Genomic DNA, 72,089 nt, shown 5'->3' with positions numbered 1-72,089 from the left:
AAGGAAAAATTGAGATCCGGAGGTACCACAAGTAACATCGCCAAAATATGTAAGTCACATCTTCAAAAGCAAGTTATGCTTTTACTGACATCTTTTTTATCCAAAGAACAAACCTCAGAATTTTGTGGGTTGTCAGTTCCTACTAAAATAAAAAAATTAGGCCTGGTAATATCTGAATGCCATAGCCTTGTTAATTGAACGTCACAAATATTATCACTTTCAAACCCAGAGGGAGAAGGAAACAGGTACCTCATTACTGTAGTCAAACCACTGGACCTTTCATTAGCATTTATTTTCCGTATACGTTGCTAAAGGACGTGCTCTGGAATGGTTTCATGTGTTTTGTAGTAACTTACATCTCTAAAACATTTTAACAAAAAATAAAAACTCAAGCCCATATGTTCTTTCAGTGCCTCTGAGGTTAAGCTGTAGTTGAGCAAAAATTGGCAGGATTTCAGTCTTGGTCACAGGTACTTAAAACCTCCCTAAGTTCCATTTTAATCACATAAGCTCTTTTCTAGATCAAGACTTAATGTACAAATCCGTCTCAGAAATTTTATCCTAAGAGAATGTCCTGGGGTTATGTAGAAAGCCTATAAGAGAAGGAACTGAAAGTAGGTGATGTCCTGAGATACTGTTCTCTGAATACCCTCCCGAAAAATTTGGTTTATGTTGTAATAAGCCAATGGTGATTTTTGCTGCTCTAAAATATATCAGAAAATCATTAGGAAGCTACCTATTTTCAGAGCAAATGAAAGATGCCTATCAGAAAGGGGTAGATATTTCCATCCAAAGGCTTTTTTGTTTCTGTAGATGAGGCAGGAAAGTGCATAATTCCTGATCATATAGGCCATATTTGCTTTGCATTAAAATAATGGTTAGAAGGTCAGGGGGCATCAGGAGTGGAATTAGGATGCCTCAGCATGAGATACTCACAACTGTGGCAATTGCAAATGAAAGAAGAGGTGAGAGGACTGTCTGGAGCTGACAGCAGTATTAAAATAGGTGATGACTTCTGTGGTGCACATAGCAAAGGGAGTATAGAGCATCATTGCTCCTGACTAGGAGGCATGGCTGAACACAGAGAACAAGCAAAGTCACTTGCCATAATTAGAAAATATATAAAATGGGGTTTATGTCTCCTTTCAACCAAAGTAATACTGCATTCTTAATGTATATGTTATGAATACGTTGACGATGCAGTCCTTCCTTCTCTGTGGAGAGTATAGAGATGGCACTTTATGATTTTGTGGGTTATCAAGCTGAAAAGAAAACCCTGTGACTCTACTGATGTAAATTGTTTTTGCCTTAGTTAGACCAGTAAAAGGTGGCAGTTACAATGCTTGAAAAGTACCCTTTTCTTTCTAAATAATCTGTGTTTATGAAAATAGCCATACCATCACGGTGGTTAGTCATCCCATTTAACACCAGAAAATTAAGATCGGTTGATTGCAATGTTCTCTGCATAAAGCTGGTTAATCTTCTAGTTGAAATTGTTTCTAAAATTTATCTTTTAATGCTGTATGTTCAGTTAATACAGGGTATGTTATTACTGTATTTCGGCTCTGCCAAACCTTCATTAGGTTCAGATAAAAGCTGATAGCAAGTAATAAAATTATCTAAGTGCAAAAATAGAAGAAAAAAAGAAAGTTGCAATAGTTGGTTTAAACAGACAGAGGAAATAATTTATTTTCATATACAACATTAAATAAAGCTTGTCAAAGTTACTTTTAAATATTGCCTGTGGATTTTATACCTTTAATCTTTGTTAGTCACATCCTTTTCTTTCCAGTCCTGTGTATGAAGTCATAAACACTCTTTTATTAGAGAGGGGAAAAAAAGTAAAAAATTGTGCAGTTAAAGAGGTCGTTGCATGCTTGTTTACCCTCAGACCTCTGGAAAGCAGCTTTTAAAATAAAGCAGAAAAGATGGCTGTCTGACATGCAAGGAAGATTTATCTTTCTTCAAATACATTTTAATGAATGTAAAGGGTTTTAAACTCTGACTGTACAGCTTGCTATTCCCTTTGAAAGCAGTTTAATTTCTGTTAGCTTGCAGACACTGCTGAGACTCTGAGACTGCTAAAACAAAGAAAAGCCTAATTTTCTAAGAAAATATGTTCCAGTATCTTAATTTTGCTTTTATTAGTTGCTTATTGCTTGAGATCACAGGTCAATAGTCTCAGGGACCAAAGCAAAGGCACTTTGCTCCACGCTTCGCCTGCCATACTATTTGAAACTTCAAAAAGTTGCATGCTGAACACATCAAAGATTGGTTGGGGTTTTTTAATACAGTAAAGGTATATAATAGAGCTTTTGTATTTACTCCCAAAAGTTAATAAGCATCCTGAACTTTTAACATAAAATCCTGACATTAATTCAATGAGGCAAATTGAGTAAATCCCATGTTTTGACATGAAACAGTCTCTTGTTCTCATCAGATGGAAGAGAATATCCTGGAATTTTGGGTCTAGGAGTATGAAAATGTCAGAGCAGTTTACGCTTGTGGAAAGATATCCAGTGGTGAAATACCATCAATAAAGAAAAACAGTGGATGAATTTTGTGATACACTTGGTTTTATCATCCCACCTAGTTTTCAGATGTCCAGTAGTTCATGCAGTATGCATTGCAAAGAGTGCACATTTCTACCTGCAATGTCAGACAGGGAAGGTGGGAATGACAGAGAGCATCCTGTTGCCCTGTCTCAGGTTTGCTTGTGGCACTCCATTATCCAGTTGACATGACATACTGCCATGGTACTGCACGTACGTGGTGTCACTGAGCAAATGTGAAGAGTCTGTCCCGAGGGACTGAGGAAACACCAGAGCTCTGCATGTGCTGCTCCTCCGTTCCTCCTCCCGGCCGCAGCAGGCGTGGGCAGCTGAAAGCTTGAAAGATGGTGAAAGCTGGGGTTCCTGTGCACAGGTTGCAGTGGAAAGGGGACAGAGGAAATAGTCCAAAGTGGCTGTGTAAGAGCTAGCAGTGGAGCATGCAGCAGAGGGGCCTCTGCTTCTGCCTTTGAAATCCTTTTAGTTTGAAGCAGGAAAATTAACAAATTCTTCATGCCAAAGTTCACAGATACTCTGCACCTGATCTTCCCATACTTCCTTGGCAGTGCCAGAGTTGCAGAGAACTCAGAATTGCTGACCCTTTATGTGCCATCTCAAGAGCCATCCTTAACAAGCCAAAATGAGAGGGAAGCTACCTTAGATACCAACAATGCTGTAAAACCTTATTGCAAGGATTTGTGCATCTTCCTTTGAAGCAGCTGGTACTGGTCACTGCTGCAGAGCAAAGCTGCTGATCCCCTGTGGCCTTTCTGCAATTACTAGCTACTGCACATGGGATTGCAGATATTATACAAGACGTGCACATGTGCTAGAAACTTTCCGAGTGTACATTCAAATATTCTCATCTCCAGGACTGTCAGGATTAAGTATGACTAAAGCAAACATTAGGAAAAACTGAACTGCAAATTCGGCAAAAAAAAAGCAGCTGCCAAAAGTGAGATTGTGTCTTTTTTCTCCCTGTAAAACAGAAATGTTGTCCTCCAAAAATGCTTTGTCAACTTACCTCCCAGTTACATCCCAAAAGCTCATTTGTCCTTCTCACCTTCATCGGTTTTGAGCTTTAGCAGATTTCTCTTGCAGCAGGTAGAAATGTATTTTTACGATCCCAGGAAGAACTCTGTGGGGCACACACAGACATTAAGAGAGAATTTGACTGACATTGTTGGCAGATTTTACAGAAATTTTTATTTCATGACACTGGTACCAAAAATATTCACTGCTTCCTTGAGGCCTCCACATGTAAACTTTTCCCTGAGCTATTTCCTTAAAATAATTCCCAGCTATCCAAGGAGGGGGAAAAGAAGCAAAGGGGGTCAAAAAGAAGCCAAAAAAAAAAAAAAAAAAATAGAATATGTGGTATAGTGATAAAAGACAAATGAAGCATGGGCTTGGGCCGTGAAACGGTTAATTAGGAAACAGATTAAAAAAAAAAAAAAAAAAAAAAAAACCTCTGAGGTTATTGTGAGCTCAAGAATGACTTCTTTCTGAAGGATGAAATTGTGTTAGACCATCGCTTTGATTTTACCGATCTAACTCAAGAAGGTGTATTATTATTTTCATAGTAGGGGTTGATCTACTGAATTACACATTGCTGATCTGTCACTCAAAATGACAACACGGGCAAGGGATCTTCTTTGATCTCGAGACAGTTGAGGTTTCAGAGAGGAGTCCACCAGGAAGATAAAGTTAATTTTTCAGACCTTGAACCTCAGAACATCCATGACTAAGGGAGGAAAATATTACAGAGTATAATTTTAAGTCATCAGTGAAGACCATTGATTTGCCTTCTAACAGCTACTACGATAAGAATCTGGTAAAGCTTAGAAGCCAATTGCCAATTGCATTATATCTCAGTTTAACTTAATTTACTAACAGTTTAAAAATAAAGCAGTTAATTCTTCATATGGATCAGGCTGGCCAGATCTTCAGCTCATTAAAGTTCACTATAGTTATTCTGCTTTGCAACATTTGAGGATGCAGTCCTCTAAGTACACAATATTGCGGAAGATATTTGAAAATATAGGGGCTTATTCAAAATTAGAAGTAAACAAATTTTCTACAAATATTTGGACGATAAAGAGTAAATGAGATCGTCTGGAGCAGGTTTACCAAAGCAGGCTATATAAAACAGTTGGCCAATTTAGGCTTAGATCCTCATTCAAAGCATCAGGACTCACTATGTAGTTTTCTGTTCTGGTGGCATTTGCAAGCAAATATTTATATGAGAGCCTCCTGAAGTGTGAATGTACTACTGACAGCACGTTAAAAAAAACAGAAGCTACCTGAACTCTTGACAGTTGGGTTTTTTCAGCTAAGTTTGCAGAGTATTTTTAACCTCTGGCATCTTAACTGTCAATTAGATTTTCATCATGTAAATAGCAAACAATGGAAGAAGGCTGCAGCCCCAGGTTTTCGTACAGGATGTGTAAACCTGTTTGTTCCCTGACCACAGACATCTCTGTTTACCTACTAGGACAAATTAGTAATTTGAAGTGTGTATAATCACTCACGTTTTCATGTAAGCCTTTACAATTGCAATATGCAAACAAGTTTTCCTTAGCCCAGTACAGCCACAGTCTGACTCCCAAACCTGAGCAGCTGGGGCTAAGTCAACAAAAAATCGGTGTTTCTATTCACCTCATGTAAATTATAGGACATCAGTGCTTGGAGAAAAGGGACATCTCCAAAACAAAGAGGAGCATCTGTAGCTGGTGCAATGGAGGTGTGGAAGAGGAAAGGGCAGCAGAGGTGTGTGCATTGTGCCTGGGGCTGTCACACCAGCCGGGGCTCTTAGCAGCATCCCAGCCCAGTCCACCTTTTCCCACAGCACTAGTGGTTGCTGTGAAGCAAAGGGGATTGTACCCAGTGATCACTTTCCAGAAACAAGGAAGAGGGGAAATGTGCGCAGAAAATCCATGCAAGAAAAACTGAAAAATATTAAAATGATTTCTAAAAGCAAAATAGAAGAATGATGATTCATATTTCTATGCCCCTATTGTTTCCTGTCAGTCTTCTATCCCAAGAATAGAAGGATATCAAATTTTGAACCAGAGTTACCCGCTTGTGTTTGAGCAAATTAACAAATATAGTCTTTTAATTCCAACATATACATTGCTGAAGCATTACTGCTGAGAAGCGCGAGGAAGCAAAAGCTCTGCAAGAGCCCAGAAGCAGCTTTTTCAGGCCAACCATGCCTTGGCTATCCCAAAGCGTGGAGACCTTTCAAACAGACAAATGCAAAGTTCCTTAAGTTCCCACTCATTTTCTGTTATATTTTTATATTTTTTTAGTAACTCTTGTCTTGATCAATCTGTGCCCTACACTTTGCAGTCCTGGTTTCATACCTGGTCAGCCTAAACTTCTGGCCAGCTCCCTCGTCCTTCAATGGACACTATTCTCCTCTCTATCTTCTCTCGTGTCTTGTACCTCCAAGAATTATTCTTGTACTGCTCTCGTCTCTCCCAAATCCTTTACCTGAATTCTCACTCATCCCATTAAAAGTGATTTAAATATAGTGCAGATGCAGAAATTTCCCTTTTGGGGGAGATTATCAAACATCACTCCTGCTGCTCTGAGCCAGACAGAGGGTGTGAGCACTCCACATCAGTAGGGCTATGAACCACAGGCCTTTTCCTTTTCATATTTCTGTAAAATAAAGACCCCTTCACACACATTGGAGAAAACTCTTAATAAACGGAGGCAAAACATGTTTTGTTTTTCTCTCAAAGGAGTTCAGTCTTGAATGTACTAAGACAACATTCCCATTTCTCCTGAGTTTTAAGAGGGATAAAAGGCAGTATTTACAGGTTTTGCCATGGGGCCAGTACAAGTCATGAAATAAATAAACAGTTTCTGGTGGGTGATGGTGCCTGGATGGATCCAGTCCATGGATGGGATCAAGCAACCAAAGGGCTTCTTTACCACTTCCCTGTTTTCTGGAAGCCAAAAGCCACCATCCAGGTGGGAGGTCGTGTCCCATGGTGTGCAAGGGCAGACAGGCAGAGTATGAGGTCAAGGTGTAGCATCCCTGGGAAGGTGTCCTGGCTGCATGCCTCCAACAGCATCCCTTGCCAGCTCACTCACAGAGTAACCTTGGCATCAGACTCACAGGGGTTATTTAGGTGCATTTCTGTCTGAGGTAAAGATGTTATGGTGACAAAATAAACAAACTTTGCTTTGGTAATGATGTAAAGAGGAAACAGGAAAAAGCAGAAGAAAATAGTAAACGTTGCTTTAGCAGAGGGACAAAATAGAGTGCAGAGCACTCCACCTTGCATGGCAAATGTCCTTCCTCATCCCAAAAAGTAAATAATCTCCCCTTTTTCATTTCTTGTCCCACGCTCTGAGCAAAGAAAGATATTTGTGCCTGTTACATCACATGATAGTGCACAACTCACCAATAAAATTGAGTCTAATCGAAAAATACTGTTACTGGGATTTTCAAAACCACTCAGTTTTTGCCAATGGTGTTCCCTTTTGATGCCAATGAGAATTATAACTGTAATGGGAAGGACTCCCCATTACTTTTGCAGAAGAACCATCAAACCAAGAATGAATACATCAGCAGATCCCAGCTGCTGATACTCCATCCCCATTAATTTTTTATTTAGCGGGGAAAACACATAAATCCCTCTGCTGAAACCACTTAATTATTTTTCCCATATAATTTGTCTGATTTCTTTTGGAAGACTACCCAGATTTATGTTGGGGATTAAGGGAGACTATTGTGCTCTTTGCATTCAAGCAGAGACAAGGCTTAGAGCCCATGAAATTACTTCCATTACTACATTAAAAAAGGAAAAACATTGCAATAAATGGGATCTAAAACTCTCTACAACTTGATTCATCTCCAGAATGAAAGACAATGTTTGACCTCTGTACTTACACCTGATGTCTTTCATAACAAAAGCTGCTATGTGCATAGTTGCGATATCCTGTTTTAATTCACTATGGCCAAGAAGAATTGATTGTGTGAGTTAAATCCTCAAACATGAGATTTTTTTTCTGTGCTGTTTTGCTTCATCTTTAAAGATGAATTTTGAGGAGCTATGTTATCATTAGATTTTTTAAAGTGCTTAAAATCCATTATAAAATTGCAAGAATTAGCAGCATTATTAGCCCTCTTTTAATGTGAAGACTTTTGTGCAAAGGTATTGAAAATTTATGCTACTAAAAAGAATCTAAGCTTTTTGTTCTCCCTGTCCAATTTTGCATTTCTGAACACTTTAAAGTTTGATCTTAAATTTACTACTTTTTACAGTTGTTCTCCTGATAGTTTACACCAAGCTTGAGTTAAATCACTTTTGGTCTTTCTATACATTTTGGATATATGCTGGGATATATTGCTGGAATTTTAGAAAGGAGTTGTAACAAATGGTGTGATGCAGCAGTCCCAACTTCTTGCTTCACCTGCCATTCCTTCTCAGGACTTGTAATGAAATCTGATGAGATGCTTCCTTTGATTCAACACAGCAGTGCAGTGTTGATCATCTATTTGTTGACTGTCCTACAATATCACCTTTTTTCCAGGCACTGGTCCCAGCCCTGAGGTTCTCCTGTTGCTCTTTCATCTCCTCCTGAGTACTCCTGAACTTCAGAGCGCAGTGGGATCTGTTCAACAGTTGAGTTTGTACCTTGCTGCTTAATAAGATTTTCTATCAGTTGTAGCAGTGCAGTAAGATCTCAGACAGACACAGAGATGAATTCTTCTTTTTTTCCTTTCCTTTTCCTTAGTTCAAATGCAGGAAAACTCAGCAGCATAAACCTGCTGGTACCTCGAAGGCCTGCTGAGAAAACAAGAGATGGAACAATAATACTGCACAGGCAGAACTGGAGGAGAGCCTGAGAGGAGCAGATGACAGGAAGAGGGCAGAAGAGGTTCTGCACTGTGGTGGGCAGTACAGCTCTCCATCAAGGACCCTGCTCAGAGTTACAGTGAGCTGTGGTCATTCTCCAACAAGAAGCCTCTAGCAGGGCTCCTGAAGGGAAGAGATATGAGAACAGGAGCAGAGCTGAGTGACCTCTGCGTGTGCCAGGTTACCATGGCTGGTTCGGGAAATTGGCAGAACAGGATGAGGCTGCGCTTTTCAAAGACTTCAAGGCAGGTCAGACATCGTTACACTAAGTTTATAAAACTATTCAGCTCCTGGTAAGTGTTGCAATGATAGGGCACTTCGCTACAGGAATGTTCCTTCTAAACGACTCTGGCGTGTGGCCCCAGCTGTGACAGGATGTGCGTTCCCAAGCCAAGCGCCATTTCCCCCATGCAAGTCCCCTGGTGCGTAACCTCTGCAGTCACACACAGCGAGATGTCATCCTCTGAGGGCCCCTTGGGAGGCTGCTCAGTGAGCCCAGAAGTTTGGAGTGGGGTTTGAGCCAGTGCTATTCACTTATTCCAGGAGGAAGGAGCCTTGAGACTTTTGCATAACAAGCAACACATTTGTTGCTTCCTACAATGGCTGGCAGTGGGGTACAACTGAATACATGAATAGAATTATATTTGATGAAATATGATATGACTTCTCATCTCTGAATTGATATACTGTCCTTCTGAGTGGGTCTCTGCATTTTTATATTCCCAGAACAGAGTTTAGATATTACATTGACACACACTTTTGAAATATTTCCTGCTAAATCACAGTTGGGAGTCATGGCACTGTGGCTCTGCTTAATGAAGTGGGTGTTTTTATTCATGGGAACCCATTGTTGAGATTAGCAAAATTTTAAAAGCTTTTCTGCCACAAGATCTACTGACCAAAATTTTTGTTCTGAAAAAATTCATCACCCTCAGACATCCCCTTAAAAGGATTCTACTTACTCTGGAATATCTCCTATCTTCTATTCGTATGCCCAGTTGATGGCACAGGAAGTGGCAATAGGACTTCAAAAAGTCCTTTCTCAAAGATACCTCCTGTGGTCCTACAAGGCAGTGGCATGGCCCTACACTGAGAGGTGGCAGCTGGAGAATCGAGGCTTCTCTGGAAATTATCAGATTTAGGACGGTGCAGCCAAGCTTTTTTATTTCAGTAGCAGGCTGAAGAAGACAAGTAACACCAAGATCCTTTGGCTGTCATGCCAGAAATTTGCCTGAGGACTTGCAATGTCTGCATCTGCTTTGAAATTAAGTTTTTCAGTTGCATTTTTGGCTAATAATAACAGGAATAAACAGTGTGTGCCTTCATCGGGAGCAGTCCTGAAAGACTTGTTCAAACATTGGTGAAATATAACCACGCATACCACTTAAATACAGCTGACAGTTTTTCTCCAGCAGCACTATATGAGACTCTGTAGGAAAGGAAAAGGGGTGACCTCCCATTTTGGAAGCAATGGGTGAATCATTTGATGTAGGAAGGGTGTCATTAGCGAGTTTGGAAAACATTCAGGGCCCTATGGCAGCAAGTCACCACACAGCGGCAAACGGTGACAAGCTAGGAGGAGGAGGAGGAAGAAAGAGGAAGAAAAAAGGAAATTCTAGCTGAAACATGGACTCAAATTATTGTTCTCAAAATGATAAACCAGTGATCAGTTCAGTACACAGGAGATGGAATGATTTGGCACAGAAAAGAGAGCAAATACTGACTTGTGGAGATAAAGCCAACTCCTAGCTTGCATTCTGAGAAAAATTTTATGTGAGCTGGGCTCAGCACCTACAGGACTTCGAGCTATTCCAGGGAAAACCAATCTCCCCGTGCACATACAAACCCTTTCTTTACTCAAACACCCAAAAATGCAGTCATCATGCTCTTGTCCGGAAAATGTGGTGCTGCTACTGTGGTATCTAGCAAAACCCTTATCCCCTGTCACGCATCAGCTGCATATTCACTGTCTTTATATTCTCATACATCTGAGTCAAGTTCGTTAAATCATACAGTCATTGAGACTGTGTGAGCTATTCCTGTTTAACGCATCCCACAGTCAGGCAGCTGTGCGCATGGGCAGTGGCAGGACGCCACTGCATTCCCACAAAGGGAAAAGCAGCTATTTTTAAAGTGTGAGAGATTAAAAACTCTGAATTGTAATTTTTGGTAGCATTTTTTATTTATAAGCTTTTCCAGTACAATGAGTATAAGTGTAAAATAATAATCCATAAGAAATAATTTGAACCCCTTCTAGAATAAATATCTTCATATGTGTATACACAGACATGCTCACACATATATAATATAAATGTATAAATAAAAGCATAGCTACGTCCGACATTAAAGGCATCTGTGGCAAAGACTCTGACTTCCTTTGAAGTCCTTAGTCACTTGGCAAAATATTTTTCAGGTACCTAGAGTGTAATGAAGAATGAAGGTTTTTTTCTAAACAGAAGGAATATCTTCAAAAAGCCCATAAGGGCACAGGAAATAGGCAATTCATCCAAGTATATTGAATAGCCAAAGAGTAATATCTCTGACACTAAGTTGTTCAGTTCACAATCTGGAAATCCCGTCACTGAGTTAGAGAGGTAGAATGTTTTTTAAGGCCACCATTTCTCTTTCAGAGTCAGTACAGCTGCGGTGAAGCTTGTAACTCAAATGTGTTCCTGAAATATCCCGGAATGCAAAAACAGGAGGCTGGATGAGTGGCTGCAGTGTTTACTCAGGGCAGTGCTGAACCAGCACTAGCCCAAGTCGTGAGTGTCCCAGTGTGTGCAGTTTGCAGCCTAGTGTACAGGCGCCTTCAGCCCGGAATGGGGCCGCAACAGGCAGGGAGGTCTCTCTGTTAATGAGAAGCTCATATAATTGTGTTCTGTAGAAGATAACTGGCAAGAGAAATCTTAATATGCCTTGAAAAATAGGCTCTGGCTGACTATGAGTAGAAATAATGAGTTTTTCCATTTTGGTGTGCCTGCAAGCTACAGCTGGCCATGCAACATCAATGAGCTTTCATTTTCGTGTGCTCAAGTTGCATAAAGGCTTAAGCAGTGCTGCGGGGCCGTATCCAAGATAGGGCATCCACTGGACACGAGTGCTCTGCATCTCTCTTTGTCCTACTACTGCCATCTAGGGCAGGATTCCGGTGCCTAAACCTGAGGCTGGAGAAATGCCTTGAGGCAACCAAGAGATTTGCCTAAGACGTGGGAAATCTGCAGCAGGTTTCTGGTAGTAATGGTTGTCTCTACTGGGCCAAAGCAGCTCTTTGTAGCTGAGGGAAGGCAGAAATTGGGGCAGGAGCCTAATTTTGGAGCGAGCTTGCAGGTAGTTTGCTCCTATCCCTTGAATGCCACAGTGTGACTGCTTTCTGCTCTGCAGGACTGCAGCCAGCATATGCTGGTGTGTCCCTTGACAGCCCCCAGTTCAAGGCCTCAAGCATTTCCTTCTGGTGGAGCCAAGGGATCTGGCCAGGGACAAGCAGAGTCCAGATTTGCTGAAGAACATGCCATCAGCTCTTTAGGAAAAGAAGGGAGGTAATTTCTGGGGTTTATTGAGGGGAGGTGAGTCCTTCTATAGATGAGACATGTATCATCTTCCAGCAGGTTGGTGAGAGCCAAAAATAAACAGCTTTTTTCAGTCATAAAAACTCTTGGTGCACTGCGATTCCAGTGTGGGATTGGTGCCCTGTGGTGGCAGAAAGCCCTCTTCTTGATGGTGACAGAGGGGGTGGCACGTTTGTGTGGCCCATCCAGCAGACGGGAGGCATGAGTTCCCTGACCATTCCAAAGAAACTGAAGAATAATGCTGTGTCTGGGAGCAGAGACTCAGTGTAAGGGCATGGAGGTGCAGGCTGGGGTGCGCTGTCCCAGGAGATGTGTGCTGGTGGGTGGAGGTGGCTCTAGCAGGGAGGCCTGGAGCCATAGGGTCGGGGAGTGTGTGGGGGCCCTGCAGACCCAGTGTGTGTGCAAGGATGCACAGCAGCATTAGACAGTGAGGATGTCACTGCCTCCTGTACCTCTCTCTGTGTGGGGCTGCTTTTAGGATCTCTGCTATGGATATATAGCTGGGGAGCATGTCCTTAACCGGGCTCTAGGGATCCAGATCAGACACAAGCCTGCTTCCCTTGTAATCAGTGCTGCAACCAGTTTTTGGCTGTATGAATGTTGAGACTAAGCTCCTGTTTAAGTTTAATCTAACAAAGTACTGTTAGCTCATGTTATCTGGGAAAACCTGCGGGTTTGGATGGAAGCAGTGAATTTCCCAATAATAATTTTCTTTTCCGAGAAAAGAAAAACCAAATTTGAGTGCAGTGGCTGCTCCCAGAGCAATGAGAACTGAGATGTTAACAGGTATCTGCCAAGAACAAATTCAGAGTAATAATTAGTGAGTAGCGAGAATGCTCATCAGAGGAATAACTTGGAGATGCAGATGAAATATGGTCTTCATGCAACATTTCTGCATAAAGAAAATCTTTTGGAAAATCAAAATTTATAATTGGGAGAATACTACAACACTCTTGCAAGTTATGGGAATAAAATTATTCTCTCGGCATACAAGTGGATATATATATATTTCTATAAGGGTGTATCTTAATTTGAAATAGCAAGTCCACTGGCTACAACAATGCTGTGATCTATGTGTGGTGCACTTGATGGTACAAAACAGCTCTTCTCTGTGTGGGAAGGACTAGTTAAAACACTGTTATATATTCCCCCAGAGCTGTGACTAAGATATCCATGTTGACATGCAGAAACTGCTTTCCCAGGCAAGTGTGCTTTCTATCAGCAGCCAAAAAATGGGGCACCAAAGCAGCATTAGATTATGAACATGAAGTTCAGTAAGCCATCCTAAGAGCATGGGGTAGTCAATATGCCTGGGAAATGTGGTTATCTCTGATACTGCCTCTACTGCCTCTACTCGACTGCCTCTGATACTCACTCTAACCCAGAACTGCCTCATTCCCAAACTGCAACTTGGGAAGCTCATACTTAACAGAAAGATTGCTGTGGACTAAAAATAGAAAAGCAGGACTGGTGCTCCATGCTGCCTTTCAGCTTTTACAGGTGCTCCAGCCAATGCTGGGGGGAAGTATGTTCAGAAGGCACTGTGATGCAGGAGAATGTACTTTTGGTAGGATGTCCTTTTAAAAGAGGTCAGCGTGAGTTAGCTTATCTGGATAAAGTCTTGTTTCTGAATGAAACATTTGACAGTTTTCTTGGCCTGCAGCAATCGTAAAGAAATTCCAGAAAATGTTTTTCACTAGAAGCAAAATCTCATTCAAGGCCATGGATCCACAAGAAGAAAGATTTTTCCCCTGATGACGGTATGAGCCATGCCAGATCATAGCAGTCATTCAGAATTATTGAACATTAAGGGGCCACCAGGTTTAAGCCCCGTACGAAAGTGCAGTAAATGATGTAACGAATCTCAAAGACATTACTGTTGTTTGTGTGGTGTCTTCAATGTGCACAGTAGTTACCAGACACATAAAACAGATTCGTTTTTAGCCTGGAGGAGTTGCTTCTACTCCTAGACAGAGCACACAGCATTAATACAGGAATCATTGTGGGCCAGGGGAGACAGAGATTGCAACAGACTCAGGGAGTAGTGGTAGCATTATTCCCCCTGCCTAACACAATCAGCTGTGTCCTCCAAAATAATAATCCAGGAAACTTGTCAGGCTATAGGACATCTAAGGCTGTCTGCATAACTTCCATTTCAGAGAAAATAAAATAGCCTAGTGTCCTTATGGCTGCAAAGGTCAAACTGGTGGAGTATAGCAAACAGAGGATTTTAAAATGAAGAGGAGCTTACACCTTGGGGGAAAAAAAAGAAAAAAAAAAAAGAAAAAAAAAGTAAGAAATTATTTTTCTTTTAGTACTAATAAACAAAATCCCATTGAAACACAATTTTCCAATACATAAAACAGTCTCCAATATATCTTCCAGGAAAACACATCCCTCAATGTTTTTATGGCCTGAAATCTCATAGAACCCTTCACAGGCCGTAAGGGCACATTACTGTCAAAAGGAAGGCTGAAGAAAAAAAGTCACTTTATTTTAAAAGGAAAGCAAAAACTCATAAACTGATTTAATATTCTGGGAATTACAGAGTATCTGAATAGATGGGGCTCTTGTTTAGGGGGAAAAAATCTGCATATAAAACCAAAAAAAGAAAGAGGGAGATTTTCTAAGAAAGTAAGAAAGTGATTTGTGAAAAATATGTGTCAAGCTAGTATTCTTAAGAACATACTTAGATGCTCTCTTTTTCTTCTCAGAATCTGGTTTTAGTACTGTGTTCTTTCCTGCATAGTGCTTTCACACATCTATACATATTGCTAGCTACACCAAAATACAAATATATTGAAACGGCTGCAGGGTAAACGTATTTACCAGGAACCAAGCGGTAAATAAAGAAGTTGCAGCCATATCAACATTATCTGAAGCTCAAGCATTGTGCACACAGAAATTTGCTAAACAAAATCATGCTTAAAAAAAATTTGAGCAACTCAAGGTTAAAAAAAGCAGCTCAGGTAAACGTCTGAAGAACCTAAATTGTCCTTACAGACATTCCATGCAATCAGCATACTATTAAAACATTTTAGTACCAATCACTCCTGCTTCAGTGACTTTGTTTTTTAAAGATATTGTCCTTTAATAAAATGATTCACCTTCCTGGTGCACTTAGTGTGACATAAGTGTTATTTTCCCTTCATGTTTAGCAATACAGAATTGTAAACAAGTTACAAATCCATCTTTCTTTATTCCTCAAGTATAACCTGCCCAGGAATTTGGCTTACAAAGCCCTTCACAACAAAAATTACAATTAAATTTTACTGCAAAATAACCTCTTGAAATCTAATGGTATCTTAATAGTTTGGGAAGGGAAGTAACAGAAGCTCAATTGTTTTAGGAGAAAAACCCACCCACAATGTCTTATTTTTAGTGAACCTATTTTTAGCATTCTAAAATTAGCATTAGAATAACAAAGTACCAAACCAAGGTCCTAGACTACTTCATTATCTTAGTTATTAGCCTGACAGCCTAAGTGACTCGATTAAACATCAATGACAGAAGAGATGAAGAGTTTAAAGGTCAATAAATATGGTGATAGGAATCCTTCAAAATAACCTTTTGCTACAGACTTCTGGGGTTTAAATGTTGACAAGCTAATTATTCCTCTTCCCTAATTTAGCAAGAAGCTCTTGATCAGCTGGTCAGTGAACAGCTGATCGCAATTGCTCATTTTTAAGTTCACAGAGGTCTAACCCAACCTAAATTAAACTTGTAAACAGCAGAAATGAAAGCCAGATCCCAAGTAGTTGTTGTTCTTAATTGTACCGCTGTTGGAGAAAAATCTATTTCCAAGTTTTAAAACTAGGTTAGCCATTGAACCAAATTCTTGTTCACAGTCACATGGGAATGAGCCACCTCACTCATGTCCATCCAGGTGGATGAGCCTCGAGAGTAAGAAGTTTAATAGGGGAAGAGTCAAAAGAAACAGACTATAACATTTTCAGTTTCCTTCTCAACCTCTTAATCCCTCATAACCTCTCCGTTTTCCCCATTGAGTGAGGATTTCAACAATTACCCTGAAAGTTATAATCTAAATCCTCTATGAATTCAGAGAACTGCAGGTAGAAGAGGGCAGATAGAGGTAGTTCCACTGCCACCATGGTCAATGTATAACATATTCATCGGCCAGGCAGGAAACCCTTATCCTCACGGCATCCTGCTTTGGCTGTGGTGTACCAAAGAAACAGCCAGGGTGGAAGAAATCTCCCAGTCCTCTCGTTCCTTTCCTGTCAGGGAAGGATTTGAAGAAAATCCTAAAAGCTTTCATAGGAAGCATGGAGCTCCTTCAGTTCCTCACTAGCCTGTTATTAACACTGTTTGTCTCCTATTCCTGCCATTAATGACCTTGCTACTACTGGTATCAAAAAGCAGTGTATTCTTTCATACAGATATATGTCCTGTGGTGGCTTTTCAATAGCTCTGCTGGCCATTTGTGCTAGCTGCCCCTCTTTTATATGAAGGGAATTTGAGATTATGTTTACATACAAATACAGATAAGAAGTAGAAAAATGCAGCTGTCATAAAAAGAAAATGAGCCACATACGACAAAAAAAAAATTGCATCAATTTCTCTGAAGCTTTAGGGCTACATGAGGGTTGGTAAGCACAGGGGAAATAGAAAAGCAGAGAATACACTGTGCAGAGCAGGACAGGACAGTGAGGCATTGACAGAAGGAAAGGGATCCCGGGGATGCAAGGATAAAACAGTGCAAGGGATAACATAAAAGACAGAGCAAATAGTGGACAAAAAGGCTCCAGAAGGAAAGAGATAGCAAAACTTTTGCCCAGTTTCATCCAGGTAATATTCTTTTCCTCTTTGCAATTTCTTTTCAAATGCTTCGGTGTTTTGTCTGATCCTGTCTTCTTTGTGGCTCACTTCCACTATGCCTGTAGGTAGTTGTCGTGGGCTTTCCCCGACATTCAGGTGGTTTTAGAGTATTTTTGCTCTCTGCAAAGCTCTGTGCCAAACGGATGAAAGAGACGGAGTCTTCAAGTTCTGATTTTTCAAGGTTGCATTCTTCTTTTATTTTTCTTATCTTACAATTTTCTCAGTGCCCAACAAAGATGTTTGCAGCTGCCTGGGCATCTGGTGACTCCTCCCGAACTGGGCTGTCGTTATCTTTTATACTAATTGCTACGTATCCTTTATTTATCATTACTTGCCAATACTTATCACTTATACTAAAAATGTCATCTCTACTTTGACCCAATCCCCTTAAACTACTTTGTGCCACCATCACTGCTGAAATGGAGTGAGGGAAGAAGAAGGAAGAAGCAGGAGACAATGCCCCAAATCCTCCATCTTGCCTCCATTCACTTCAATGCTATAAATCTAAATTTACTGTTTTTTCACCCTGTGATAAGCTAAACTACAATCTTTCACACTCTTGTGGCCTGCAATCCATCCTGCAGTGTAGGAAGTCTTTCCCATGGATTGAGATCAAAGCCAGTGTCTCTCTGAGCTCTGGGCTGGGGTCCCAGACGCCCCTGTCCAGGTTTCTGACCCTCCAGGGCAGCCAAAGGAATGCCCTGGACTCCAACAGGTAGTGGCTTAGATGCAAGAGCTTCCAGCTCAGTACTACAAGGGAGAATCAGGCTAGAAAATGGCATATGTGCATAAGAAGACTCCAAGGAACAGACCAGCCCAGGGAAAAAAAAAAAAAAAAAAAAAAAAGGATGTTAGTTTCACTGAAAAGTTGGACGGGTTCACTGGGACTGCTGAAAAATTACATTTGAGTGGAGAAAGCACTATATTAGGTTTTGAGAGCTTTGTGATAAAATATTTGTTGATAAACTGCACTGCTTCATCATTAATTCTTCCTTCTATTAAAACATGTACCAATCAGATTTGCATGCAGCAAAATTAATATATGGCTGGAGATTAGTGAGTTTTCTATGTTTTTCAACCTACTTTATTAGTGAAACTAAAAATCTGACTGTCTGGTATCACATGTGTTTGTTCTAAAATCTATACAGCAATAATCTAGTGCTTGGAGGTGTGTATGTGTCTAAGCATTTTCTTAGATGTTATAGACTCAATCTCTATCCCATGGAAGGAACACAGGGATGTCACAGTGCTCACAGGTGGCAATATTTCTCCACTCACAACCATTAAGTGCCAAAGTACAAGAGAGCAAAATTTGCCCGGTATAGGGGACAGCAAACACAGAAAAACAGAAATGTGGTAGCAAATTGGAGCAATACTTCTGATCTCCCCACCCTTGCCTCCTGGCTATGGACAGCTGATGATGCTACTTCTACAGCCGGACTCCAGCTCCTTGTCTGGACTTGGTTGTTAGTTCACATTGACTCTGTCCATACTAATAAATTAAATAGCCCTGAAGAATGTTTCCAGGCACTAGAAATCAATCATTCAGCCTTTTAACCCCCTCTGGGGGTTACTGACAGTTTAATAGCACGGACACAAGCCATCCCATGCCAACCAGCCTCAGAACCAGAAGAGCCCTGGGCACACTGCCCCTTGCCCCCTGTTGTCAGGCTGAAGCCAAACTTGTCATAGTCCTGGTGTGGAGTCTGAGGACAGAGGTTGTCCCAGCCCTTCATGTTGAACTGTGCCTCTGCAGATCAAACCCATGCTGGCTGGAGTTATTTGAACCATTACAGTGGTGTCCTGTTTACCCAAATTGGAACGTTAAGGGTCAGAACTGATGCCAGGAGATCACAGAAGACCCCAGCTTCTCAGTAACAGGTACCAGCTCCCCAGCCTCTTAATCTCTCACAGCACTTGCAGCTCCATTCACACATGTATTTACTACCACATTAGCTACCTTAGCATGAAGAGACTGCTCTGCACATGGAATGTCTCAGTGGGATGTTCTTGGCATTCAACTAGCCAGGAACAAGGAGCCACAGCTGGAATGCTTGCACTCCACCACCTGCAGCTGCTCCCTGTGTCCTCCTTCATCTCTAAGCCTCAGGCCCAGATTTTTAGGAAACAGAAATGGTCCAGTAATAGAGTAAGAGAATGATAATGTCTCGTGCAAAATGTAAGAAAAAGGGCATACACTGATGGAATTACCAGTTTACTAAGGAATAATTGACAGAGGTCCTCTTTAGTTCTCATATGTGGAAAATTCTGCTTTGTTGACTGTCCTAAACTCCAATGAAACTCTGGTCAACAAACCTACCTGAGCAGATGAAAACATATTCATAAGAAGCTCTCCCTGAACGTAAAGGTCATTCTACTCATCTTTTGCAGTGTTCAGACATGCAGATGTGCAAATCTACTTTATCAGAATGAATTTTTGTCCATTTAGCTGCCCCATGGAGAAGGAAGTAAGACAGTGACCCTTGCTATCAGAGCTACCTCTTCTTTCCATGTAACTTGGTGCACTTGTGTTCAGGCCAGAGAGTGCACAGCTCACTCTCATGTAGGCTTCACCCCTATATTGCAGCTTCTTAGGTGCAGGATATGAGTCAGAAATCTGTAGCAGCATCATTTTAGTGCTGTTTATTTGTTTGGCTCGAAGATCAAGGGCTGTTTTATTTCTTTCCTCTCCTTGGCCGTTCAACCACTGCCATGATTCCTGTAAGTGCATTATCATAACTTCAACAGCACAGCAGGAGCAACAGCTTTACTCCAACTGACTTCTCCTTCCACCTGGATGTATGTTAAATACATGGCCAGAGGGGACTGCCCCCAGCAAAAAGATAATTCTGATCTCCGTTTCCAACCTCAGATGCCTAAATCTCGTCCCCAGACACTTTATAAAGTGATTTGGTTTAACTGAAAATTGAGGTGGGAGCAGCAGCATTGGCAAAAGCTTAGCTCCTGTTGATACTGTAATTACTTTTACTGATCATTTCATTCACACGTGGTCTGCCCTCAAGGACAGAAGTGCTATTTACCTGGCAAAGATGAAAATGAAACCGATATCAGCATCTTTTTCAGAAAGAAGCTGAATGAGAAAAATCCTAACGGATTCAACTAAATCTAGCAAGCCAGATAAACATGGTGAGTAAAACTACTCAGAGATAGTAACTTCTGTCAGTTTTGCAAGAGAAAAGAATGCTTTTTTGCTGAAATAGCCACTCAGCACTGTAAATGGCAAGTCTTTAAGAGTTAAAAAAAAATAATTTAAAAGGGATATCCCCACAGACAGGTTTTTTCAGAATATCACTTGTGGAATCACAGGTCAAGATTAAAAAGAATCCGGTCCAATGCAAGAGAGCAGCACACAATTTTTTTATACTATAGTGTTTTTAGAAGTTGGTATTTTGTAGGCAACAAACCCTATTATTGTTTTGACAACGTATGGACATTTAAAGTGTAGGCACTGTTGCATTATTTAAAACAGTAAATTGACTCTCACTTTTTGGTTTGAAGGGAAATTGCCAGCCAAACTCTTATTGAGGTCTCACTGAGAATAAGTTAATCAGACTGTGTTTTGCCTGCTGGAAGGGCGTGGAAACTTTCAAGCAGAATATTGCCTCATTCTCAACCCTGGGTATAAAAAAAAAAATTAAAATTAGTTGTCTTTAATAAAACAGAAACTCTGTCCATTTTCTTCAGGAGGAGTATATGCAGCTATACTAAGAGTGACTAAAATTTTATTTGACAACCAATAGGGTAATTAGTAAATTAAAGCTTGTTTGTTTTGATGTCTGATTTATTTGAGTGACATCATGATTTTCACTCTAAACTAACTCTTTTTTTTAAAATTCATCACCCACTGGATTTTTTTCTTTTAAGTTTATTCCCCTGGAATGCAGCTCTGCTTCCTCCTGCTGCAGAAGACCAGCAGATGTGAATCAGATCTCTGTGGGTTTTTTTTAATTTCTTAAAGAAATCTTGTATTGTCAGTTTGCTTAACACTAAAGACTTCAATGTAAACCCTGACTACAACATGTCAAGGGAAAGTCTACTTATGGAGGAAGTAAAGTTACATAATCTCATTTTCAATTACATTTCATTTAGGGCATATTCTCATCATCACCCACTATTAAATACAAAGATTCTTGACAAGGAACTCCTTGAGGAAAACATGTCATGTTTAAGGATATATAGCACACATGCTTTGCAAAGGGCCAGAAACCTTGTTTAAAAAAATCGTAACAGCTCAATGCTTTAATTATTCTGGGAGGAGCCTCTGCAAATCCAACCCATATAGCTCCCATTAGGGAAAGTCTGGTGATTACAGCTGGGGTACAATCCCCGTGTCAGTGTGCCATGGTTTCACGTTATGTATTAGTAGCCTCTTTAGGGTGGAAATTCTCAAGACACAATTCCTGCTAAGAGATGGACATGTTATATTCAAGATTAAAGGAAAGCAGAGGACGCTACAGAAAATCCATGTTTTTGATGTTTAAATGCTATAGGCTAATTTAGTCCCTGGTGTGGGGCAGGGAGCTGTTGCTAAGATGAACTTTATACAGTTTATTTTTGCTTTGCAGAAATGCACCTTTGCACATGCAGCAATGCAAAACTGTGCTAACTAGACCTATGTAATCAAACAGGAATTTAGCTTCCTTGAAGGAAGTGTGATCTCAGAAAACGCCTGCCCAAAACCGGGGACACACATGGGACTGCTGGATGGGTCACATTTTTATCATAGGCAGGTTGTTGTCACACTTTCTGCAGAGCAGGAGCCCTGAGGAAGAATGTCAGGGAAAGGAAATAGCTCTCAGCCATCTCCCTTTTGCTCTGCTGAGGGAGACAGCACAGGGGCACCGGGTCCTGGAGGAAGGTGCTGGGAACTGATGGCTTTAAAGCTAAACTAAAACATGTATAAATTAAGCAAGAATTTAAAGCACTTTGGACTAAATTATTCTCTAGTAGAAGTTTCTTGTGTTTGTAGAGTTACACCCTGGATGAATTGGGTTCTCTGGCATGAGAAATGAATACTGCCTGACTTTAAATAGAGCATGAGCTGTTTGCAGTTGAGCCAGGCTTGTTTCCTCATGGAAAAAAAAAAAAATAAAAAAATCCTTCCCAACCTTTGTACCCCATGATTTTGCGTCCTTATAAATGGGCTGACTGAATAAAACAAAAAGTAGCAGGGTACCATGCAGTGTGTACATGTCAGGCAGACTTATTTAAAAGTCCTAACTTATGAGCTGGTTTTTTCCAAGGCCATAGATTTTCATTAGCTATTTGCTGTGTTAATAAGAGACAACCACAGCAACAAGTGGTACAAATGTTAGCTTTGAAACACAGAGCACCTCTTAAACCAACAGAACTGGCAATAAATGGTGTGTGTGTATTCGCTCATTTGGCAAAGGTAGAAGTTCAAATTATATCTTATGACCGGTTGACATATCCCTGACCAAATTCATCCCTAGGGCAACTCCACCAGCTTCAGAGGGGCTACTCAGGGAATGAATTTGCAATTTTTCTCTTAACACCACTTCATTCCAAACATATTTATTTTTTCATGGGCTGTTTCCTATGGCCCAGGTGATACGCCAGAGAAACAGGACTGCAAAGACCTTTGTATTTTTTCTGGTTCTTCCTTTGTGCCTCTGTCACAATTACTATTTCTAAGGTGTGACTGTTAGCTCCACACACTTTTGTGGAGCAGGAACTGTTTCTTATCTTTATACTGCACCAAAAAATCAGGGTTTTGCTACCTAAAAGACTCCTAAAAAAACATATAAAAATGCAAGACATTAATGTCGAAAGAATAAGTTAACCTGAGGAGTGGTCAGCAGAATTAATCCAATCCTCTCTCCTGATGGATTTTGCTCAAATTGAGGTAGCTGGCCCTTCTCTTCATCTACATGATGTCAGAGGATACAGATGAGACCAGTAGGTATTACAGTAGGTAATTCCCCAAAGCTTTTCTGGTTTTACCTTCTTGCTTCAAAAAGTTGGGCACATTTCAGCAAGGATGGCAAAGTCCCATCTGGCTAAATCCTCCCTCATTCATTTTTTCATGTTGGCTCAGACAGAAAATGCGCACATATAAACCCGAATACACAAATATAACCTAACTGTGAAGTCCCAGGAGGACATTTAGTTATGTGCTACCATTTTCTTTGACCATATTTTGCTGGGAGTCGATACATAATACAGCTGCTTATTAGCAATGAGCAATTTGGTGAGCTGAGGCTCTTAAGAGATGGCTATTGAGAGCCCAAATATGGGAGGAGAGGCCCCTTTCCATCTCTGCAGATGTGGTGAGATTGGTGGATCTCCCCATCAAACCAGAGTGGTAAAGGGTATAGCATGGGTTGGAAGTTTTCTCTTGTTCACCTATCCTGCAGAACGTGTCAAGGAGTTGTGCTGGTGACCCAGCCAGAAAAATAGATCTGCCTGTGAAACTATTGCCACCAGCTCTAGATCTAAGCTGAAACTGGAAAATCTGGTGCCTGAGGATGAAACCAGCACAAACACAGAGACAATCAAATTTTCACCAAGAAACACCCTCCTTTTCTGGGAAAAGCTGCAGCACTGTTCTTTATCTCTAGGTGCTTTGTCTATTGGGAAATTAAAAGGTTTTGTCTGTTGGAATACATAAAGTTGGGCTGTTCTTGCATGGAGATGGATCATTTCTTTGTGCCACACACACTGTAGCTACAGCTACTGTCACATCTTGCCACCACAGTATTTCTTAGATCTGGTCCTTAGAGTGTGATTGGTGGAGACAAAACCACTTAATTCAATGAAACCAGTCTGAAAATTCTACAAGTAATTTGTGGATTTTAAAATTAAATATTTAAAATTAAAAATCTAAAAATTTGCCATCAAAATTGTATCATTTATTCAATTTCTATTACAACTAAATGTATGAAAGCACAAAGAGAAATTAAATTCTCATTCTGTTATATATTCAATCCCGTATGTTCAGTGTATGTGATCTGCATGGTCCTTCTTTCACTCTAGTGTCATGCTACTCAGCCCAGCATGCTGTGAATCCACTTGAATTTTTTTTTTCCCTGGGATTTTCTGGGTTTGTATCTTCAGAACTGACTTAGTCTTGCTGAATTTCTGCCCATTTCCCATCCTTGCGGGGCTGCAGAGTTCACATCCTCCCACCCCTCCCTGTTCTGCAGTTCCTGGGGAGTCTCCCGGCCATGTCAAAGCTTATTTGCCCCCTGTGAACTGCCTGAGAGGCGAGGGACCGGGGCCGCAGCCTGCTCAGGCTGATACACTCGTGCTTTAAAATCCAGGGGAATAAGGAGAGGAAATATATGGCTTGAAGCTGTCTGCTGGCCGTATCCTATGTGAGTTCTCCCTTCAAAGATTATTATGCTCCTTTTTAAAATTAATTCCAAATAAAACATTGGCGGATGCAGTTTCTGAAACACCGGTAGCTCGGTTTTCGCATTAGTCATGTGGATACGCTACTGGCAGTGGAGACTTTTGCATAACCTGCTGCAAATACATGACAGACAGCTTGTCAGGAAATGCTCGGTATAGGCAATGATTTGGGACTAATTTCATGGATGTTTTCCAGTTTCTATTTTCTCCCCCTGATCCTCCTTTCTCTTTCTCTGAACAAGAGGGCTCCTGAAATTTCCTGCTTAACATCTTTCACTTTGAATAAAAGATATGCTAAACATATCCCCTGCAGCTGGTCCTGCTGAAATTGCTCCTCTGGAGGGACCAGCAGATGATGTTGGTGGATTTGAGAAGGTCCAGGTGGGAGGGTTTAGCCCCCAGCACAGCCCACACTGAAGCCTGGAACCTGAAACACCCCCTCCACCTCTGCTCCCACCTTCCCCGGGCACACGCATGTGCGCACGCACACACACATGGGGAGGCAGGCGGGGACTTTAAATGAACCCAGATGGCTGGCACACAGCGAGTAGGCATCCTGGAAAAGTGCCCCAGGGCGCTCTGGTTGCTGTCATCTTATTCTACAAACCAAGTGCCTTCAAGATGTCTGTGTTGTTTCTTAATCGGAGATCACTCCCGTTTGGGCTCTTAGCCCCTTCCTGTTGGGAAATGTCAGTGAGGCATCAGAGAGATACACAAAGATTGATTTGACTCAAATCAACCATTCCTTTAACTCAGAGGTTGTAGATTATTATCCTTAATAAGGACCATATTGTAATAAAACCCAAATCAGATCCCAATTGAGAGACTGTACTTTCCCTTCTCCTGTGTGTACTGTTGTTTGATTGATTTGATTCTTGTGCAAAAGAAGTTAATTTTCTAAAAGTAATATAAAATGTTGATGAAAACATGAAAAGTGTGAATGTGATGAATTCTGATAACAGTTTCAATTACTTTTTTTTTTTTTTTTTTCTGTTTCGGTCATACCGAACACTTTTCTTTATTTCTTCATAAAAATATGCAAACAATTACCTGGCTTTGGAGACATAATTACAAAGAGGTTCATCTCTAAAAGGTTATTATTGATTTATAGAGTTCTTTAGTTTAATGGAAGACAGACAGGAATAAAAAGAAACTCTACCTTCCCCTCAAATAATAGATGAGCAAGAAGAGTAATGTAAGATTTAGAAGTAATTTTTATAAGATACACAAGCTGCTTGTTTTGGAGGGGTGTTTCTTGTACATGCACAGAGTAATTCAGAAACCATAAGATAGCAAGGCTTGTACAGGCATCTTCTCCTGTGAGTGGTTCAGCGTGAGGCATTCTGACGGGCCTTGAAAGCCATCTATCACGGGACTAGATGATAGCGTCATCTGCAGATAACGCTGAAGACCAAGTGTATGGGATAATTGGTAACACCAGACCTGGTGCTGTATTTTAAAGGAGAGGTACATGAGCAGAAGTGCATCTAAGAGGAAAACCAGTCAACTTGCTATTAAAAACTACCAGCCAGTGACTCTGGAGTGGTTTGGGTTGTTTTTTTTTTTTGTTGGGGTTTTTTTTTTATTTTTTTTTGTTTTTTTTTGTTTTGTGTTTTGTTTTTTGGGGTTTTTTTTGTTGTTTTTTTTTTTTTTTTTTAATGGATGCAAATTTATAAATGAATGTGTGTAGGAGGATAGAGCCCTGTTTCTGTACACCTGACCTTCCTCCATCTCACCTTGGACTCTCAGGGAAACTTCTCAGTGGCACAGCTGGGAATGGGGCCATGTCCTTGCAGAGGACACTACCTCCAACAGTCGATGGTTTGGGCTCTTTTTCATGTAATTTATTTAATGTGACTTGTGTCTGCCTACTGACACCATGAGCCCTTCAGGGCAAGGACTGCCATTTGGTCTGGCATGCACCCATGACCAGTAGGCTATGGTGGGACACAGGTGGCATCACTGGGTGGCTTGATGGAGGGGGCTGGATGTTGCTCCAGCACCACAACCTGCTTCCTGACTGGGTTTGTGTGCTCATTAATCAGCACATCCTGCTAAGAGAGAGATATAGGTGCTACGGCCATAGGCAACAGCAGAGTTGATTCCCTCTTTTCTGTAAGTATTGAGACAAAACAAAGCCTATTTTTTCTTATTTACCTATGTGCAGCAACCTAGGTTTGCTTTTAAACCCACAACCTAGAAAAAAAAACTATATTTATGGTATCGCAAAATTATTCACCATTAGCAACTGTTAATGCTGTATACAATTCATCCATTTGGCCTTAAGCAAAACATTTCTGATTCTCATTCACATAACATCCTGTGCTTTCCTCTTCCTGGTTCCAGCTCTCAGAAAAACACCCCACCAAGGCTTTGGGGCTTCTGGGTGGGAGCTTTCTCATGCCCTGAGAGCCCTTGTGGAGAGCACACTTCTGGTGGCATTGCTTTATAATTAACATTACCTGAATCTGATAAAACTTCTTGTAAACATGAGCAGTCTGAAGCAATTTTAATGGAGAAATAGATAAAATCAATAGTGCATCATATGCCCTGTGGTTTTAATTGCTCTTGATGGCCATTCAGCTTGCCTTGTTGTTGTTTTTCTGTCTACAACATGGAAATTTTCAGAATAATGGTCTTTTGTCTGGCAGCATTGCAGAGGGAGTTAAGAGCTCCCATCTAGCTGCTCTGGGCAGCTCCAATACAGCCTCAGTGTGGCCGTGTGAGCTCTGCTGGCACCCCAAAGCAGCAGGATGGGGCTAGATGGACAAACTCTATCTGATTTTATTAAATCATTTTTATTGTGGGTTTGGGTTGCCCGTGGGAAAAATTTTCTGTGATTGCTCTAGATGAAGACCTTCCAGAATTCTGTACAAACATAGGTGCAAAGACTTTTTACGCCGTCCTTTTCTCCTAGTGCACATTTAAGATCCATGGGTTTAACCCCCTACATAGATATAATTTGTTATATTGTTCTCAGCAGAACACAAACCTTTCTGCTTTATGCCTTTTGACAAGAGTAAGCAACGGCTGCTGCTGAACATTACCATAATTTAACTTTGGGGCTTGCAATGTAGAAAATAAGAAGTGCAGGATTATGTTCCATTTTACATACAATCTTATAATGAGCCATAATATCCTGTTGGAGATTTTGCCTTATGAGAAAACAAGACAAGCAAGAGGTTTGCTGAAGAATTCTTTTCCCTTATGTGTCTATACTGAATTACTGCTTCACACCTGATTGTACTCATTTAGTTCCAATTCTCAAAGGTATTGGGATTCCAGATCCTTCTCGTAAAGTAGAAGCCAACTGAAGTCATGGTCCATGAAGAAAGCAAATTTAGGAAACTTAGTTGCCCTCAGTAGTACTTTTTTTTTTTTTTTTTTTTTTTTTTTCCCTAGATGCAGCCTCAGCAGCAGCAAAAGTATCAGTTACACTATCCAGCAGCAGAAATAGCAACAGGTACTTTCTGTTTAAAGCAGCCAGAAAGCCTGATGGTATCTATGCCTCAATACCATGACACACTCCCCAAGGTACGGGAACCTGAGACTTAGCTGAGCGTCACCTTAATAGTGAATCTCCAGCTCAGCCTAGGCAAGCCAGCCGTATCTCCCTGTCCCCTCAGCTTTGATATGCAAAGCTGCTGCAGACAGACCTGGCACATCTTGGTCTGTGAGCTCAGTCACATCATCCATCAGTGAAAAGTACAGTTTTTTACTATCATATAAACGGGGGGAAAATACAGCTGATGGGATAAATGCCTGTGGAATCCCTCAGAGGGAAAAGTTACTAACCTCCGAGTGGCCCACAGGGTCCTATTTTCTGCCACTAGAGCTGAGCTGTGTTTCCTTTTATTGCACAGCCTTAATAGTGATCATTGATCAGCACAGCCAATGTTATTTAATTTTGTTTAGGGCTCATTTTCAAATGTGATTGCAGTTACAATTTTGCAACTTATTCATTTTGCATCTCATGATAATAGAGAAAAGTGACACAAAGGATGTAAATGGTGACACTGTGCAGCTGATGCAGTAAAGCAAATTAACAGCTAATAGCTGGCAGATAGCAGCAGATCAGTTGATTAAACAGATGGCAGAAAGCTTGACATTTGCCATCCACAAACTCAGAATATTGCTCTCATCTGTTCTCTAGGAAATACTTCAGGAAACAAAAGTTCTCTTTATGGCTTCAGTCTCCTAAAAAAGCAAACATGAGAAGAAGGTGACCTGCTTCCCTCCAGAGAATCGCAGAGCTGGTGCTTAGGAAGAAAATGGGAGAAAAAGCCATATTCCCAAGATGATATTTCTGTCAATAAATGGAAAACCTGCAGGATCAGCCCAAACATTCAGAAGAGGCACCTTCTCCCTGGTCCTTCCTCTAGCGACTGGGTGCTCTAAACTGCAGAAGGAATATTATAGCTGAAAAGAATGACTCAACTATTTAAGTCCTTCCTTAAATGGAAACTGTTCAAATGCTTCCTTCATTTGTCTGTCCCAGTGGTGTATGAGAAAAAATGGCTTGTGGGTTCTGCCTGGTGCCACAGAGATGAGAGGATGCACATGGCTCGCTGCTCCTCTCTAAGGATCTCTTTGTTCCTCCCAGTCCCTGGGGCACTTGTTCCATGCGAGGCAATGACAGTTTTTGTTATCACACAGACGTATCGGTTTCGGTGACAATCAGTCCCTTTTCAAAAAAACATTATTTCTCATGATTGTCTCCCTCTTGGAAAATGTGGCCTTTAAAGCCAAACTGGGGGGAAAGAAGAATGAAGGGGAGACAACAAATGTTCTGGCGACACAGAAGTTAAATGGTGTGTTATGGGACAATCAGTCAATCGGCTTGAAAGGGTATAAGTCAATATATGAGCACGCAGAAAGGAAACACTGGACCTTACATTGTGAAAGAAAGAGAGAGCGTTTTGTCCTGCCCGTGCAGGTTTAGCAGATACTGCGAAGGAAACTGCTCATACAAGAGGCATAAAGAGAGAGTAGAAGTCGAAGGAGAGGGGGGAAGGGAGAAGGGGGGAAGGGAGAAGAGGGGAAGAAGGTGAGGGGCTTGCTAATAACTACATGTTTTTTGCTTCCTTCCTAACTCAATGGTACATGTGACCTCATGAAGCCAATAAGTTATGAGCATCTGATGTAAAAGTTCCCCCCCAAAATGCTCCTTTAGCAAAGACCACTGGGTAAACCATGTCATGACTAATTTCTGCAAATGCCTTGATTTAAGGCAGGCACAGGACCTGAAATTCACACCAGCTCTTTGTGTGCTGGAGTCACGCAGATACCAGGCTTGGTGAGAAGAAACTGCATACTTCCTATTTTATTTCACCACTGCTCGACCTGCTTTTCCTCAGACTTAAAATCATTTGCCAGGTCAAAATAAACTCTTCAGAATCCCAATGTGAAAAATGTACCTAACAATTCAACCCTTGTAAGTTGGGAATTGGAAGAGAAAGTGCAGTGGAGTCTAATTAAATTATATAATAAGTAGCTTAACTTGTGGTTTCACTTTGGTTTCTGTTATTCTTATTATCATAAGCACTGTAGCTGGAAAAGAGCTATTGAAATATGCAAAGCAGAAATGACCAAACTGGAGATGTTTGGGTTTCACAAGAGCTTATCTGTCAGAGGGTGGTTTTGCAAAGTTGAATCCAGAAGAGAGGTCAGGCTAATTCCAATTTGGTTGAAAATTTTCCTCACAGGTAGCAGTGAGTTCTACATTTGACCTATCTTTATTAAAGAAAAAAAATCAAAGGAGATCTGGATTTGCAAATCCTCACCTGTCAGGTCCTGGTTTGCAAAATGAAAACCAGTGCTGGCTCAGATTTGTGTGACGCTGAGTACATAATCCTGGCTTTAGCCTTCTCTCATTAACAAGTTAGTTGATACTGCCCAGAAGATGGCACTTCAAAGATGGGATGGTGCTCTTGGCGCCCAGCTGTATTGTAGAGTGGTCATCCACCCCACCTCTCTGAGCTACAGAGCTTGCCCTTTGTTTAAGCCTAGTGCCAGGCATACGGCTACAGATAAGCAAAGCTGCTGATGAAGTGGCTGAGGGAATGCCCAGATAAGCTGCCACCAAGCAGGGTGACAATTTACAGAGGTCAGCAGCTCCTGGCAGGGGACACTCCAACATCTTAAGCCAGTACCATTTTTTGAGTAGCATTTTATGGTCTGTCTAGAATGTGTATGTTGGCTGAGATTTACACCATGCTTTGCTTTAATTGTCAGTAAAGGGTTCCTTCATAAGTGAATGATCGTAAATTTGGCTAATCATAACAGAGATCTTTCCAAAAGTTTGCTATACATCTTATCCTGCTATGGAAACAGGTTGCACTGCCCACTGAAATCTGAATCTGGATCTAGGGCTTTGGTTTGGCAACATTTCTAGTTTTGAAGACTGTCTCATGCAAGAGGCAAGTAAGAATAATTTCAGTCTGTTTAGTGGTCTATAAATCCAAGTGCCCCAAGTACCAATGAATCACTCTGTTCTCTGCCCCAGGGGTTTGACTATTACAAACAATGACTGAAGTCATCAGCAAAAGACGAGGTCACCGGCTGAAAGAGGAAAATATGCTTTTTCATTTCTAGAATAAAAAAGTTGAATGCATTGTCTGAAAATGTCAGTGCATGATCTAGGCTAAATGGAAGCAGACTAAGCTGGGCTCTGACATCTAATGCTTCCTCCTCCACTCCTATTTTGTTTAATTTGACAGCTACTTACCAAGATACACAAGCTAGAAAATTCTGAATAAGTTGCTAAGGAAGAAGTTTACCACATTATCCATCTTCTTTCTTGGCACTCGAAAGCCTAAGGACTGAAGGTAGGGATGAGAAGGGAGAGCTCTGGGCTCCTACTCGGACATTGCCCCTGTTTGCCACTGCAAACAAAGGCACTTAAACCCTCTGCCAAGGCCTTTCTGTAGCAGTTATCTGCCTTGCAGTGGGGAGGTGTTGCCTAATGAACAATTACTGCCTGGGAAGCACAGTGAGAGTCACAGAGCCAGCACAGAGTGTGGGGTGAGCTGCCAAACAATGTAGGGGTTCATCAAAGGCTGATGGTCTCCAGATCATGCTGAGGAAAAACTATTTACCATACGCAGAATTGGTGATTCTCAGTCTCAGGCAACCCCACGGTTTCTCAGGGTTAGTTCAGAGAAAGTAGTTTGTGTCTTATTTATTCTTGCATTCATATATATTCAGAGTTACACACACACACACACATATGTGTGTGTATATAAAGACAATCAATCTAGTCAAGGTAAACCACTTTTAAAAACTTTACCATCAAGTAAAAGTATGAGCATTGCAGGCACTACAGAGCAGGAGTGACTTTAAGTAACTTTAAATAACCACAGGATTTTTTTCTCCAGCTAGCAAATCAAATATGACCCTCGGATCTTAAATTCCCAGAGAATACAAAAAATATCATCTTGTATGTAGATGCACTGTTTTCCCAAACTTTCTGTTATGGTTCAAGGCAAATAGAGTTTGAAAAAAACCTCTTCTGTTGAATATATCTTTTCCCAACGCTTTGTGCATTAAGTGCTTTTACTTTAGGCTTTATCCTATAAATCGAAAAAATGCAGCCTTACTTGTCAAGCTGCCACAGAAGATGTAGTGTTAGAGATCAGTCTGAACCAAACTTCAGATGAAACTTTGGTTCCAGTGAAGTGACTCTGTGTGTTTTCTCAGTGGCTTTAGTGGAGCCTACCCCTCCATTGTCTTGCTCAATCCTAAACTTTAAAATGGTCAAGATTCGTATCAGTGGCTGATGGGATTATTACTACCTCCTAAATCCAAAGGAATAAAATTATTACTACCTACTAAATCCAAAGGAATAAAAAATAATAGGCAATCAAACACATCCTAGACTTAATGTTTCATCAGTAAAACTGCTGCTAACATACTTTCAATTGATGACAATTTTCACTTCAATGCCAAGAGTTTGTACTTCTTCTCTGTTAGACACTTTTTGTCACATACAGCAGTAAATGTAGGAGCCAAAGCAAAATTCAGATTTACAAAGAAAGTATGACCTCATCTGGTATTCTCTGCCTAAGGGTGTAAAACATAAACAAACAGCCAGTAGTCCCACAGTAGTTTGTTTCATCTGTGTTCAAACTGTGAGAGTTTCCCATTGTCTCCTTCAGATAGAAGATCCTACTGTCACGTTCTTGTTCCTGTGATTTTGGTACACACTTCCAAAAACTGTAAAGGTACATTTTTCATTTCTTGCTAAAATGATGTAGCTGGGGTAGAACAACAGCTGCTTTGTCCAGGAGTAGCAATCCTCAGCCTTAAATTCCTAAACAAGAAAGAATTCAAATACAGAGCCATGACATTTGCCTTTCAAAGGAAAAAAGGATATTTTCCACTTCCTCCCCATTTTTTCCTTTAATATCCAGCAACATTTGAAATCTAAGAGAGAGGGAGGTAAAGGGAAGAAGAGCATTTCTGTGTAGAATAGAAATTCCAGCAATAACTTAAAGTAGATGCAGGCACAATTTCACTCAAACATCCATCCTCTGTGTACGTGTAGGCAATTAGTTTGTGTCCTCCTGATAATTCTCTGCTTGCTAAAGCTAGCAGCAGTCTTTTACACAAACTGTTTCCCTGACTAAAACTATCAAAGGCAAAAATATTTTGCAGAAATTTCTGACCTTTGATGAGAATTTGTTTTCAAATATGAGAGAAAAATAAATCTTTCTATCCTCTAAGAACACAGCACTTCCATTTCCCAGAAAGATGACTTTTTATAAGACTTTTCATTTCCTGTTGAAACAAAATAGTTTTAATGATATTAAAATAAAATCAAATGCTGTATTATTAAGTTAAAAAACTGAAATACTGGAACATGCATATCAATGAACTATTTCCATTTCTAAGAAATGCTTTGGGATTTGCTTTATTCTGGAATGATCATTTTTTACACTTTGACATTTCACCTTAAAATGAAAAATCTTGCTTTCCTGCTGCCCCTCCCCTCCCCCCCCCCCAAAAAAAAAACAACAACAAAAATACATACAACCTATAAACCCCTTTGTATCTCTGGCTGTTTATCCTGTGCCTTTAGGACCTAGATATGTGGTTTTAAAAGGTGCATCAGCAGTTGAAGTGTGATTGAAGGATATAGCCACAATTTCTTTGGGCAACCAAATGTGTCAGCAGTAGAAAAGCTAGCCTTTGGGAACACTAATCTTTCTTTAGGTTTGCCATGTAGATGGAAACATGAGCAAGAAAATGTTTCATTTATCTCAGGCTTCTTCAATGTTCTGTGCTGAAAGATTCTGAAAAACAAAACAAAACAAAACGAGCCAAAATGTTCCCTTTTGTAGCTCCACTGAGCCAACACCCTTTCATCAGAGGTGAATTGGCCCATCCTCCACAGCTGCTGTAACTCTTTAACTTTAGTGCACATACTAAACCTCAGAGTGATTTAGTATTTAAATGATATGCAGTAACCATCCTGTTAAATGTAAATTAAATGCACACGTATTCTTTAAGACAATTTAAAGTGTCACCTTTATAGCTGTAAGGCTGTGACATTTCATGAACTCACAGCCACATCTTCCCACTGATAATGCCAAGCTGAACTGACTGGGCTAAATTCAGCGGTGGGGTAACCAATGCAACGTTCTTGCTGTCAAAGGAGTTTTACCCTTTTACACCAAGGCTGATTCCAGGCTTTCATTATCTACACTTAAACCTAGCATAATTTATTTGAAAAAGTATCTGGGAATAGTAATGTTTCAGCTGTTATTCACAATAAAGTCTTGATGCTCCCTAGAAATATATGTTGGCTTAGCTCCTTCAACTTCTTCATTTATGCTGGATGAGGATCCAGCTCTATCTGGAAAGAAAAGACAAAAAAAAATTCACCCGAACTGAATTGTTTTTGGAGAACTAAGTGAAATCGTAGAGACTGATGAAACAATTAATAGCAAATAATATCTTCCAGTATGAGCTAAAATCACAAAGCAAAGGCACAGGTTTCAAGAAGACATTTTTGACAATAGATGACAGTCCTTCAGGACGCTTCTGAGCAAGATTGAGCATGAGGCATTGTTGGGGTGTTGGGAATCTGGGCACAAGAGCCCAGGTTTGTAAATATTTAGGTGTTCAAAGATGCAGATTGGTACTTAGAGATGTTACCTTTGTTGGTGTGTCTGAACTGGAGAAGTGCCTATGGACATTGCTCGGCCACAGGATGCCTGTGGAAATCAGACTGGATGGTAATTTGGGTAAACAAAAAACCAACATTGGAATCCACTGTGATGTGAATAAAATATTACCATAAGCTCTGTTCTCTGTGGAGGTTGTCCCGTGCCATCCACAGCCCTCTCCCTCAGCAGCTCTCCCTACATGGCTTCCTCTCCACCACGTCTTCCTTGCTCACAGCACCTACTTAGAGTAATCAGCAGCTCTCCTTATGTTGTTCTCCAGTAATCCTTCCATTTCAAAATCCATGGCATAATTTGCCTTCTTAATTAGTACAGAGTACATAGAATTCATCTGAAATACCTTCTGTACCAGCATTAGAAGTTAGAATGTGTTATGAAGTTTTATTGCATGTTTTTCCCTTCACCTTGGACTCCTTAGACTAAGGAAAAAAACTGCTTTTCAATGTCGAGTGTTTTAAATAAAATGCATTCTTTGTTGTCAACGTGTAGAGCTGGTAAATTGACAAATTCATCATCCTATTATAATCCCTGCACCTGTTCCAGTTTGCAGTCTGCGGTGTGTTTTAGCTCATGTATGGTGAGTGCATCTGCTTAACAAGGACAGTTAGCTGGCAGAATTTGTTTATAAACCAGTGAAGAGCTAAATGAGGTAAACTGCATTATCTTACATGTTAATTGTATTTCATTGCAGACAAACATTTATTAAAGATGCAGACGGCACACCATACATTCTAATTGTGTTTGCATCCATTTCTGGTTTTATCCTGTTTTCCAGAATTTCTGTTTCAACATCATATTTCAGGGATTCGAGATGCAGCCTGAGATATCCCTAAAAAAGACACTCCTAACCATGCCCAATATGTGTGCACACAGGCACACATGGAGGAGCTGGGCAAGTAATTTGCAGGAACAGTTTATTAGAAGGATGCTGCCACGTTCTCCTGTCTGGCAAATGTCTCTGAAGAGAAGCAAATTTCTGGGAATCTGACCATCGCTTTGAAATGATATTTCAAATATCTTCTGGCTGCAGTTTTCAGTTTCCTTGGTGGCAGGTATAGAGCTCCTTGAGGTTCCTGGCTCTCTATCCTCACTCCAATCACCTCCCTTTCATACTTCAATATTATGGCAGGACCAGGGATCACACAACACCTGTCAAAGACAGACCTGCAGTTCCCATCTCACAAACAAAATTTGGCACACTCTTTCTGCCCAAAACACTTTTTTTTTTTTTCTCCAACTGGTAATGATTTGAACAGACAAGGTGGCACAGGGGCTCAGGAAGTGGAGGAGCAGTGTTGCTTGGCAATTTGGGAGCTGAGGTAGAGCTACTCATGTCATATCCAAATCAGTGGAAAGGATCGGTACAAAATGGATAAAACCCTAAGCAACACCCAGACAACCCTAGGTCTGGTGATGAACTAAAACCAGAGCTCTGGGACCTTGCCCAGCAGCACAGCCAAAAGAACCTCCTGCTCCCCTTGCCCCCTCTTTCTCCATGGTACATTATTATCTGATCCTGAGCTAGCTTTTAATAGGAGAAGGATGGTTGGTTCTTCAGCATGGGAGAAATCTCTCCTCCCATGTCCTCCAGTCCTTGCTACCTGAAACCTTTTCAGAGTCAAACTGACTTGTAGCTGAGGAAGGACTGGCTGGTCCAGCAGCAGTACCAAAATATTAAAATATGAATTGTCTGAAGACAACTGCTCAGTTTGGAGGTTGTACAGGCAGGATGGACTTGCTGTAGAGGTGCTATAGGAAAATAAAGGGGACTTGGGGGTGGTAGTAGTGTTCTTCAGATATAGAGTTGTTGCAAAACATCATTCACCGTTTTCCTACTGCACGTCTGAGGTCTGAGGGACTGAAAGAGACGGGAAAAAGGTTTACCTTTTAAACTAAACAAATGTGAGACAGAGAGGGGGAAAAAATGTCGAATTCCTAGTGCCACAGCTCCTGAGACAGTTTCCTGAGGAGTCACCACACTGCTGTTCCTGCCAGGATGGTGCTGGATCCCACCACCACACCCTGCATTCCTGGGTGCTGCCCCATTGTAAGACAATTAAAAACATGGCAGTGTCAGAACTTGGGCAGCCCCCAGCACTGCCAGAGAAGATACATCTGGTCTCGGTTTGTTGACTTTCCTTGGGAATGCTTCCAAATTAAAAGGAGATGGGGAAATCTTTGAAAGATGGAGTTCCCTGTGCTAGGCAATGTGTTTTGTAGGCACGCAAATATCTCAACAGCAAAGCAGAGGCTGTATTCAAGGTGCACCCAGGACTCACCTGCTGGTGGCCCAGCACTCAGAAAATTTCTGAAGGTGAGGCCAAGTCCTGGCACCAGAAGTCAAGTGTAGGAACAAAGGTCAAACCTCTGCAAAAGCTTAAGTACAGGTCTGGATTTACAACAACCCTAGGGAAACTAGCGAAAAACAACTTTACTGGAGCAAGAAGGGTGCAGAGCATGAAACAGACGTTCTGGCCAGAGAAAAGAGGAATGAAAAATAAATCTGCCAGCCTGAAGAACTACATAGCATGTGGCTCTCATCCACTCTGCCTTTTGCTTCATATGCAAAGAGGCTGCAAAATTAGATTCCCTAATCCAAATGCTTTAGGACAGATTCCCTAATTTCCCTTGGAAATTCATTAGTTGGGGGGGGTGTTTGGTTTTGAATTTTTTTTTTTTTTTTAATGAGTGGTAAAGCTGCTTGCATTTTTTGGTTATGGGAAGATTAAATGAAGGAAATCTTTGCCTAGAATAATCATCGTTACTTAACCTAAATTTATTCCATTCCCCTGAAACTTTGAAAAAGTGCAGCTCTTTGGTTGCTGAAGTTACACTGAAGTAAAACTCAACAACTTGCTAAAATATTGCCATATGAGTAGAAATATTCAGCTCTGAGGAACTGATGTGGTGGAGGAATAAAAGGTTGTTTGTTAGTGCTGGCTGGCACTGGGTTTTAAGCAATACCCACAAGCCTGCCAACAAGAAGCCGATAACAAGGCTTTCTGAATATCTTCCAAAGCTTCACAGAAATACTTGCTTGCATAATGTTTTACACTTAAGCTCTTAAAAGTTCACCAGAGAAAAGTGGCTTTAAATCTGTGTGAGCGCACCACACACAGACATACGCACACAAACCGGGAAGAAAACTGAACAAGAATTTTTTAAAGTTTAAGAGGTTTGCAGATTGAATGTACACAATAAGATAAATGTTTCTGCTCTGAATTCTAATTTCTGCCCTTCAGTACACAAATGGTTTAACATCTTAGTTGGATTTAGGCTCCTGGCTGACCCACACTTATGCTTTAGTTATTTCTCAGTGTCTTAAACTGAGAGGCACTCATTCCCTTCCCTTCCATTCTTTTTTCTTTCCTGGTAGTACAGTTTTAACTGTAAAATTTTTGTTCCTGTGTGCGAGGCTTCTGCTACTTGCCAGCATAAAACTTGAGGCAAGCAGCTCTCTATATGGTGCTCCTGATGCCTTTCAGTCTTGAGCTATAAAATCTCTTCTTGCTCTAGTCTGAGCTCTTCAGGGCAGGACTATGTCCCTGAAAATTGTGTGTATGGAAATTAAAAGTCAGTTTAGTGAGGTGGGACCAGAGCAAGATGTATAGTCCTACAACATAAACTTGAATCTGGATCTCTAGAAGAAGCTACTGTCAGTAGCATTCCTTCAAATTAAACTATCACGGGCAAAATCCTACTCCATAAAAAGTTTTATCAAAATGGGGAGTGAAATCCTGGCCCTGTTGTGTCAGTAATAGATCTCCTATTGTTTTAATCAGCTGCTTTATTCCATGCAGGAATAATCTATCTTATCCCCGTATGGCATTTCCAGACTGCATACAATTCAGTACATGCACAGTAAATCTGATTCAGTGTGGCCGCCAGCTGATAACATTCCCAGATGCCTGGAAATCCCAGATAAACATGGACAGTTTTAGAATTTCAAAATTCTAAAATTCTACCAAGAAAAATATTCTGGATAGAAAGGGAAGAAATGCTTGGGAAGCCCTGGTATATAATGATGTACCTTTATGCAGGTCAGTATTGTCTTATGGGACACTCAGAGCCTTTGACTTTATACCTGCTTTTGATTTGTACACAACTGAAACAGATTTTTTTTTTTTTTTCTTCTTTTTTTAAAGTCATGGCAGAAATGTGGTGTATTGCAAAACGTCCTGTGCCCTGTCAAGTAATGAAACTCCCTGATTCCAGATGGTCCTCGAGCCTGTGAAGCAGCACCAACTATGTCCAGCTTAAGGGACATCCCACCCACACCTTTTGTTGTTTTCCATAAGGAATGTGGTAAGAGGCATTAGAAGGCAAAGGAAGGAAACACACAGTGAGTGGCTTATTTGGAGACCCAGAGCCCAGTGATGTGGGATTGCTCTACTGCTCCTGCTAATAGTCAGATGTTTCAGCTGGAGCACACCCTGTCCTGGAAGCACAGGAAGAACTCTTCTTTTTTCTCTACTAAAGGGAATAACCTTGAAATAGTGAAGATTTTTGTCTGCTGAAGGAAAAGTTTCAAGCCCTCATGGGAGTGAAAAACAGAGTAATACAGGTTAGTTTGAGGCAGTGATGCCATATCAGACTGCTGAAAGCGGGGAGACATATTTCTTCAATGCACCCAAATTACATTTTTCATCCCCATGTGAGGCTAGTCCTGCTAGCTGCCCATCAAGTGGCTTGAGACACCAAACGACCTGATCACACTACTCGTGAGTCTAAAGTGGCTCAGAACAGAGATTCCAGCACCTCTGAAAGCTGAGCTGTAGGATAGAAATTATTTCTGTGAACTACATGTAGAAGCACTAGTGGAAATGCAGAATGAATTTAGATGTCTAAATTTCTTTTTCAGGGATAACTGCTGCCCTGGAGGTGAGGCAAGAAATGCTAATGTGCCTGTTCTGGAGCTGTTCCCCCATTAAGTCCAGAGACAGGTGTAAAAACAGACTTTGAAAGAAGCTGTTGGAGCATTGCAATGTCTTTTGTCTGATAAAGATGGAGGAAAACCAAAGATTTTCCACCTACGCTCTGCAGAAATCAGTGAGGAAGGAGTCTCACGGGAGAGAGGGAAAGCAGGACCCAAATATTTCAACATCCTTTGAAATCACTGTTCAAACTGGGAGTCACTGCTGAGCCTGGAGCTGTGCCCAGGCGCTGCCATCCTCAGAGCCTGAGCAGGGGTTTATCTGTGGCAGTCAGCCCCCACTCCAAGGTCTGGAGTGCAGAGAGCTTGCCCTGCACACCTCACATCCCCTGCACCCCGGATTTCCACCTCTCGCGCAGAGCTGTGGGCAGCACAGTCACAAAACCCCCTGGAAAGAGAGGAGAGAAAGGGACCATAAGCAGAAGAAACAGATGAAGTTCACTTTCTACATCTGTTTTTTATTGAGGGAGCTGTTACTGTGAGTAAAGTCAGCTGAGACATCCCAAGTGATTGCAGCTTGAATTTTTAAGCCCAGCTATAAATATCTGGTGTTTTAAACAGTGATTATTGTTTATGTTTTCTTCCTATTTACTCTCCTTTGATTTAGTGGCACGGGGAGGTTTGTATCTCTTCAGTGTGTCGGTTGGAAGCAGCCATCAGCTACGTTACAGATAACCTCTCCTGCATTACAGGGTTCAGGCTTGTGCTGTCTGTCTCCTCTCTGCGTTGTGACCCCAGGTGGCTCAGGAGTACTTTGGGTCAAACTTATTATATACTATTCACTATCCCAATAAACAAGTAGCGTGTTGTCACATTTGGAGTGCTGCGTATTTTTCTAGTAATTATGCCTTATTATATATTTACTATTCAGAAAATGCAGGTGTGGGCTGTTGAACTGGGGCCAATGAGAATTCGCCAAACTGGCAGCAATTGCTTGGTGAGTCATGTTTCACTGTCTGTTGGTTTTATAACTGTTTTCACTACTAATTTAGCTCTGCAATGCAATATGCAATTAGTCCTATTATGGAAGCAGCTGTATTCAGTTTTACAATGGCACTTTCCCCTTTGGCTTGTACCAGAGCCTGTTGTGGTTCTGCTGATTTGATGACTGAAGTTGTAAAGTGGTATCTGGATGAGCCACAGCAAGCCATGAGCCTCATACAAATATGATTCTTCTCATACACCACTGCTCTAATGCTATTTCTTACAGCCCAATTAGAAATGTGGTCACAGAGAAAAGCTGTTTCTTGCTACAGTAAGTAGTACTGTCATGCAGCGATTTGCTGCCTTGCTGGTATCACCTCTGTAGTCTTGCAGCTTGTTATAGATACCATTTGGTAACCAGAACCTGGGGGGGAAAAAAAAAAAAAATCAAGCTTCTGTTTGGAAATAAGCATCTGCTTGGAAATGAGCATTTCCAGGCTTCAAAAATTAGTTTCCAAGCTGTAGCCCCTGGACGGTGGCCACAGGAATGAAGCAGGGCCATGGTGGCTGGGGTGGACAATAGGAGATCTTGAGCTTGAGCCCATGAAGCCCCAGCTTGTCATGATAGTGACAATGACAAACCAAGGCTTTGCAGGCTCACTGAATCCTCCTGGGGTCCGTGCCCAACCCTAAAACACCTAATGCCACTGTCATGATTGGTTCCTACACCCAGCACTTGGATAATCAGCATAAGCAGCCGTTCTCCAAAATTACGCAAGAGAACAGCCAAGTAAATACAAATATCAATTACGCTAATTAGCTGCCTTTGCTGTCAACAAGGACATTATGGAAATCAAATACATATTGCTTATTAGTTTAATGTGTACTAGAGCTACCCTGTTAAAAAGAGCAGGGTCTTGAAAAATCACTGAGAACATTCACTACATTTTTTCTGCTGTGTTATTACCCATTTTCACACCCATACATATGTTCTGGTTTTGTTGTGTGTCACACAAAATGGTAATTTGGTGGTGAAAAAATGAGAAATCATGACATTTCACATGTGTTTTTAGTAAAACAACAATTTTCTTCCTAAAGGGCCCCAGTTTTCCTCCTCAGAAATAGGGCTATTTACAATGAAAATGTTCCTGTTGTGGTGGAATAATGACACAAAGAAAAGGACCGGGCTGAATACTGCGAAGAGGAGTTGAAACACCTCTATTTCCAGCGCTTTGAATGCCAGGTGAGCTGAATTGAGGCCTCTAAGCCACCACCTGGGAAACCAGTGCTCGCCAGCAGCGGAGCTGGCCCCAGCAAGAGCCCATTCGCACCAGGATTGTTTTTGACTACTGTTGCCCACAGTTATCATTCTGGTCAGACTATTACTGCAGAAACTACTTTGCAGGAACTTTTCGATATGAGAAACAAATAAAGTCTCTATCCTGCAGAGAATAACCATTGGGGAGAGCTGGACTGATGGAGAGTTGGTAGTTTGCCCAGAGTTATCATTTTCTATCCAGAGGCTGGCTTTATGCGAGAGCAAACAGCTGGAGTTGTGCACTGTATTTCATTGCAAGCATGTAAAACAATAATGAACTTTATGGTTCTATAAAGATTTGCAAAATTATTCCCAGGTCTAAAGTTTAATTGTTTAATGTCACAAAATGACTGCAATAACCGAGCACTGTGGAGTGGCAGAAGTTAATCACTCGACTGAAGTGAATTAAGATTTTCTAAAGCTACATTTATCACTGTAATTTCTGGCTAATTTCATTTTCCATTCATAAAAGATGATTTCAGTTTCTGTATCTCTATGAGTCGCGGAGAAGGAACGTGCCTGTTTCAGAGAACAAGTTTTTTTCAAGCAATGTCAAAGGTGATGTACATACTGATAACAGGAGTATGCTAAACTCATATTAGAAATGCATTCCACATGCCTCTGCATTAAAGTCCGCTAGCTCTTCGAGACCTCTAGCTCTTTTGAAGTTCAGTGGGCCAAATTTTCAGTGTTCACTTTGCCTTATGTGTTCTGGCCTGGCATCAGTAAGTGAATACAACAGCCTTGCTTGAAACAAGAGTTAGCCAGGATAGGCTTATTTGCTTAAAGCAAATGCTGCGAGTCAAGAAAGTCTATTTCTGGAGTCCACTTAACTCCTAGAATAGGTGAGGGATGCCTCAGTACCTCCCTTCATTACTTTTGCTTTCAGATACCCAGAAGAGGATACAATTGCTTTAATTTTAGCCATCTAGAAGTCACCAGAAGTCACATGTCATTGAAGAAAGTTGTCTAAGCAATGGCAATAGTCAGTAGAAGGAAAATGGGTGTCTGTCTGGCTTGCTTTATCCCAGTTATCTCCACTGGCTATAGTGGGAGCCCAGGCTGAAGCTGGTAGGTAGAGGAAAGCGAGTCAGAAGTACCTGTGCCTTTCCCAGACACACCTTGAGCCTCCCATTGAGGCTGTCCTGTTGATAGCCTGGCAGTGCCTGGCAGCTCTTCACCTTCTTTCAGTAGTTCACATTAAGAAGTCCCATGGAAATATGCATAATCCATTCTGCAGACACCTAATCCCAAACTGCAGGACCTAAAATGCACCCCAGCTTACCAGGCTGAGAAACTCAGACGGGAACCTCTGCAGCCCAAGGACTCTGCAGAGATTTCTTGTCACCGAGACACACAAAGCAGTCACACGCAGACGAGATTTCGCAAGGCAGAGGTCCTTCTGATCCCAGCTCACAGCTGAAAGCTGAGAGAAGAAGAGAACCCCTTTGTTTATTCTTTTACTTTTTATACATTTGTGGGTCTAGCAGAAGATTGGCTTTTTGGGGTTTCCACCCCTCAGCCTCAGTGGCCAGACGAATTGTCAGTTACAATTGTTTTCAGGTTAGAAATATGCAAACAAAGGACAGGGAATGAAAAACAAAGGATTTGTTTATATTACTTCTGTGGGAAAGGTAGAAAAACTGCTCTAATATTCTACAGTAACTAAAAGATCTGACTCCATTTATGAAAATCAAAAGGCTAATAAAGAAACTCAGAAAAACTAAGGTAACAATTTCTCACTGTCCTGAGTCAGGCTATTAGTCCTGTGGAGGGATTGGAGTGTCACACACAGCCTTCCCTTGAGGTCACTCACCTACCAAGTGCAGCTCCCAACTCGTTGGGCTGGATGTCCCCATCACGGCAGGGAGATATCCCACTGCTCTTCCACCACAAATGCTCATGGTAAAGGCAAAAGGGACTGCTATCCTTCAACTAAGAATCCCACACACACTTTGTGAATTATGGCTTTTGACATTTTTTTTCTTGAAGTGAATGTATTAAGAAATTAGTCAGGAAAGAACTGCATCACCCACACTTCAGTCCAATCTCAAAGCACTGAGCCCTCTCCTCAGCTTTACAAGTGGATGGACAGCTCTTTTTCTTCTAGTGGCATCGATGGACAAAGAAAGAGAAAATGCTTATTCCAAAGGTTAACATCTCTGTAAAGCTTCCTGCATGCTGAATCAGTTAAAATGCACCCAAATCAAGGTAGCTGTTTTTAAAGAAAAACACCTTTTTTTTAGAGTAGCTTTCATTTTTTTTTCAGGATTTGTTGCCTTTTTTTTTTTTTTTTTTTTTAAATTTTGAAATGGGAGCATCTCTTACCACCCTCTTGCATGATCCCCTTTACTGTGAGGGAGGTAAAAGGTACAACCTGCTGGTTTTCATTAGTAGTGAACATGAGTGTGGTTAGCCATATTATGGTTCATATAGAGACAACAGTTTACGCTCCTCCTCTACACAGAGCGTGTACTCAGATGTTGTGCACACATGTAACATGTTGTCCTGGCCCCAAATTTCTTCCAGGTTAGGTCATCACTTCAAGCCCATTTTCTCTGGTTTTTTTCTCTGTTGCATTTTATTGGCCTGGTAGACATTAGCCACTAATCCAGCCGGGTTTTAGCATCTTCTGCACTTGTTTGTTCCAAGTTTTGTACTTCCTGAACTCTTCCTCTGGCATACAATTTATTCCCACACATGGCAGGCATGCTTTCTCATGAATTATTTATATAGCTTTGGAAACTTCTGCTTTTCGAATAATGAGAGAAGAAAATGTTTCCAGTGTAGGAGTCATAATAAGGGAGAAATCCAGGTAGGTTGGTGTTTAAGAAGACAGTAAAATGCCCCAAGTTAAAAATAATACATTGCTTTTGAAAGGCTGAGGAAACATCACAGTGGCCTTTCAAAGCAACAATCTACCTTCAGAAACATTGCAGGGTGGCTAAAATTAGGAGCTGATATCTGGCAATGACTACAGAGGCTTTCATTATCCCAGTTCTTCCCAAGGACTAGGAGGGATAAACTCCCCCATAGTCTAATATACCAATGGCAGCCTTGCCACCTACTTGCATGGAGGGAGAAGCTATCCCTTCCTCTCCTGAGTTGAAATGACACAGCTTTGCCAGCAAAAACAAAATTAATAACATATACTGCAAGAAAGTACATTATGTGACACAGCTTCTGTAATGCTTTGATCTTTTATTATACTGAGAAACAGAGGTAGGTTGTGCTTTCACTTCCAAAGCAAGCCAAGTACACAAAGCAGGGAATACAATATCTAATAAAGACACCTCATTTAGAAAGAAATTTGGTAAGAGTTTAAAAAAATAATTCAGTGTAAGGTGTGTTTTGAAAACAGGAAAGACGGCGATGGTAACACTAAGAATATGCTAGCCCAGGGAAGGAGCAAGGAATAAAAGGAAATACTCATTTTACATGGGCTTCATCCCAAGTTTAGATAGGGAAGGTAAAAAACATAACCTCCTGCAGACATTTTATTGCCTGCAGTTAGGAGGACGAGGAGCCAGCTACGGCATCTGTCGTGGGCTAACAGGCTGGCTGTGGGCAGGGCGATGTGTGTTATTGCCCCTCCACGGCGGGAGCGGACACCACTGCCGGCACGTACTGCCCCAGCCAAGGGCTCCTGTGCCACACACCTCCTGTCACTGGCTCTGTGATAGCTGATGATGTAGCTCTTGATGTACTTTCTGGTGGGTTGTCATAGCAACGAGGAAATAGGCAGATGAAAACCAACAGCACCAGCCTGCCTCTGCCTGCCCGCCTGCCTGGAGGGATGGGGGGAGCAGGGCACGGGGTCTGGCAGATGAGGGCTGGGAGGTGACCCCACCTCTGGGGGCATGGCATCCTCTGCATGAGAGGCTCTGAACCCTGTTGCTCACAAACCCACTGACCTCTCTGTCCTGTCTTTCAGGTAGGATTAAACTTGATGTTTCTCCTCTTAAGGGCTGATGCATAAGAAGAAACACTGAAATATCATGGCAAGATTGTTTCTTCTGAACTTTCAGATGAAATTCAGTGTTAATTAGTCAATGTGGTGATTGCAGCAAAATAAATAATTGCACTAAAAGTATAATCCAGTGAGTATTTGGAATCACTATGCTTTATTCACCAGACTATAAAAGAAAAGCCCATTAGAAATGAAGATTCCTAGTAAAGATTTTCTTGCTCCCCTTTAAATATTTTGGCATTTTCTTTTTACTGTTCTGCAGCAGAGTTGTTTGAGACTTAGTTTGGTATCCCAAGAAAGTGAGAACTACCAAGCTTAGTTTCTTTTTCCTGGAGCCATAATTTCTTCTGCAGCATTTCCCAGTCAGGACATATTGCCCAAAGGCTTACAGTTTTTAGATAGTCCATGTTGATTTGTCTTTTATAGAACAAAATACTATGATGAACAGGTTCCTTTTCCGTTTAAAAAGTGTATTTTTCCACAGAAAGCTGTCCCTCCTGTATTTTAAGACCCTTCTGCCAAAAACCACCACTCGAATATCTTAACATCACGTTTCTTCGTATTGTTGATTTTGGAAACGGTTGAATCCTTCAGCTTAAGTTCTGTACCCTCAAAGAAATCACTTAGATGCAGGAAAGTGTCAGTTTAAAAAAGTTTAAGCCCAGCAGAATGGTAAGAGAGTGAAAACAGCCCCCAAAAATTGAGGAACCCACTGGTTCACTGATTCCAAATTAGACCTACTCATCTAAGGTGAAAATTGGCAAGCATTCTGAAAAGAAACATTTTGTGCTGCTGAGGTTAAAAAAATGTAAAAGAGACTGGAGACCTAACTCCAAAGAAAAAGAGGGAGTTTTAGGAGATTACAGGAGAAGGGAATTGGTGCTGGAACCAAGCCTTCAGTCCTGGAGTTGCATTGGTTTTGAGGCGTTCAAAACAAGGCTTGTACAAAAGGTTAGCGTAACTGTTCCTTGCTGGGGTTTGGACTAAGTGACCTGAAAGGTCTTTGCCAAGGCTATTATCAATGGTACTGTGATACCTTTATAAGGCAGCTTTTGTACTCCAATATCTCAAAAAAGGTTGTTCTTTTTATGACATTTCACAGCCTGCAGATTCTAAAATGGACTAATGGCTTTGACTTTTGGGGGTAGAAAGATTGGTCTGAAAAGTAAAGGTCTAGCTGGTGCTTGAAACTTCTGAACTTTTATTTGTTGGGAGAGAAATGACTCACACCCTTCCCTGCTCAATAATGATGGTTCCGAAGATGTCATTAAATTCGATAAGGCCAACAATTTATGAACAACAATTTAAGTAAATGGGCTTTGAGAGAAAGCCTCTGAGCCAGCCCACACCATGGGAAGGCTGTCATTAGGTAGGTAGATACAGTTCTTTGGAGACTCTAGGAATACTCAGATATTCTCTTACAGACAGATCTGAACTCAGGGGTGCATCTCTTTATGGATTAGGGTATTTCTATGTGCATTTTTTAATGGAGGCAAAGATACACAGATACAATTTGTTGGCTTGAAAAGGGACACTTCTCTCTGCACAGAGAGGACGAAAAAAGAGGAAGAATGGTGAAACTGAATGTGATTGTGACATCTTTACTTCTATCTCTAGTGCCATAGGGGCTAATTTTGGGCTTGGCTGCATTTAAAATCAACCCTAAGGCTGCTCTAATATACACTGCTTGAGATGACTCCTAAGTCTTTTTTACCCAGCAACTCTCAGGGCACTTCCACAGCACTAATTCTTGAGAACTTCCCCGAAAATACAAAATTGCGCAGTGTCTCAGCCATCACTATGATGATATTTTTCTCCCATCATTAAAGACAAATTGTATGTGCTACCAGTTTGCATAAAAGTTGTAAAAAAAAATAAGAGAGGCTAATGAACAAGCATGTGTGGGTCTCCTAAGGGAGTTCAAAAGGTAGTTAGCTTCATGGTTCTCTAGCGCTGCACAGAGCGGTGTGCATAAACCACTTCAGCAGCAGTTAAACACAGCCCCAGCCAGCTCATGGTGGCATCTGGCCCAGAACAAATAGCAGCTGTACAAAATTTGTGCGTATTTTTTGTCCAGTTCCTTTGACTTGAATACATGTGTCAGAGAACTTCAGAGAGAATCAAAAACTGCTTTTGCTGTCAAGGTAGACATACCACACGTAGCCTGTGTACCTAATCCCGCATTCCTCCTGCATTCCAGGCACCCACAAAGTCAATGAGAATTTGAGATGCAGAGTGAATACAGGACCAGGTACAGCATTTGAATATTTTAAGGAATGTTCTTGGATTTTTACAGTTGATGTCATGTTTTCTAGCCCATCAATATGGATTAACAATGGTCCAGAGCAGCAGGAACTCATTTCCTATTCATATATGCTAATTGCATGGTGCCGGATAGAAGGGATTTCTTCTTAAACGCAAAGTTTCTTTTTCTTTTTCTTTTTTTTTTTTTTTTCTTTTTTTTTTTTTTTTTTTTTTAGCAAATGGAAAATAGAATGACTGTGGCTATGAAATAAAGAAGTGAAGAGGATTTAACACAAACACTGAAATGTTCTGTACTTCTAAATATGTACCCTGTACTTAAAGGAAGCAAAGCCTGAAGTTCTTTCATGTATACTTCCCATAGATTAAATCCTACCTTCCTTACTCTGAACCGCAGCTGACTTTGAGGTAAGACATGAGGTGGGTTGACCCTGCCTTGGGCACCTGCTGCCCACCAAAAGCTCTCTGTCTGGAGGAGAGAAAAAATAATGAAAGGCTGATGGGTCAAGACAAGGGCAGGGAGAAATCACTCAGCAGTTATGGTCATGAGCAAAACAAGCTTGATTTGGGGAAATAAGTTTAATTTATTACCAGTCAAATCAGAGTAAGATATTGAGAAATCAAATCTTAACACATCTTCTTCCAGCTGTCCCTTCTTCCCAGTCTTCACTTTACTCCTGAATTCTTTACCTTTTCCTCCCCAGTGGCACAGGTGAGATAGAGAATGAGGGTTGAGGTCAGTTCATCACACACTGTATCTACCACTCCTTTCTCCTCACACTTCTCCCTTGCTCCCAACATGATTCCTTCCCATGCATTTTAGTTCTTCATGAACTTCTCCAGCATGGGGTCCCTCCCACTGGGGGCAGTCCCTCAGGAACAGACCCAGTGTGGGTCCTGCAGGGTCACAGCTCCTGCCAGATCACCCGCTTCAGCACGGGCTTCTCTCTCCTTGGGGCCACAGGTCCTGCCAGGAGTCTGCATCAGCATGGGCTTCCCACAAGGTCACAGCCTCCTTTGGCCATCCACCTGCTCTGGCATGGGGTCCCCCACAGTCTGCAGGTGGATCTCTGCTCCACTGTGGATCTCCATGGGCTGCGGGGGCACAGCTGCCTCACCATGGGCTGCACCATGGGCTGCGGGGCAATCTGAGCTCCAGTTCCTGGAGCAGCTCCTGCCTCTCCTGCACTGACCTGGAGGGCTGTTCCTCTCACGTATTCTCACTCCTCTCTTCAGCTGCTGTTGTCCAGCAGTTTTCTCTTTTTAAATACATTATCTTTGAGGCATCACCACAGTGGTGAGTCTGTCTTGGAGCTGGCTGGCTTTGGCTCCATCAGACACAGGGGAGGCTTCTGACTTCTCACAGAAGCCACTCCTATCACCTCCTGCTACGAAAACCTTGCCATAAGAACCTGTAATACAGTCTGTTAGTCCCATAATTTATTTTACATTTTTGTTTCAATATGTTCCTGCATTTTTTAAAATCTCTATGGAGGCTAATTCTCAATAGTTTCCCAGTTACACATCACTGCAGCATCTCACATCTTCAAACAATGCATGAAGTAGTCCAAACCCCAGTTGCTGTATGAGAGAGAAGCGTATACAGTGTGTCTTGTCTTTAAATCTTTGAGATTTAAAACATATTTATTTTTCAGGATACTTCATCAAAAGGTGTCCTGTCTTTGCAATGGAAGATTATGATAACATTTGAGATGCTGGTCCTTTATTCCTGCCAGTCTTAGCTTGCTTCTCATGTGCTAGGCAGGATTGATTTCTGCTGGCTATGGTACAAAATTTTATTGCTGATAACTGTCCGTTAGTGAGAAAATAGATGGGAGATGGGTTGTTTCTGTTGACATAGGCTTTCAGCAATGATGTTTTAAAGGCTTTGGAAAAAAGGCAGTCAAATGCTGGAAAAGGCTTTCTAGAAAAGTGATCGATGCCTCAAGCCTGTTAGTGCTAAAGAGGCATTTGGATAATGACCTTAATAACATGTCTTAAGGTTTGATCAACCCTGAAGGGGTCAGGTAGCTGAAACAGATGACCATCATAAATCCCTTCCTACTGAAATATTCTATTCTATTCTATTCTATTCTATTCTATTCTATTCTATTCTATTCCATATTATAATGCCTTTTTATTTCCTGTTTCAAATATCTCCATCCAACCAATCTGCAGACTTAACAACTAGAACTCCAGGGTTCTGTGAACAGATCGGTGTATAATTAAAGAATTTACATTTTCACATAATAAAAACAATAAACCTGGCTTTCTCTCCTAGCTACCAATGTCAGTTAGGAACATCTATCATCATTTTATAGGCCATCACATCATCATATGGATATAGAATCTGTTTTTCACAAGGTCTTTGATTAGATTACTAGTATTAGATTATGGGGGCTTTGCTGATGCTAAAAGCCTATTTACTTATAATTATGAAAATAGTGCCAGCTAGCTACTACCTCTCTTCACATTTTCTCTGCATGCTCTGAGTTCAGGGCACATTCTAGTTATCTTTTCTTTCACGTGACGTCTAACATTTTTGTGTCATTCACAGAAGACTCTGGAAATTTGGCAGTGGCTCTGGCCTGTGTGCATCTCCAGTGTAAAATAGCATTTACAGGGATGGCGCTCCGCTTCAGAATTCTCAACATGTTTAAGGGTGGGCAGAAGACTTTTTTTGAAAGGCCTGTTGGAACCAGAGGGTCTGGGAAGAAACCTGGCCTCGTGCTTCCCCACAGCTCCAGCATGCTGCAGCACACCAGAGCTGTGGTTGGGATGCGCTGACCCCTCTGCCACATCCTGCTGCCATGCTGGAGACAGCAGGGATGGTGCAATGGGTACTAGTCAGGTTCCTTCTGCACAGTCAGAAAATCTGCCATGCTGGAAAAAATCCCCAGCAGGAGACTGCCATGTATTTTCTGCTTGTGCAGTGTATGAAGCGATGGTGGCATAGGAGTCAAATCAGGGTAGAAGGTCTGCCACAACCCATGATTTTTAAACTAGAGGAATAGGGGGGCAAACACCTTTTTAATATACATTTTGGTTTATAGACAAAGTGAAGGGGAGAAGACAGAGTTTAAAAGGAAGGAAATGTGTTTATCTCCTGCATGAAAAACATCTCTTCGTACAGCAACATAGAGAACAATATTACTCTTGTGCTCTGATAAATAATCAGAATGACAATTGTGAGGACAATTGGACTTTGAAGCAAGAATGTGATAAGAATGCCAAATCTACCACAGCAGCTCAATAGCACCAGCACCCAGGTGCAGCTCTGTCTGTTTCCAAATGAGAATCTGCATCTCCATCTTCCTCTCTCCATCTGCGGGTACAGTATTTATATCTAATCCTGACAATTTGTATTGCACATACTGCATTTCCCTAGATTTAAAGTAACTTCACTTGAAACTTCTGAGAGGTTATTAGGTGTGATTTTCAAAAAACATCAAACTTTTACAATGAAGTTCACTTGACTGAGAGCAATACTAGCTAAAGATCAGGCACATCAGAAAATCGTATCCAGAAATAACAAAACATCTTTGAAGATGCAAAGTGTATTTTTTTTTATTGACATAATAGTGCCTCTCAGTCTAATTTCTTCATGAACAGTTGGTAGGTGAGTTTTATATCATGCCTAAGACATACATATTTATCATATTCAAGCTGCAGAATCGTAATCCAGAGAAAACCACTTTTTTTTAATTCTCTAACGCCTTGTTTTTCTTTGCATTTACTGTATTCAGCCAGGTCCAGTCTTATGGCAAATGACCCGTCCTGCTTCAAATATCTGCTACTTCCACTCCCTCCTTAGCAATTATTTAACTTGTTTTGATATCACCAGAACCATCTATTGAAATTCTTGTCCACAGTCCTGTTTTCCTCTGGCTCTCCATCTTTTCAGTCTCTGTGGGTCTTTCAGGGTTTCATTCAGACCATGCATTGTCCCCCTCTCTCCACCCCAGCAGAATTTGCAGTCCTCTTTCAGTATCCAAACTGAAATAGTGTTCTTATCCTCCAGATCCATTCCAATTAATGTGGTGCTCCCTAAACATGGCATTGTTAAATGCTTGTGTTTCTGAAATGTAAATCTTCCAACTTTAAACTATCTGAAGCCCACACAAATTCTTGGGATAAAGGTAAAAATTGTATTGCTTATTTCAGCTGCAAATATTTTGAATCAAAATATTGAGACATAAAATATTATCATCATTTTGGTCACGTTACATTCAAAGGCACCTAAATCTTCCTGGAACTCTGGGAGTCTCAGAGATATATGTCCTATCCATTCCTTGCCTGGATCTCTGTGAGTATTTTAGAGATTGCAGGAAATAAAACACATTCCCAGGTCTGTTATAAGGACATTTTGGCAGAGGATTTTTTTTTGTTTTTGTCATGGACTTTGGAAGTCAGTGAGTGTGTGTGTGCAAGACCATATTTAAGGCTTAGTTGGTCATTTTACTACTAAAACTTTTAACTGCAAGCATTTCTTGTGGTGGATTCCACAGTCTTGTCCGGTATCACCCTTTGGTTCAAGAGGTTCCTCTGGACCCAACCCTGAGCAGTCCTCTGCTCTTCTGTTTAGGGGACAGAGTCTTTTCTCTCACTTGTGGCAGGAGAACACCATTGCTGTGCTTTTGGCTTACCGCAGGTCTTTGCAAGGTTAGTGAAAGGTTTGTGTTTCTACTGCATGGGCTTGAAGGTCTTGCCCTCTGACCATCATGAAAAGCGTAGCCTTGCAAGGGACCTCTGTTCCTAGGCTATCTGGAGGGAAACCTTCTTTTACTGCAATCTCTTCTGAATCCAAAGCTTGGAGGATATTTCATAGGAAGAGAAAACTGAAAATTAATTGTATTATAGACAAACCTTCATCTCTGACTCTCTGTACATGGTTTAAAGCCAGTGGCTGCAAACCATATTAACAGCTGCTGAGGAGTGACTGGGATGGGCTGGGATGTTGTTCCCCCTGGAGGAATTTTTTTTTTGAGTCTTCACAGTGGTGGATATGACAAACTGTTATTGACTTCCTCCTCAGACCGATGCAATGCCCATGACAGAAGTGGTTTGTCTTCTCTTCTCAGGTAGGATGGGAAGACAAGGGCTGTGACTGATTCCTGTAGTGAAGGCCAATGCACCTAAAGCACTTCAGCTCTGTGCTATTCTTGCATCAGCCTTTTCCATTCAGTATTTGGTGTCTCAGACACCAATGCCACTCAGTGACCCCCTGAATTACAGCAAACGGTGACCTTTAGAAAGTAAAAGAGCTTCATGAAGCAGACAAGAGTAAACTGCAGCAAGGTGAGACCACCAACCCATGGTGGAGGCAATGGACATGGACATGTCCTTCTGCAGCTACTCATACAGGTAGGCTCTCTATCACTTTTCCTTGGAAAAAAAGTGCTCCACCCATCCATCTAAGAGAAAATTAGACCTTATTTTTGGAGGGAGAATGCTTGCTCACCTCTTCCTTCTGTTAAAGAAAGAGTTATCAATACCCTCGACAAGGAGAATAGTACCAGGAGCAGCTTGCTGTTTCTACTGGGTTAAGCTTTCTTTTGTTTACCAGACAACAAAAATCCTAAAGACTTTCAGTAGAAGCAGCTTTTCTTATAAAAATGTTTGATTTTCCCAAAAGGATATTTACATTTACAGGCCAGTCAGCCAGTCCAGAATATAATTTTTGCAAATTATTATACCTCTATTTTTAGATGCAAATCCTTTGCTGACCCCAGTAGGGTTTTACATGAAGGAAAAGGCTCATTCATGGAAGACTGATTGTAAGAAAGGAGCAATTAAGTGAAAATGCCACACCTGCCATCCAAATACAGAGTTGAGTATCTGACAAAGTTTTCAAAGCAGTTTTTTTGGAACATTAGTGCTAGATTTTCACGTAATGGTTACCCATTTCTACTGTCAGCTGCTTGTTCTTGGGACTTCTGGAAAGTAGGGCTTTCATAGTTTGTTTTATACCTCACACATTTAGGAATGTTTTTCTAGGGAAGATGCACGTTTTCTATAAAAATGAAAAAGCTCTAAAGCAATTTTAATTTTATTTAAATATCTGTCAGAAAAAAAGCTGTGTTAAGTCTCTCTTCTCCAAATAACCAAGTTAAGGTTTGCAACCGAAGTTTGGCATCTGAAGCTTAATGTAGTCAAAGTGTACAAGAAAACTAGCACATAATTTAGAAACCTAATGCATTTGTTTAAAAAGGAAGAGAAGGTTTAATTGAGCATACAACCATGTCGACTTGTCATTCCTGATGACAGTAGTGTCTGCAGACTGAGGTTGTTAAATGTTGCTGTAGCTGTCTGAATAAATCCTGAATTTTCAGGGGAAAGGGACTGACACAGTATTTTTCTGACACCTAAAGGTCCAATGGACGACAGAGGACATTTGGAATGTGCAATGGGTTCAAGCCTGGAAAGGTATGGAGGGAAAGAGTAAACTTTTGTGCCTTTGATGTCCTGATACTGGAAGTTACTGGCTTATAAGGATACAGGGAAGAGGAAAGACATCAGTCCAACTTGGTGTCTCAGCTTTGGCCCAGATGATGCAATTGGCTTTCTGCAGGCTGATACCTGGTGGGGTCACAGTTAACCTGAGGGCAAGAGTTTCCGCAGGGCTGCAGAAATCCAACTGAGCAGGACTGGTCAGAAAAATCAGAGCCTCAGTTGTTAAAAACTGAGGATCAGGGGCACTCATTAGACAAAGCACAGCATTTGGGTGAAGAAGAAGGGGGTACTGAATTTGGTGATGATACAGCCGAATATCTAAACTGCTGTATTATACTTGTCAACATAATTGCAGGTGTTTGCCTGATGCTCCTATTAAGTATTACAATTTCTTTCTTCCAGTTTTTGTTTGTTTGTTTGTTTTAGGTAATTTTGCAGTCTGATTTTTAGGTAGTTATATGTGAATTATAAAGGAGATGGGTAAGAGAAATTATCTAAGTTCTATTTTGAAGTGGCCTTTTAGAGCATAAACAGCTATGATGACAGCCTTATACTTTCCTCCTACCTGTTTATAAATACCAAGAGTTCATCCTGGTAATTGCAAAGGGAAGAGAGGTACACAGTCACAGGAAAGCAACACACATTTCTCAGAGAATTATGTAATACAGATTGTTGTCCAGAGCACAATAGATGTTTAATCTAAAAACCTGGCCCTGTGGTCTACCTGGAGTGAAAGACTAGCCAGACAAAATCAGCAGAGGAAAGGGGCATGAAAAGTCCTGGGGAGGTAAGGTTGTTTTCTGAGGTTGCTCAGTATAAGTCAGTAGCAGAGAAGGAAAGAGAATGGAATGTTTCAGCAGCAGAATCTCCTCTGCTGCCTTCCCTGTCTGCTTCCTTGTTGTCATATTTCTAGTTTGTTTTAGAACAGGCTGCCCCAGTGTCAAGCACAAAGTAAACATTTGGGGTACCCAGCAGATGACATAATGTCCAGCTCTATGGCATCAGCACACACTCACCAGACATCCTGAGCTCCGGAATCCCCAGGGACAGCAGTGGACTTGGAAGTGGTGGGTATAGAGGCAATTCCATGGACCTGTCCCTGATCCCTGCCTCCAGGAGGTCTGGAGCTGCACTCCTGGTGGTGTAAAGGGAGCATGAGCAAGAGCTCAGGCTGCACCCTTCAAGATCCTCCTTGAGAGAGCTGGGAAGGAGCATCCTCCTGCTGCTGTGGAGACCCTAAGTGCTCAGCATCTGGCAATATCCACAAGGATCTGACATCACCAAACAGCAAATAAGTAGGAGATTTGAGTGTCAGGCTAAAAACTGTAACACTGTACTGCAGATACACTGGATATTGCACAACATCAGCAAAAATCAGTTAACTTGCAAATCCCATCTAGTCTGGGATTTTCTGTCTCTGTTGAGGTATTTATGTATTTTTAAATACAATCACAAAGTAACACACTAGTAGTTTTACTGTCAAATAAATACATTTTAAGTATAAGGATTTCTTTCTCCTCACCTTCACCACTTCATTTATCTTTTGCTTAAATCCTTCCTCTCCAGAAATAATACAAATCAAGCCTCTGGGGCCTGTTTACATAATGGGGATTTATGTCATTTCAAGACAAATGGCATTTGCTAAGTTTCAGGGAAGCACCTGTATTAATTGTATTTCCTGCTCATGCATTGCTTTTGTTTGCAATAAAAGAATTCATCTCAGGTGAGTTAACCTTGCTTTTAGAGAGGGCACCTGCAGTTATCTTAGTGCTTATTGTAAATGAAAACATGTTGAGCCTTTAAAGCAGTGAAATAAAGAGGTGCTGACAAGAGGGTATGCCAATAGGATTAGAAGCTTTTCTCACCACTTGTATTATCAGGATGGAGAATTGAGTCACGTTAAATTACAGGGAGAAGAGATATTCCCAGAAGTTCCACAGATCAGAGATTGACTTGCTCCTTAGTAAACCTGTGGATAGGAGGGGCATCCTGTGCTTGGTGAGATTAGGGAGGGGGAATGAAGAAGAGAAAGACCTTTTAGCCCTTTTAGCCTTAGGCTTCTATAATTGACCAAGATTTTTCTGTTTGTGATTTGATCCATCCAAACCCTGTTAGAGGCACTTGCCCCCAACTGAGACCAAGGCTGAGGTGAATAAGAATTAGGTGACTCACTCATATGTACTATACATGTATTCACATCTATTAGGATAAATGACATGTCATTCAATTTAAGCACAGGCAACTGGGGATTGTCATATTTTGAAAATGACAACTGTTATTTATTTATTGAGAATATTTATACAGGTTCTTTCTAGGTGGAGAGAATGCATTTTTCAGCAGCTCCTGAGACACCAGTGAATCAGGCAGTTACACAAATTCTAGAAAGGCTGTTCCACAAAGTGAGAAACAAAGCCAGTGGGCTACTGACCAATAAGTCTGGGCCAACAGAATCAAAGTCTGGCAAGATCATTAGTAATTTTCTGTGGTCTTTTTTAAAAGTGCTCACCACTATGGTCTGATCCCTGCTATATTAATAAGGTGCCGAAGAAAACACTGTTAGATGGCAGCAGGCAATGGGATTTAGCCCAGTTTTTAAGAATGGGAAAATTAAGAACAAACCAGCTAGGTACTGATTTACTGGATTCAAGGGTGGGAGGACTGGGGAAGGAGAGGCTTGCCTTCCCCTATCCTCAATCCCATATATCCTTCTCCCTCCAGCAAGGCTGGCATGGTGCATCCCAGGTCACGTGCTATAAACTCGGGTATTTGTCCTTCTTATCCCTGTTTAGACCAGGGCTTTCTGGATCTACTCTGAGGCTTGTTAAAAAAAAAAAAAAAAAAAAAAAAAAAAAAGAAAACAAACATTGTTAGTGCTGTTCAAATAAACACTGAATGAAGTTATTTCAATCAACATCCTATCTTTTTAGTAAGTACAGAATTGTTTATTAAACTGGTAGGTACGTAGGTAGTCAGGTCGGTAGGTATGTGGACAAAAAAGAAGAATCCACATGATCATAAAAATACAACATTTACAAAGTGGCTATGAGTTTCCTACCCTTCTACCTGTGCAAAAAAAGACTACCTTCTATATCCAGATGTCAGATTTCCAGGCTGGCCTCAGCTGTAAATAATCAAACTGCAGCTTGATGGAACTCCCTCCAAAGTGGACACAGGATTGGGATTTTTTTTTCGTTTCTGAATATCAATATTGTATTCATTTTATGACACATTCAACTTTCCTCAGATAATCTTATCAGTAAAAAGATGTTTCTGAATCCTTGTCTTCTCCACTGTATGTTATTTGGGAATCTTTCATTTCTTTCCACAATTCTGGATTCTTTCCTGTGCTTTTTAAATGGGAAGCTAGAGTTCACCACATCTTGATAGGTACAGCTACTACACAGTTTTATGCCTTATATTCCAGTTACACAGTGATTTGTTCCACGTTAAAAATTCAGTTTCAGCACAGCCTTTGTCTTGTTTGGTCTTTTTTGCACCATACACTTCAGAGAAAGGCATTGCAGCACTGTGAATCACCAAGTGCACTCAAACGGCAGCTGAGCTCTGTGAGCTGTCTGCAGGAGAAATACAGCTTTTACCCTGCAGCATAAAACACTTCTCCACACTGAAAAGGTGCCATCAAAACACAGAGGCCAATGTCTTTGGTTGTGTGTTGGCTGAAGTTTGCAACCTAAATAAATATCCTATACTTCACAGAAGCGTAGAAATATATGGTTTGGAAGAGACCTTGAAGATCATCTAGCTCCAACCTCCCCTGCCAGGGCAGGGATGCCACCCACTAGATCAGGTTGCTCAGAGCCTCATCCAACCTGTCCTTGAACACTTACATGCTTCTACAACTCAAAATCGAAGTTGCAGCCCCTCTAAAAGCTAGTTATGAGTTGGAATAAATGTAACCAAAAACCCCTCTCAAGACACTGCCCAGCTTTGAAACACTGGTCTTAGTGCTTTATTTTACTGATTTTCCTGAGCATGTACTTTATAGCAGCTGGCAACCGAAGCAGATAAGAAGAGCAAACTGAAGAGAAGGGACTGAATGAACATTAGCTGGCCTGGTCTGATTTCCCATGCGCTCTTCTAGTCAAGTACTTGTGAGAAGGATCAAAGGAAGGGTGAGAAAACAAGATATTGGATGATTGAATTCCATTTATATGCAGAAGAAAGACAGGTACTGACAAGGAAAATCTGCTCCAGCTTGCCAGGCACTGGAAGAGGCTCACGAGGATGTTTGGCCATGCGGTTGATCATGTTGTGAGGAGGACGGGGCTGTGAGTTGGTGCAGCATCTTCCATATCAGGTCCCACAACATGCACTCCATCTGACATGGTACAAAACATGTCTGTCCTGTCACCCACACACCAGAATGCATAAGCAACCTGCTCTGCCAGCTACAAACAGGATTTGCAAAATTTTTTTAATTCCTTTTTTTTTGCAAAGTCACCTTGTAATGATGTCATGCAAATGCAGTTGAGATACAAAGAGTTTCAATCCACTCAAAGTGAGGTGTTTCCGAAGCCGTGGGCAGGTATTTTTATCCATATGAAAAAAAATAATGCATGGCATTAATTAAACATTCAAAGTTACATTTTATTTCAGAAAGACAAAGGAATTTATAGAGGAGAAAGCTCCATCAGGTTTGGCTTTCCTGAATTTTTCCCTCCCAATTTTATGGACATGGGGGTGCTGAAATGTTCCCTTGAATTTGAAATTTACAGACTTTCCTTTGCCTAACACTATGTTTGTCAGGAAATACTTTAAACACCTGAAAAAAATCTCATTAGTCACCTCTGCAAAAGGGGCTATGACAAGATGACGTAGGATATGAGTCCCTTTTTTCCTCTTTTGTCCCTCAGGAAAAGTCCTTGTGACCCCTCAGGGTGATTCATTCAGGCTCTGCCTTTGCATGATGAGCTGTGAGAAGCGAGAGCAGAGAAATCACGGGGATGATTTTCTCTCCCATCCACTGCCCATGGCCCTTGGTGGAGCACAAGCCATCTATATCAGGATTTACAGGATGCATTTAAACTGTACTCATTGCTCAGACCCAGAGCTGATGTGCCTTTCTCCAAACACACCGTGAGGTACCAAGTTGCAGCAGCAGGGAACGTGCCCTGGTAAACGCGGTCCTTGCAGGAAGAGAGCAACCTCAGGCACAAACAAAGCAAAAATGGGAGAGGGGTGGAATAAGACCCATTATCTGTGCCCCTTTGGTACACCAGAGACGTTCAGGGAAACCAGCCAGGGGAAGTGCAGCAGAAAACACCTTTTCTTGCTGTTTCCAAGGTTTTAGCAAGGATACTGCAAATTGTAAACAGTTAATATGAAAATGTTAGAAATGAACCAACAAGCACTACCACAGAGATGCTTCTAAATAGCCTACTTAATTGTGGAGATGGTAGAAGTTGTGCTGGCAGTTAAAGAGAGAGCTGAATTACTTGCAATGTTTACTGAAGATCACTAGCCTTAAATTACAAATGATCAGCTCACTCAGAAATATCTGTTGCAACAACAGATTCAGCTTTCAGCTTTCAACTGTTTCAGCTGACGAAGGAGGCTCATCCAGTGTGTATATGTAAGCCACTTACCCATGCAAACTGAACTGCAGTTTCCTGCCCTGTCCTTCATGTTTTACTCATTTATGACACCTGATCATTGCTTTTTTGGGGATGTGTTCTCTGCGGCAGAGGAATGGATCCCATTTCACCAGGTGACGGAAAAGTGCATGCATGGTTTATAGGGTCCAAAATGATGGATAACATCTGTCTCAGATCTCATGCTTCAGGAAAAGTTACATTTGTGGAAGCTTTTGCAAGATTGGGTGCTTAAATCTTCTGTACAGCTCTTGGACAATAATTGATGAAATGACTTTTAGTAAAGAGGGAATGCTTCATGAGGAAGTTCATATTTAGCATCCTTTAAGGATATCATTTCAGGAAGTACTTTTCCTACCAGGAGGTTTTGAGAAATATGTATTTCTTACTGTCTTGGCAACACTCCTCTTTATTCTATTAGGAGCAATACCTCAACAAAAAAATACTTTTTAATATTGTTAGTCTCTCAGTAATTCACATCTGCTCTCTGGATCCCAAATAAACCCACTGAATCCTTACAAATCAGTCATCCCTTTAGCATTGGCATAGTTGTCTGGGAATAAATTGTGCCCTTCCTACATGTGGCTCCATGATGTGATTACCTTAGAATCACCCAATTATGATAATATCATGTGTTAATGATGTTTTGGGATAACATCACGTGTCAATGATATTTGATTATCAGAGAAGATAAGCAAACTTTTTGCTTTTACACACATCATCCATGAAAATTAAAAGGTGGAACAATCAGGAAAAACTGATATAAAAATATATGTACTAAAGCATTCCTTAACAGAAGATTACTTGTATAAAGTTCAGAGCTTCTTCAATTGAGTCTTGTTGTGGTCTTTCTGTAGATTCTGTAGTAAAATCTATAACACAATTAATTAAATAGTTTATCATAAGCATCATAGCTGGGAGTCCTCCAAAATGTGGCTGATTTTAAAAACTCCTGTTTGGCACAAAGCAACCACCTGTCAATATTTCAATTACCACCCTCCCTGCCTGATCACACTCCAATTGTTTTCCAATAATTATTATAATCATCCATCACAAGGGCCACTATTGTTTCAGGGTGTTTAGGTAAGAGGCTGAAAAGAACTGAAAAAAGAAGAAAAAACCAAAATCCAACCCCAAAACCTGCCCAGTCATTTGTGCAGATCTTTCCTCGAGGCAACCTCTTATTTGAACAGCTGCTGCTGAAACACAAATCAGCCTCAGAACTAAGCCAAGCCTGGATGGTGTTATGCATCCAGATTTCTGGGGGTGGGGGGTGTTGTTGGTGTTGATCTTAATTTGAGTTCTGCACATGGCCAGCCACTTTCCCTACTGGAAATAATTTCTCTAAATTAAAGGTTGCTGCAGTGTTTCAAACCTGTCAAAGATCTCTAGCTGGACAGGCTCCTTGAAATTTAAAAAAAAAAAAAAAAAAAAAAAAAAAGTAGTCAGTGTCTCAGATCCTAGTCTCACGAGATACGTTTCACTTGATGAAAGGACTGAAAAATCGTTTGCCAGTTGTGGTAATTTTTCTCTGTTAGATTTCATGGGAAGAAAAGGTTTCATCTTCATTTTTATTTTACAGGAATAAATGTCTTGGATCTATTGTTATTTATGTGGCTTTATTCCCAGAGGGAAAAAAAAAAAACAAACAACCAACCAGAATCAGTCAAACTTGTGGCCCATTCTGTTAACACTGCAAAACTTCAAAATCTTCAAGATGTGATGGAATCTAGTGCAAGGTAGCCTAAAAATGCTGAATATTTCTGACATTGTCTCTTACTATTTAGCACTGATTTCATGCCAATCGTAGTTCATTTGAATGACTGGAATTTCACTAAATCTATTTCTTTGGGCTCCTGTGAGTTTTGAAGTGATACTATAAATATTACAAGGAACAAAATTCTGAAAATATGTTGAAGTCTATTAGGATTTTGTTGGAGCTGGGAATTCACATCTGAGGATAAAAATCCTGTGGGGCAATGTGTTGGATATTATTATGTCACCCAACCCTGGAAATAATAATTTTTTTATGCACAAGAAAGCCAGTGAGATTGCAATGTTAGTAATAAAAAATGTTGTTTTACAACAGAGAGGCAAAATGTCACACGTTGGGGTAGGAGGAGGGCAGACACAATGGATCTTAGATCCTAGTGTTTGCACCAAATCTAGCAACTGGAGAGAGGGAGAGGGAGAGGGAGTGGGAGAGGGAGAGGGAGAGGGAGAGGGAGAGGGAGAGGGAGATGGGCACCATCGCTGACAGCATCCAGCCTAATGTGCAGCCAAGAGCCCAAAAGCAAACGAGTGCTTTGCTGTGCAGGGAACAGCACACTCAGTCATACTCAGTCTGTTAAAAGCAGTAGAGGAGCAGCATTTACAAAGCTGGGCAGAGCTCTTCTGCCTTCCAGCTCAGAAGAGAAGGGGAAACTCCAGCTCAGAAAAGAAGGGGAAACTCTTTCAGCCAGCCAAGAGACAGCTGAGGAGCCAGGCTGTCAAAACTCTCCTGGAAAAATGGGGTCAGTTTTCAGTAACAGACAAAAAGAGGAGCCACGAGAAAAGGAGGTAATAGAAGAATGTATGTATGGGGGAAATTACAGTGGGAAAGTCTCTTGTCTCTGATAATAAGCCAGAAAAAGAAAAGTTTACATTTTCTAATAAGGAGGACTACTGAACTAGAAAACACAGAAATGCTTCCTCTATGCCATGTGCAGTCAGTCTTCAGAGTTCCCTCATATCACCAGGTCCCTGGGATTTTATGATACCCAAATTTTTATGGATATAAAACACATCCAGAAGGGTGGATGATAAAATAAAGGGACAAAAGATCTCTTGGGGGAGAAATCAGGTCAACAGTTAATTAACAGAGCAGAGGAGGAGCCTTAATGCAGTGGAGTTCTTCCCAGAAGCCTGTAGAAGGCAATCCCTTTCTGGCAGAGGAGCAGCTCTGGGGGAGCTGCCAGTCTGCTCAGGCTGGAGGATGCTCAGGCACCATGTACAGGGGCAGCAGCAGCACCCCTCTTGCCACTGGCTTCTTCTCCAGCTCTTGAATCCCACCATCTTCTGCTGGCTGTCAGGAGCATTTCCACACTGAAATACATGTGATGTTTCCATCATCTCTTCCTGCCTTCAATCTCTGCTCTCCCAGTGAAAAGAGCACCTTCACTATCGGTGAGATTTACGATAAGTTTGGTGCTTTGGCTGGTGTTGTCTCCTATGACAACATTTTCCCCTGCAACATATACTTTGCCCTGAGACATAGTAATAGAACTTTCCAACATGTCTTTATCATCCTTACTCAGAGCTCAGCCTATTTCTTTAACTTGAGTGTTGGCAACATAAATGCCTTTCTCCACTTCTTCTCTTCCACAACTTCTATCACATCCTCTTGTTACAGAAGCCCGTAAAGTGATTGTGTTTTGTTAATTGACTCCTGGCCTGTTATGAGTTACAGCTATATAAAATCTGTTGCTCTCTCCTTGATATCTTGGGAGATCACTTGTGAGGCCTGATTGTTAGATAGGTGTATCACCCATCCAGGTCACAGGAGAAATGGTTTTCACAGTTTTCTGAGAGCCCAAAACCAGTGAATCCACTAACCACGAACAGCACTTTTTGGAGACTTGTAGCCTGTATAGAGGACAGCTGGAATAAGACCACCACTGCCAGTATTTTTCAAATACACCAGCACCTGAAGTAGTCCTGTGCGTGTCAACTGCTGGTGTACAACCGTTTCCTGCATTTTACCAAAGGCTTTTCTTTGTGCCTTTTGTGAGATTAGGCATAAAATATGGGCAGTAGTAGCAGGATATTTTTGAAAGAAAGTATGAAAGAAAAAGTATGAAAGAAAGAAAGTATAAAGACCTATCAAGAAACATATTTAATAGTTGTGGTCAGGAGCTTCACGGCGGCAAACCTTTGCAGAGTTGTCTACAGGAGAAAGGCTTTCAATACAGGTCCTATTGGCAGTGCATAAACAGCACATGTTTAGAGCATAAAACCTATAAACTTATCATTTGCTCAATTTTTGTGTGTGTGTATTTTTTTTAAATTCATATATTTCAAAAAATACAATTATATAAATATTGTACTTATATTACTTGACATATGAAATTCAGGTTTCCTTACCTAAATTGTGTAATTTTGTGAAGTGGTGCATTTAGCAGAAGTTGTTTAGGGTTATATCATTAATTTGTGAAGTTAAAGTGCATCTCATGGTAAACAGGTTCCCCAACCCTTGTTGATTTGCAGCCTACAAATAGGCCATCAAGACGATTTACCATAATCCATCTGTCATTTATCATAATAGCTTATAATTCACTCCTATTGCTGCTGCTTTCCTCCTCTGTCATGTTGCACTTCTTCACCTGACCTTTGCTCGCCTACTTGTTGCCTACTCTGAGCCATTTTAAAGTTTACCTCTGCTTTTCTTCTGCTCATTTGGGCTCCTGCTAAGCGACACTGCTCTGTTGATCCGTCCTTAGATTGTTCCTTCTATGATCACCCCAAACTGGCTCACACTTTGTGCTAGTTATGGTTTAAAATTAGGCAGCTACTCAATTGCTTTGCTGAACTTGAACATCCTTCATGTAATTTGGTTTAATCTTTTCCGTGCCTCACAGCCTCCCCTCACTGCTCTGCAGTGATTAGAATCGTTCTCCTCTGATATAGGCTCTGCCAGCAATGTCAAATTTGCGGTAACATTTCCTGTTGAACTGGCGGGAAAAGGTCATTAACTTGTTGTCTGCGGTCTATTCCTGGCTGCCAGTGAACTGTTCCCCACAAACCAAGGGTCAAGAGCTGCCCTAATATAGAGCTGATAAGCCCCTGCTCCAGCAGCTGCAATCTGTGCACTTGTACCACACCATCAAGTACAAATGTACACCCGGCAGCAGGATAATGACACGGAGCCACCACTGCAGTTTTCATCAAGATGAGGTTTCAAGGACTGAAACTAATAGCTATTGCAAAAGCTATAAAAATTATATTAAAAGGCACAGTATTTCTCTTTCTACTCAGGTCTTTCATCCTGGGATCCCAGTGCACATTACAAATACCAAGCTGGGCAGTTTCCTCTAATGCTGCTTCACTTTCCAAAGTTTGCACCTTTAATGCCACCCATCTCTCCTACAGCTTTTATTTCTTTTCTCATCTTTTCCTTTACTCAATTTCTTCCAGAGCTTACATGCACTTTTTCTATTCCTGAACCCTTTGCAATAAAAATTCAGATTTCTGTCCCTATCTTTTGGCTTCTTCTCTTCCTGCCTGTCCATTGCAGACCCACCACTGCTGTCCATTAACCTCAGCAGTGCTCTGAGCACCACCACTGCCATTTGCAGATGCAGAGGGAGCATCACCCTTTCCATGTCCTGTTACATCAAAAATGCAGCCCCTTCCCCTGCAGCACATGCTGGCAGTCCCTGCTGCCCTGGCCAAGGAGATCCTGTCCTGCTGGGGGTCAGCAGGGACCAAATGTCTACACCTATGGGTAAATCACTTTGCCCACTATTAAGGACAAGCAAATTTTTTTGTATACTGGAGGCACCGAGATGCTCTGTAAGTGGTTCCTATAGCAACTGTATCCAGGTGAAAACTCCTGCAAGAGCTCCCCTTCCCCCTTTCCTCTCCCCACCTCTCCTTTCTTGCGGTGGTTTTTCATGGCAGGGGGTGAGTGAAAGGGATGATAACCAGGATGATTTAACTGCCTGAGTTGCCCACACAGCACACATACTGAGTGTGCTGCTGTGAGCATGTGCCCACGGGATCTCCTGGGCAGTTCTCTGGCCAGTAGGGTGCCAGTGACCATGAGTGATCGATAAGTATAGACCGAGAAAACACCCTCATTTTGTGGAAAGAGGATATCAGATAATTTTTAAAGCATTGCAAAGATGTTTCTCTGACACTTTCATTTTACTGTTTTTATGATCCAGATCCTGCTCTGGGCCCAGCAGCCCTGACATAAAAATTGCCACCTCCTTCCACAGCAAAATTATAATGGAGTGCTAAGCTAGGGAATTAAAAAGGTCTCCTGAGTGCAAGAAAGGAAATTCTACAGAATAAGTTGCTACAGGATCCAAAGGGGGAAAATACAGACATCACCTCCCTGCTGTGAAGGAAGGATGAGGCTGTGCCTGTGTGGAGAGCTTTGCCCAGAACTTCCATTCAGCCCTAATGAAGGGGGAATGGCCACACACTGGGTCCCCTTTTCAGGTCTGCTGTGCCCATCCTACCATGTGTGGGTGGAAAGGAGTTACCCTGATTTCAGCCAGCAAAGCTGACTGGGTAAGTGCAGATCAGCCTCCTCTGCCCTTTATCCAAGCGAGCTGGCTTTGCCAAAGAGACACTTCACGTGTCCCCAAGCCCTTCCTTTGACAGCAGAAGTGGAGGACAATGTTCAGCAATGTGTTATGGTAACAAACAGCTCTTGGGATGTGGGTATCATCAACAGAAAAATTTATTTCCCAGCCATGTTCAGCTGGAGGAAATCTCGAAGGTGATAACATAGCTTAGAGAGTACTGAGTTCAGTCTGGACAAAATTAGAAGCAAGAAGGAGATAATGCAAAAGTTATCACATGGCCGCTTTGCCGGTGTTTTTGCAAAGGTTATTGCACCTCAAGCTTTTGTCTCCAGCTTTAGTAAGGACGAAAAATGTACACTCCATTCAAACAAAAAGTTATAGTTCTGAAACAGCAAGAGCAGGTCAGAGCTGTAAGTAGAACAAATTTGTTTTGCAGTCACAACAAATTTATAAAAATTTGTAACACTGAATTTGGTTACATATCTGATCACTTTCTGATAGAGACAATGAAAAACACCCCATTGGTATCAGTTTCCATAAGTCCAGAAATTACTGTATCTGCTAGCAATCATACCAGCTATGTAGTAGTTGCAATACAGGAGCAAAAAATCACAAGAAGCTACACAAACCACCAATTTCAGTGTCATGTCCCATATTCAGATCTGAAGCTTCTCAGGGTTTAGATCTCTGTCATCGTTAGCCCATGCTGCTCAGGGTAGCTATTTGATGTTGGCAAATTACTGACATGGTCATATCCTCTGAGTAATTGCTGAAAGCTCTGAACAAACCCACAGCAAATGCTGAGGGTTTGGTCTCCTTCTCCTTGCCCCATCAGCCTCCGTTAGGATACAAACACAGCTGTATTCTGTATTCTGTATTCTGTATTCTGTATTCTGTATTCTGTATTCTGTATTCTGTATTCTGTATTCTGTATCCTGCAGGGTTCATCCTGACCCACCCACTGCAGAGACCTGAGTTTCTCATCCCTCGCTGCCAGCCTGCAGCTGGAGGCACACGAGGTGCCCAAAGTGTGGCTGTGCCCAAGGTACTAGAACAAAGGTGCCAGCAGATATCCAGCACAGGTTAACCCTAGAAGGTGGTAACCTAGGTGGTTAACCCGAGAGGAGCTCCATCTCTTCTGCAGTGCCACTCTGTGGGATAGCCCTTACAGCCAGACAAGGGTCTGTGCCAGTGCTGTGTGCTCAAGGCATACACAACCAGACTGTGGATTAGCTTACTATTCCAGCACGAAGAGGGAGACAGTCTGTGTCTACACACTTATCACTTACCTCTCACAGGGAGAGGGATGGATTTTTTCTGGTTTTCTACTCAGGCTTCTTTCTTAGGTCCCAGCAAAGAACCACCTCTAACTTTTTGCAACTTTAAGTAGTCCATACTATACTGACCTGACTCACTCTACAGGATCACCAGATAATTTAGGATGGGAGAGACCTCAGCAGGTCTCGATCCAGCCTCCAGTTCACAGCAGGGTCAACTCCAGATGAGATGAGGTTGCTCAGAGCTTTACCCATCCAGACTTTTAACCTCTCCTGGGATGGAGACTGAACAGACACCCTGAGAAAGCTGCTCCAATGCCTGATTGAACCTCCTGCCTGAGAAGAATCAATCCATTGACATTTTAGGGACTCAGACAGCTTCACAATCTGTAGTGGAGTACGTCGGGTGACAGGAAGTGTCTTGCGGAAGAAGGAGGCCAAGAAGACACCAAGGAAAGTGTACCTAAAAATATCTCAAAATCAATGGGTCTTATCTCTTTGAGCCTGAAAAAAAGACCAGGCACACTTCCTTTGGACTACCACTTCTAAAGCCTGGTGCCCTAGATTCATAGTTTGCCATTGTATCACTGAAATGAAGAGTCCTCTTGCTCCTGCTCGTAAGAGAAAATAAGGGTTGATTTTTGCTCTTGACTTAAAAAATTGCACGAGGAAAATCTTGATCAGAATCTGTAGAATATATAAGGGAATTGCTGGATGATCTTTAAAACTAGCTGAAAATAACTCAAAGTCTCTGTTGATCTGAACTGTGCTGTCAGGTCTCCCCAGGGACTGCCACCCTTGGGGTAATTGTGATATTTCACGCATTGCTTGACACGCCGTGGAACAGGAGGAGCAGCGCAGCCTCCAGAGACTGAGAAGCAGAAGCTCCAGACAAGCAAAATGCTTTTTTTAAAGGAACCTAAAAATAAAAGCCAGAAAAATTATTCTGAAAATACCTGAGGAACTGTGAAGAGCTGTGGCCTGGCATCTCCAGTCTTTCTTCTGTCACAGTCACCTCTCTGCTCTGCTTCATTGTACACACCGACAATGAGGCTGCTGCCTGCCTCATTGCTTCAAATTAATTTTTTAATGCAAAAGATGTTGCAGCAATGGAGATTGTGATGAACCTGAGTGCTGTCTCAAAAAGAAGGATAGCTCTCCAGCTAAGCATGGTTTTACAAGCTGTATTTAGAAGACCCATACTCTGGGTGAGTAGAGGAGTTAGCAGAGCCATACGATGGCTGCAGTCCTGATATCAGTTACAATCAGAGTAAAACCAAGAAGCAGTCTCCAGTTGCAGCAAGAAAAATGGGACAGCACTAAATGGAGGGTCTGGGAATGTCTCTTTGTTATAACGTTGAATATCCCAGACATGGGCTGTCCTTCATGGGAGCCAAAAGCTCCACCGACTCGTGTGCCCCCAAAGGAGCCAGCACGACTTTGTCCTCCATGTCAGACTCTGGCCTGCGACCCTTGCCAAGACTGAGGTTTTGAGAAGGTAAAGCAAAAAAGAAGCATCCTATTTATCTTGGTTGGTTAGAGCACTGTGCCAATAACACCGAGGCCTCGGTTTCAATCCCTGTAGGGGCCATTCCCTTAAGAGCTAGACTTGATGATCTCTATTCAACTCAGAATATTGTGTGATCTGTGAGGTTTTTGTGCAGGTTTATGGCTAAGACAAGAAATAGTGGCAGCAACCGTATGCCCTTAGGAAGAAATTCCCTTCTGGCGATGATTTATCTATCTAGACTCCCATGGCAGCACCTGGGAATTGTCAGGGGAAGGTTACAAGCTTTCTGCATAGTAAAATATGCCAATACCATTTTCTATTTACACAGGACTAGCAAAGGGATGACTGGTGAGAGGGGTGAAGGTGTCCTCAGGAAATAAAAAACAGCAGAAGAGCTGGATTTTCTTTGCTATGCTATGCAAATAAAGCAAGCAAACCAGACTTGGAAACTGAGCTCATAAATCTGATTTTGATTTCTCAAGAAGGTTCCTCTTTCTGGCCTGAAAATATCTCCGTGTATTACAGTGGAGACAAATTACTTTCTACAAATGAAAATTTTGTCAATTCATTTTTATAGTTCACCTGACTTCTCACTATCAACATGATCGTTTGAAAATTGAATAACATTTAGAGATGTGCAAATAAATGCAAATAAAACATGTCAAAACTCCCCAAACTGAGGGATCAGAATTTTTTTTCACATGCAGCAGCCAAGATGGTGCCACCAGGCTCATTCCACACAGCAGCGGTCAGTAAGAAACATTGCATTGCAAGGAGAAGGAATAAACTTAGTCTTGGCAAACTCTGCGCCAGTAAGAGGAGCAACATTTGGATTCAGCCTTGCTGGAAGCTTGCCACAGCTCAGGGAAAATGTGTGTGAAATGGCTGGAATCTAAAAGGAGCCTTTAATGAACCTCAGCTTTTCAACACATGTTTTTGGCTTTGGAGCTGAGTAACTTTATCAACTCTGAAGAATATACATAATCATTTTGACACGGAGGCAGCAGACAGTGAGAAATTACCCTAAATCCAGCCAAATATTTGCTGTTTCTGAGCAGTTGGCTGTGAACATTTCCTAAGGTGCTGGAAAGTGATCTGGGAGGTGTTTTCAGCATGGTGGAGACCCTGTGTCAGTGTTTGCTCAGTATGCTGGGAACAAAAGTCCTGTTGATTTTCCAGCCACAGTGCTGGAGATTCCTGAACTGGCACAAAACAACCTCATGTCCACAAAGAGCACATCATCATCATCATTGTTTCTCACTGAGCTGGTGTATTTGCTGGCACTTACTCAGTACTGATAGATCAGTAAGGTTTTTTTAATTTCCAGGTGTCTTTTAATATGATTGAAATATTCCTTATTGGGTTCAGGACTATTCCTCAGTCCTTCTATCTCATCTACCTCCTCCGGGTTGAAGGCTTTTATCCTGCGGCACACCTGTGCAGCATCATCTTCTGGCACTGCAGCCACCAGCCGTCACTCCTGATCCGCAGGACAGCGCTGAGCAGGTGACTCAAAGTTCCTGCTTGATTTCCCTTCCAACCGGGGAAAACTGCTGCTGCCCCAACTGCAGACGTCAGTTTTCCATCAGTTCTGGCTCTCAGCCGGCATCACAGCCACTGCCTCCGTGCAACAATGGCTCGAATGCTTAGGGATGCTGGCAGTCACACCCTGGACTCCTGCTGATGGCAGGGCCCGCGGCAGCAGCTCCTCGGAGAAGGGGTGGGCTCAGCAGCACGGGAGGAGTTGGGACATGCCGATGGTGACATGTATGTCTCAGTGGAAGATGTGTTGTTTTGCTGCCAAGTGTTCTGTCTGTGCCCATGCCAGCTCAGAGCTTGAAGTGATTCACGTTGCCTCTGAGCAGACTTCACTCCAGAGGCGTTCACATGATTTTGGTTGTTTTGGCAAATACCACAGAGACCTACCCGCACAAGTAGCTGTCATATATTTGAGGCCACATTAGAGAGAAGTGAAGAACTGAAATAAAAGACATCTAAAGTTTAACCTTCGTTTTTCATTCTCATGTGGCAGGCTTTTAATTTCCACTTGCCTTTTCTCTCCTTAGTTTACTCTGGCATCAGCAGCAGAAATGCCAAACATCACAAGACAAATTGTTCTCTTGGTAGTTCAAGCCCAGAGGGCAAGACAAAATGCTGGAAATATGGCAAGGAAGCCTTCACTATGTCATATCCACAAATTAAGCAACCTCCATTCAAAAGGCTTCTTTCTTTCTGCCACAGAAATTTTCCAGTTTTTTAGCATCAGTTGTTGCTGACTACAAGTTTTGACCAGCTTCCAACACATCCGGAAAAATCACACGATCCTTTATATCCAGCTCTAAGGTACTCTGCATCCATAACAAATCAACTGCAAATAAGTGAAAATTGGTGTGGAACCTGTAATTATTTTGAGGGAAATTTTGTTTTATTTTAACAATTTAAAGGGCATAGGAATAATGTAGATGTTTTTAGAAATCATAGGTACTTAGGAACATTACCTAATCCAAAGCAGCCCCAGGCTTCTGAATTCTTAATCATGATGAGAAAGCATGGTTCTTTCTGAGAGAAGTTTGTAAGCACAATTGTTAACAAAAAAAACAATGCTAAAACATCAATATTCTTGGAAGAATGTAGTATAAATTAAAATGGCATATATGTTCTGCAGTTGCCCATGTTCGTGGGCCAGGTTTCTGCAAAATGTAATTGGCTCGAATAGCAGAAATAAATAATTATACAGCTTGAGCCCCCCACTGAGCCTAGATTCTCTTGCACAAGACTTACTGGGCCTTTTCTTTACTCTCCTCTGTAGTTCAGGTTCGCATTTGTGTAAATCAGGTTTTCGTTGTGAAAACATGACTATTGTGCGGACAAACAGACTTTATAGGGAGTCACCCTTCACCTGTCAGATTAAATAGCAGTTCTGTTTTACAAAGTACACTCCATAAATGTCTTTACACAGGCAAAAATAATCTCCTGTGTCTATAAAAAACTCTAATGTGACAGAAGACCCAGAGTAAAGAAGGCAGTATCAGTTCTAAGATTAAGTATAACTGAATAGATATTCAGCTTTTTTCTTGAATGATACCCAAAGCACCTTATTGTTGCAATTATATTTAGCAAGCAGA

This window comes from Hirundo rustica, chromosome 1 (assembly GCF_015227805.2).
Source record: "Hirundo rustica isolate bHirRus1 chromosome 1, bHirRus1.pri.v3, whole genome shotgun sequence".
Taxonomy (NCBI): Eukaryota; Metazoa; Chordata; class Aves; order Passeriformes; family Hirundinidae; genus Hirundo; species Hirundo rustica.
This window is presented reverse-complemented; position numbering follows the sequence as displayed.